General features: G+C 44.1%; 1 protein-coding gene across 2 annotated transcripts; it reads right to left on the minus strand.

Moving 5' to 3' along the window:
* Positions 1 to 628: 628 nt before the first annotated feature.
* Positions 629 to 51,931, minus strand: HTRA3 (HtrA serine peptidase 3). Of its 2 annotated transcripts, XM_075930811.2 has the most exons (10): positions 51,661 to 51,931; positions 50,902 to 51,336; positions 37,252 to 37,351; positions 31,942 to 32,164; positions 29,922 to 30,116; positions 26,584 to 26,616; positions 25,492 to 25,606; positions 7,401 to 7,449; positions 3,333 to 3,428; positions 629 to 1,862 (listed from the first exon to the last, which is right to left on the minus strand). In XM_075930811.2, exons 2-10 carry the CDS (start codon positions 51,323 to 51,325, stop codon positions 1,697 to 1,699), a joined length of 1,401 nt encoding a protein of 466 aa, XP_075786926.2. In that variant the 5' UTR covers positions 51,326 to 51,336; positions 51,661 to 51,931; the 3' UTR covers positions 629 to 1,696. The 2 variants fall into 2 exon arrangements, with proteins under 2 accessions (XP_075786926.2, XP_025043073.3); XM_025187288.3 differs by having other exon boundaries at positions 50,902 to 51,930.
* Between the last annotated feature and the right edge of the window lie 20,158 nt (positions 51,932 to 72,089).

Genomic DNA, 72,089 nt, shown 5'->3' on the forward strand with positions numbered 1-72,089 from the left:
AGATGTTTGGGCTTAGTCTGTAGCCCAAGCTTTCTGACCACATAGGGCCCTACAGCCCAAAGCACAGCCTAAAGTCACAATGTCTATGCCACAATAAACAGCCCCTTAGCCTAAGTCCCTTAGTTCAACTCAACTAGAATGAGCCAGCAAAGGATCTTTAATTGCATTGTAGACACCCTGTTTGATCTATGGCAAGTTGCATAATCTTTCTGTGCCTCTAACTGTAAACTAGAGTTAATGGCACTTTCTTTGTCTTAGAATTTAATATCTTCAGGTCAAAGACAGTCTCTTGCAGAGTGTATATGTGCAATTTAGCACAACAAAGCCTTTTTCTTAGCATAGTAATAGAAATGTAGTCGTGTTAGTTTGGTGTAGCTGAAGCAAAAATTTTTCTTAGCAGTGTTCTCTAGTTGCCCCCATAGCATAAATAATGTGTAAATCACATTATAATTTGTGAATTGTAATGTACGCAAAGGATTACTAAACATAGGCTAAGGAAGGGCAGAATCTCAGCAAACAAATATGTGGCAAAGTTATGAAAAAAAGACTTCTGTAGCCTTTAAAAAGCTCTAAGGAGAGTCTATTCCAGAATAAGAGAATAATTGCAAAAAATAATTATTAACAGCGGTGAAAAGCAAAATTTTATTTGTGTAAACTTCAATTTCCATACAGTAGAAACATATACAATACAAGCATATGTAGTATATCAATTTTTTAGCAAAGCATACCAGGATAATGAAAAACTAATTTGTACTATGACTTTAAAAAAACCTGCAAAAATACTGTGCACTTTAAATTTTTTTTCTGCACATTGTTTCGATTTTTATATATTTAAGCATTAATTCTATAAGAATCACTTACAATATTCCAGAATTGCATGACCTAGGTGTAACACTCTATACCTATTACCACTTTCATACTATTTTTACAAAATTTCTTCATCTGCATTCACATGTAATTTACAAGCTCCGAAAACAAATAAAGCCAAGGCTAATTTCACACTCAAAGAGGCCAAACAAACAAACAAACAAAAGCTGAGCTTTTGGTCAAAGTAGCTTAATTCTGCTGTGTCAAAGTCCTGCTTATAATCATCCAATGGTAATTTCCCATTTTTAGCCGGGTTTCCTCCCTGCAGATGGAATTATGGATTTTTAAATTATAAAACTGGCCTTGCCATTAAATTTAAAGAGATTTGGATTGGAGCCCATTTCTATAATGACAGCTCAGAAAGAGTCATAGAGTTTAAGACGAGAGAGACTGTGATTTCTAGTCTGAACTCCTGTACATCACAGGCCATCTACACGACACAGAATCCATGCATTAAAGCCAACAACCAAAGTTAGACTAAAGCATGTCAGTCAAAGGCCTGTTATGTGGCACAGGCAGACAATAGATAGGCCGAAAGTACTGGTGCTTGAGGCCCTGGACATTGCACAGATATGAATAATGTGCCCAACTTACCCAAATTGTGGGGTTGTTTATTGTTATCCTCAAAATATATTTTAACACAATTACATTTGTTTTCATTGTGTAACCTAATTAAATTGAGCTACTGTGTATGGATATGGTTCAGGCAATCAAGTTAGTCCACCTTGTCATTAGTCAACAGGAAGTGTAATTACTGCATCTGTAAAAGAGGTATCTGATGTTTCAGAATAAGTGAGTTTAGTTATGGTGTGTGTTTCCTCAGTTTGATTTACATGACAACTTCCGGCGCTATATTAAACAGCAGGTCATCATTTCCCCTTCGAACTTCAAGTAGTAGAGGTGACTCATTCATCACAGCCTCTTGCAGGTCACTTGAGGTCATCAAAGGACGTCCATTTACTTTGACAATGATGTCTCCATCTTTGATACCACCTCTGTATAGGCAAGATAAAGCAAGGATTAAGTTGTGTATTCAAGTTGTATATCCACCCTGTATAGAGGACCAGTACAAAGTCTATGAAGCACTTAAATGATGTAGTGGTATCTGTACTTATTTTTATTCTGCGCTTTTCCATATAGGTGAATTTCATGCAGGGTGCTTAATAAGTTTAGTACTCTATAATCTGGGAAGTTTTCTAATATCAGACATAAAGCACAGAGCTAAGTGCATAATGGACTTTTTTTTTATTCATTGGAAATTTTAAAAAGTTGAAAATCATTTCAGAATGGATAAAAAATTAAAAGTTTTAATTTATCAGTGAATTGACCAGAAGTTTTTGCTCACATTTAATATTTCATTTTGACAAAACCAAAATGTTTCTTTCTGATTTTAATAACTTTAAATATTATCATTAAAAAGAAAATAAAGGACATTTTTAAACAAAATATCATATCAAGTTAAAATAAGATGTTTTCATGTATTTGATTTTTTCCCTCCAAAATAAGCGTTCCAAAAAATCAACACAAGTTTGCAAAATGTTTTGATGTTGCTGAATCTGCAATTTTTACAGAGAAAAATGTACATGAAAAATTGTGCCCAGCTCTAATGGAACATTTAAGTGAAGTTATGTCTTCTATAACAGTGTAGCTAGAGAGAAAAAAAATCTAATTTTCCTTTGGTGTGAAATTGAATGAAATAAGGAACACATCCTTCTTCCAGGACTGGACTATCCCCTGTAATATATACTGAATGCCCTGAGAAGAAACAAATTCTACTTCTAAAAATTCTGAAGTGGACAGAATATACTGACGAAAATGCTGGTAATTTTTTCTTTTTGCTTTTCAAATATTTATCTGACTTTTAGTTCATTCTCCAATTTTCTTATTAATTCCCAGAAAAAAAGTCTTAAAATCAGATATGTGGAAAACCTGAAAAAACAGTCATTCATTCTTCCAAGGTGAAGTGTTGGGACTTAACAATATTAGTATGAAACAAAGTTTGAAAACTGAGCCTTGGCTGTAGAAATTTCAAGCCAACAGCTACTAAGTCATAGTAATAGGGAACACATGAAGAAGTTTATTCAACAAAGATTGGCAAGCAGCATCCTCATTTATATTAAAAGTTCTGTTTATTCACACTTAATTTTGCCTTTCAAACACAAATAAGGTTACATACTTGTTCAAGTGTATTTATTTATTTAAAAATTCAAGCTAGTTAATACTTTAAGATGTTGCCCTTCGCAATGATATTATAAACATTTTAACCATTTTAATGTTAATAGAAATTCATCAAAATATTTTAACAGTTATTTTACTAAAAGGCCCAAATTCCTTTAGAAAGCAAAAATAATATAAATTGAGAACAAGAAAGACCTACAATATAAATGACAACACTGCTTGCCAGTTTCTGTTGGATAAGTATTTCAACATGAAGAAAAATGATGTTTGTTTTGGAATCCACCTACCTCTGAGAAGGTGAATTTGGAACAACTTCATGTACATAAATTCCACTGCTGACATCAGGAAAATCAGGATTATTGAGTTTTAGTTCTTCCACAAGACTAAGAGAAGATTAAAATATTGAATCAGTTTTATTGTTTCAAAGAGAAATAATTCTCAAAAGTACTGTATTATTCTTGACCTTTCTCTTGAATAAAATAAGTGTAATAAAATACATTAACTTAACCTAAGTATGTATCTACAAATCACCCTGAATTAAAATTGCCGTATTGAAAAAATCTGTATATCAGCAGATTTTTAAGTGGAATTAAATTAGCTATCATGCATCATCTATTGCAAATGCTATAATTATTGTCCAGCATTTCATACAGATATAGCCTTTTCTATTTCTATACTAAAAAGTCTTCAAATCACAAGCTATAGACATTCATAAACAGATGCCTGAGTTACATCCTTTATATCAAATGGCAAGGCTTTGTCACAAATGAGGAGCTTTGGAACAGAGCAGGTCAAGAACCACTTGATGTTCAAATCAAGAGAAGAAAGTGGGGATGGCTAGGCCACACTCTCAGAAACTCATCATCCAACATAGTCTGTCAAGATCTCACATGGAACCCACAAGGAAAACACAAAAGAGGAAGACCTCGGACAATGTGGAGAAGATCTACTGAGACTGAAGGACAACAACTGGGGTACTCCTGGAGTCAGCTAGAAGTTTTGTCTCGAGACAGAATGAAGTGGGGGAGACTTGAAGATGACCTATGCTCCACTCGGAGTACAAGGATTTAAGAAGAAGAAGCAGCACCTAAGAGTCCACTCTTTGACCCTATTGTGCTAGGTCCGTGGTGTTCAACCAGATCTGAAGCAGTAGCCACTATAGTAGCAAACTAGCCACATTCAACTGGCCAAATAGTCACATGTGGCTAGCGGTTAGCATGTTGGACACTACGGTGCTAAGTGCTGTACAAACACAGAATGAAAAAAAATGGCCCAGAAAGTTTGTAAACTAAGTAACATTCACACGGATGGTAAGGCAAAATTTTACTAGTTTTGTGTAGTTTGTTTATTTTGACATTTCATTCCTGATTGTATCTTCAGTTAAAAATATAACACTTTTGGTAACTCCAGTATCAAACAGGAGACCTGTGCCTGGTCCATAGCAAGACCCAAACTCCTGAGGGTTTTTTTAAAAAAATCTTGTTTGGTAATTTTTGCTCTGCTTTCAAGTGCTCTGCATGTGGCTTGTTGTAGAGTAAGGAGCCATCTGCAAAATAACCCCTATTGTTTTCTGAGGATGACTGAAACCCAGGCTCAGGGTACACAGTTGTGTCAAGCCCACAGATGACTCATGCCTGCCCATACTGAGCTACCTGCAGTGTGTGCGTAGGACAGCGTTCCTCTCCCTCTTCTCCCGCTATGCCTCTACTCTGGCACTTTCAGCCACTGTCCCTGTCAGCTGGGCATGGGCAGGGGGTAATGTAGGCCAGGGAAAGCATTCCTTCCGAAAACTACCAATGCTTTCTACTGGCTGCCTAGAAAGGCTGGGGCAGTGGTCTGGCAGCCCAGCACTCCGGCCACCCAGGAGGGCAGGGGACACAGCATGGCAGTCCAGCTTTCTGGCCACCAATGAGGGCAGAGGCTGGGGCGTGGCAGCCTAGCTTTCCAGTCACTTGGGAAAGCAGGAGCCACGGTGAAGTCACCTGGCACCCCAGCCATCCTGGAGGTCAGAGGTCACAGCACAGCAGCCCAGTTCTCTGGCTAGCCAAGAAGGATCAGGAAGCTGCCCCAGGCACTCTGGCCACTTGGGAAGGGTGGGGCCACACCACCCACTGAGATGGGGGACACCCAGAGGGCTGGAAGCAGTAACTTGAGTTGGGGGCCGGGCTTGGCTCCACAGGGCGGGAAGGTTACAGAAGGAGCCGGGTTTCAGGCAGGAGGGATGGGGATGGGGCTTGCCTTCCCCAGCTGGGCCTTCTCCCACTGCCCATGCAGCCAAGTGCAGGAAGGGAGCAGGACGGAGCTGCTTCTCACACAGCTAATGCTGGCTGTGTAGCAGTTACCTGAGAGAATCTGGCTGGAGAGGTGGCAGTGAGCCTGAGTCTAGCTGCTGGGGACAGAAGCCAAGTTAGCCTTAAACAGACTGAGGGGGAAGGGGGGATTCTGGCTCACTTGGCTCCGGTCCCTGGCAGCCCAGCCTAAGCAGGGGTAGACCCCTGCCGCTGCCACCTCAGCCAAGTTCTCTCAGGAAGCCTCTGTGCTGCACAGAGCAGCAACCCTGAGCAGCCAGTGTGAAAAGTGTCTGGTCTCATTTATTCCACTCCCTGCCCAGGCTCAGTTGCTAAGGACAGGGGCTGAGCATGCTGGGGGGACATACAGGAGGAGAAGGACAGAGCCACCTTTCTCCCGCTTGGCAGACCAAGCAGAAAGGGGATGGGGATTCAACCCTGAATGCCCTCTCTATGCCCTGCCTATGTTCAAGCCTATCTGTTGGTCTAGACTTTCAACCTCAGTTGCACACATGGGCTGTGCTTCAATATTGTAACCGGAGGGTTTGTGAGCTGTGTTGTCAGACAGAAAGGAAACCAGCACTGCTTCACAAGCCACTTTATTTTTCCATGTGAAGTTAATAGAGTTAAAACACACACAAAGATAGTTATCAAAAATGGCCATGGCAACTTCTTGCTCTATTTTGTTAGCGACTGCAAATGCCGAGCGCTCACACAGACTACCTATGTCATGATATTTAAAAAGAAATCCTCAGCTGGTGTCAGTCAGTTTCCATGGAAGTCAACAAAGTCACTGATTTATTACTGCTGAAGATTTGATAGGAGAGAGCAAAACTATAACTCGACAAAATAAAAGCAGATAGGTCAAAAACATTAGCTGCATGTGCTGCAAACGGGTGTTTAGTTACAGAGCCTTCAGCCGCACTGGAGACAGAGCTGCTGGTGTAAAAAAGGAATTGTCTAAGTGTAAACAGAACAATATAAAGAGTTACAAAGAGATCTCACATAACTAGGTGACCGAGCAGCAAAGTGGCAGATGAAATTAAATGCTGAGAAATGCAAAGTAATGTACATTGGAAAATGTAAACACAAAATTGTACATACAAATGAGGGGCTCTAAATTGCAGTCATAGACTCAGAGCCTTTAAGGTCAGAAGGTACCACGGTGATCAACTAGGATAACCTCCTTCATGTTGCAGGCCACAGAACCTCACCACCAATTCCTGTAAGAGAGCCCTACCCTCGGGCAGAGTTCCTGAAATCCTCAAATCATGGTTTCAAGACTTCAAGTTGCAAAGTATTTACATAGTTTACACCATTTACATTCCTCACATCCCATTCCTCAGGGGAAGGTGGAAACCCCTGACTGCCACAAGCTGGAAGTAGATGACAGAGGATGGACCACTCAGTAAAAACTACCCTGTTCTGTTCATTCCCTCTGAAGCATCTGCCACTGGCCACCACTGGAAGACAAGATACTTGGCTAGACAGACTATTGGTCTGACTTAGTATAGCCACAGTAATGTTTGCTCACTTGCTCTACAGACAATTACTGATTTTGTGTTAAATATGATGAAGAGAGAGAATTGTAAGATTTTATTCTCATTATGTCAGGGTTTTTTTTGCATAATTCAGATGGCTAAGAAATGCTTTTGGGGGGTTTTGAGAAGGGACAAGTAAATGAAGTTGACAATTTTTAATCCTACCATGTATGTGGAATAAAGGAAAAAATACTGCCCTGGTATCAAAATAATGCTTAGTGTGACTTTCATTTTGGTTATAAAAGGGAATTGGATTCTAACAGAAATGGGATGACGGGGAAAAGCAAAGTGAAAAGTCTGCAGAGCACACAATAATGTGTATTGTCACTAGTGAGAGACCTGTGAGATGAGTAATTTCCAAATCTCAGAATGTAAATTTCATTGCCGAATACTATACATGTCCAAAACTCTTGTGGAAGTTTACATAAAGATCTGAACATTGTTGCTCTGAACTACCTCTAAACATTTATAATACATTTTATGTGTACTAGTTCAGTATATATACATATATTTAAAAGATACTTACTTGGGTGTTATTGTCAGCATCCTTATGCCAATGAAGCGTTTTTTCCCATCTGGAAATAAGTATAGCAGCTATATATAAGAATGTTAGGCAATCACAAGAATAGCTTTTGCAATGGAACGGTAAGAGCCAATACAAGACAGATGTATGATTAAGTGCACAGAGAATGCAAAGCATATACAGTGACTAGAATGACTTCTACAGCCTTCTTTCACACATCCCTCAATTATTAAAATTAGGATTTATCCTGTCTAGTCCTATTGTTGAAATAATGGGCGCTAAAGAAGGACTCACAAAAGATCAGTTGCGATACTATAAAGCTTTTTCTTAAGGAAAGTTCAGGAAACATCCAAAGATTTTGTAGCACAAAAATCTTTAGAACTTATTACACCTAAGAACTAAGAATATGAAAAATTACATAACCAAGTATGTTTGTTCAAAGATTGTTAGATCAATTTCATCAAGATGAGATTTTGAAAAAAACATCAGCTGGAGGGGAATGGAAATTTCACAAAAAAGTCAAATAAATAAATAAATAAATAAATAAATAAATAAATAAAATAAGGGTACATCTAGACAGTGGGGTTATTTCAGGATACTGGAGGCATCCCAAAATAGCTACCCCGAGTCTTTTAAACACACCCATTATTTTGAAATATTGGGTGTGTTATTTTTGCATCCCTGTAACCCTCATTCTACAAGAGTTAAAGGATGTGTCAAAATAACCAAGTAAACTACCACACAAATAAACTAGATGAAAATTAGAACCAGTCTACAATAGAATATTAGATCAACCCAGCTATGTCCCACAAGGATATGAAAAATCCATGCCCCCGAGGGAGGCAATTAAGTCAAACTAAGACCTTGAGCCTTGGTCTACACTTCAGCGGAAGGTTGAATTAAGATACACAATTCCAGCTACATTAATTATGTAGCTGGAGTCAACGAATGTTAAATCAAGTTTCCATGCCATCCACACAGCAGGAGGCTGATGGGAGTATTTGCTCCCATCAGCTTCCCTTATTCCTCATGAGGAGCAAGAGTACTGGCAACAATGGGGAGTGTTTTCTGAGTTCCATTTAGCAAGTCTTAACTAGACTTACTAAATCAAACCCTGGAATATCGACTGCAGCAGCACTGATCTTCTGCGTTGTGAAGACGTGACCTACGTAGACAACACTAGAATCATAGACTACTAGGACTGGAAGGGACCTCGAGAGATCATCGAGACCAGTCCCCTGCCCTCATGGCAGGACCAAATACTGTCTAGACCATCCCTGATAGACATTTGTCTAACCTACTCTTAAATATCTCCAGAGATGGAGATTCCACAACCTCCCTGGGCAATTTATTCCAGTGTTTGACTACCCTGACAGTTAGGAACTTTTTCCTAATGTCCAACCTAAACCTCCCTTGCTGCAGTTTAAGCCCATTGCTTCTTGTTCTATCCCCAGAGGCCAAGATGAACAAGTTTTCTCCCTCCTCCTTATGACACCCTTTTAGATATCTGAAAACTGCTATCATGTCCCCCCTCGACCTTCTCTTTTCTAAACTAAACAAACCCAGTTCCTTCAGTCTTCCCTCATAGACATGTTCTCTAGACCTTTAATCATTCTCGTTGCTCTTCTCTGGACCCTCTCCAATTTCTACACATCTTTCTTGAAATACGGTGCCCAGAACTGAACACAATACTCGAATTGAGGCCTAACCAGTGCAGAGTAAAGCGGAAGAATGACTTCTTATGTCTTGCTCACAATATACCTGTTAATGCATCCCAGAATCATGTTTGCTTTCTTTGCAATAGCATCACACTGCTGACTCATATTCAACTTGTGGTCCACTATAACCCCTAGATCCCTTTCTGCCATACTCCTTCCCAGACAGTCGCTTCCCATTCAGTATGTATGAAACTGATTGTTCCTTCCTACGTGGAGCACTTTGCATTTGTCTCTATTAAACTTCATCCTCTTTACCTCAGACCATTTCTCCAATTTGTCCAGGTCATTCTGAATTATGACCCTATCCTGCAGATTAGTCGCAACCCCTCCCAGCTTGGTATCATCTGCAAACTTAATAAGCATACTTTCTATACCAATATCTAAATCGTTGAAGAAGATATTGAACAGAGCCGGTCCCAAAACAGACCCCTGCGGAACCACACTTGTTATGCCCTTCCAGCAGGATTGTGAACCATTAATAACTAATCTCTGAGTACGGTTATCCAGCCAGTTATGCACCCACCTTATCGTAGCCCCACCCAAGTTGTATTTACCTAGTTTATTGATAAGAATATCATGCGAGACTGTATCAAACGCCTTACTAAAGTCTAGATATACCACGTCCACCGTTTCTCCCTTATCCACAAAACTTGTTATCCTATCAAAGAAAGCTATAGGATTGGTTTGACATGATTTGTTCTTTACACATCCATGCTGGCTGTTCCCTATCACCTTGCCACTTTCCAAGTGTTTACAGATGATTTCTTTAATTACTTGCTCCATTATCTTCCCTGGCACAGAAGTTAAACTAACTGGTCTGTAGCTTCCTGGGTTGTTCTTGTTTCCCTTTTTATAGATGGGCACTATATTTGCCCTTTTCCAGTCTTCTGGAATCTCTCCTGTCTCCCATGATTTTCCAAAGATGATAGCTAGAGGCTCAGATACCTCCTCTATCAGCTCCTTGAGTATTCTAGGATGCATTTCATCAGGCCCTGGTGACTTACAGGCATCTAACTTTTCTAGGTGATTTTTAACTTGTTCTTTTGTTATTTTACCTTCTAAAACTACCCCCTTCCCACTAGCATTCACTATGTTAGTCCTACAGACTTCTCAGTGAAGACCGAAACAAAGAAGTAATTGAGCATCTCTGCCATTTCCAAGTTTCCTGTTACTGTTTCTCCCTCCTCACTGACCAGTGGGCCTACCCTCGCCTTGGTCTTCCTCTTGCTTTTAATGTATTTATAAAAAGTCTTCTTGTTTCCCTTTATTCCCATAGCTAGTTTGAGCTCATTCCGTGCCTTTGCCTTTCTAATCTTGCCCCTGCATTCCTGTGCTGTTTGTCTATATTCATCCTTTGTAATTTGTCCTACTTTCCATTTTTTATATGACTCCTTTTTTATTTTTAGATCATGCAAGATCTCCCGGTTAAGCCAAAGCGGTCTTCTGCCGTATTTTCTATCTTTCCGACACATCGGAATAGCTTGCTTTTGTGCCCTTAACAATGTCCCTTTGAAAAACTGACAACTCTCCTCAGTTGTTTTTTCCCTCAGTTTCAATTCCCATGGGACCTTACCTATCAGCTCTCTGAGCTTACCAAAATCCACCTTCCTGAAATCCATTTTCTCTGTATTGCTGTTCTCCCTTCTACACTTCCTTAAGATTGTCAACTCTATGATTTCATGATCACTTTCACCCAAGCTGCCTTCCATTTTCAAATTCTCAACCAGTTCCTCCCTATTTGTTAGGATCAAATCTAGAACAGCTTTCCCCCGGTAGCTTTTTCAACCTTCTGAAATAAAAAGTTGTCTCCAATGCAGTCCAAGAACTTATTGGATAGTCTGTGCCCTGCAGTGTTATTTTCCCAACATATATCTGGATAGTTGAAGTCCCCCATCACCACCAAATCTTGGGCTTTGGATGATTTTGTTAGTTGTTTAAAAAAAGCCTCATCCACTTCTTCCACCTGGGTAGGTGGCCTGTAGTAGACTCCTAGTATGACGTCACCTTTGTTTGTAATCCCTTTTAGCCTAAGCCAGAGACTCTCAACACTTCTGTCTCCTATGTCCATCTCCACCTCACTCCAAGGGTGTGTCTAGACTACATGCCTCCTTCGACGGAGGCATGTAGATTAGCGAGATCGGAAGAGGGAAATGAAGCCGCGATTAAAATAATCGCGGCTTCATTTAAATTTAAATGGCTGCCCCGATCTGCCGATCAGCTGTTTGTCGGCAGATCGGGGGAGTCTGGACGCGATGCCCCGACAAAGAAGCCTTTCTTCATCGACACAGGTAAGCCTCGTGAAACCAGGCTTACCTGTGTCGATGAAGAAAGGCTTCTTTGTCGGGGCATCGCGTCCAGACTCCCCCGATCTGCCGACAAACAGCTGATCGGCAGATCGGGGCAGCCATTTAAATTTAAATGAAGCCGCGATTATTTTAATCGCGGCTTCATTTCCCTCTTCTTATCTCGCTAATCTACATGCCTCCGTCGAAGGAGGCATGTAGTCTAGACACACCCCAAGTGTGTTCATTTTTAATGTATAAGGCAGCACCTCCTTCCTTTGTTCGTTGTCTGTCCTTCCTGAGCAAGCTGTACCCTTCCATACAAACATTCCAATCATGTGTATTATCCCACCAAGTTTCTGTGATGCCAACAATGTCAAAATTGTACTAGGCTGATGGAAGAATTCTTTCTTCTGATGACTTAACTACAACCTCTTGGAGAGGTGGATAACCTATGCCGAGTTGACAGGAAAATCTCTCATACCAGCACAAATGAAAATGTCGTGCAAATTCAGCCCTCCTACAGGCAGGCACAACTCCACAGGTTCTGTAGCTACCACTGTTCTGAGAGATCATGATGCTGCACAGCTGTTTTATGTCCTCATTTGATTTGATGATGTCCTGCAATGAGTGCATCAGCAGTTGATTATTTTCTGGATAGAAAAGTATTTTCTCTCATATGTTCCAGAATAACTGCCTTGCAATTTATCTGTTCTCACATTATGAGAGAAGGTGAAAAGGAGAAACTAAACAGTTGTCTCTAACACCTGTTCTTTCCAGGATAAATAATCCCAGGCTGAGGACCTCCTCCTGCATTCCTTGCACACACTATATCCCAGTTCAATCAAAATACATTTTGGATACCCTAGAGATGCAGGATTTACTGGGCCCTTGGCGATCTTGCAGCATACCTCCTATTTTTTGTTGCCTTCCCTGAAATGCTTTGTCTCTCCTGAAAATGTTAAGGCAAAATGAGCAAAACTGGCCACAGTAAACTTCAGATAAAGTTCTGTTGTTCAAAATGAGTGTCAACCAGCATGGCATTGGGTCAGACCCATTTATATCTCCTATATAACTTATATATAGCTCTTTCAGAATTGAAGCTTCTATTTAAAAAACACCTTCAGTTCTTAGCTCTCACATTTGCAAAGGAACATTTCGCACCTGAGTGTGAAATTATGCAGCTTGTTGTCTTCCTGAGTCTGCAATCAGTCTGGAAAGATGTTTATGAGAGTATGTACAAGTTGGATGACCCTTTAAATATCACTATCAACTCTTTTATTGCTGGTCATTTTAGCACTTGGGTTAGCAAAGAAAGAGTCAGTACAACAAAATGCAGAGAAGTGTTGAATTTGGAATTGGTACTATAAGCAGGGTCTGAACCACTGTTTCCAATGCAGCCAGCTGAAAGCAGAGAACAGCCCTGGGTGTGGTTATGCTCCGTCAAATTGTTTAGCCCTACAAGATAATTAACTGTTGATATGTAAATACAGCTCATTCTGGAGTGGGGAAGAAATTCAGGGTGTGGTTATGTAAATCCAATTCAGCCAGGCTTGATGGACGGTGAATTGCTGTAATGGAATGTGATGCATTGTAACTAATTTGGCTATTGTGGGGTCACAAATCATGCTACCCCTAAATATAGGAACTGTAAAATATGACACCAGTGCTTACAGGAAAGACACTGTCATTGTAACGGGTCTCAGAAGAACAAGCCTCCCTCTTCCCGATTTGAGTGGACTGAGCTTGGGGGGAAGGGGCTTGAGCCAGCCAGCTGCATGCCCTCTAGGGCTATGTCTACACTGGCAGGTTCTTGCCAGGGCTCGTTGCAGAGCTCCCGGGACCACCACCACCACCACCACCACATGCTCCACTGACACTTCTGCATGATTGAGCACATTGAGCGCTCACTCACTGCTAAGATCAGTGCAGACGAGGTGTGGCGGGAACGGGTGTGGGCTAGTACCTGGAGAGCTGCGACAGCGTATGCGCCCTCCTGGGCACTATCACAGAGTGCACGAGCCCTGCACTGCAGCATAGGGCAGCCAGGGCCCCCCTGCTGTACTCCCTGGCATGCCCAGCCCTCCCCCTGCTTCCCACCTGGTGTGCCCATACCCTCTCCCATGGCCCTCTCACCTTGGCATCTCTTGGTGCAGCCCGCCCCGACCCGGCACAAGGGGCACCAGGACCCCCACACCCGTGGCGGTAGGAGAGGCCACCCCTCCCACCCATGAGGCCCTCCTGGGTTGGAGCCCTCCTCCCCCCTCCCAGTTGAGAGCCCGCCTCCCCACAGCCTACCTCCTTCCCCTTGTAAATAAACTACCCTCACATGTTACTCGAGTGTTTGCTATTTATTGGGAGGTGAGGGAAGGTTGGGGGGAGTGGAAAGTGGGGGCGCACCACGATCAGAGGCGTAGGCATGGCCTACTGTGGGGCCTGGTCAAGCAATACCCAGAGGGCTTCCTGGATCCACACCCCATCACGGTTGGCCTGCCAGGTGGCAGCCGTCCAAGACTGCTGGTAGGCCTGGCCCTCACCTGCCATCCACCCCAGGAGGAAGGCCTCCTCCTTCCCCTCGATTATGTTATGGAGGACACAGCACGCCATGATGATCTCCGGGACGTGCTGCACCCCCCATGGCCAAGCGGATCAGGAGGCACCTAAAGCATGCCTTCAGGCACCCGGAGGCACACACCACAGAGTTGTGGGCCCAGTCCAGGTGGGCATTAAAGGCAGCCTGGCTGCGGTCCAGTCGGCCCATTTACAGCCGTATGAGCCAGACCATCAGGGGTCAGGCTGCATCCCCCACAATGCACACTGGCATGCTGACGGCCCGGACAGCAAGGTCCTGCTGGGGAAGTAAGTCCCCGCCTCCAGTCTGTGGCACAGGCCCAAGTGCCGGAATATGTGGTCATCATGGGCTCAACCAGACCACCCCACATAAATATCTTGAAACGGGCCCCAGTTCATGAACCAGGCCACCCACTACCCCAGCGCCGAATGGGGATGTGGGTCCCCTCTACGGCTCCCCCGCAGTTCAGGAACCCCAGGGTGGGGAAGCCAGCAAGGGTGGCATCCAGGTCACGGGGGTGGATGACCCTCTGGAGAAGAACGTCATTGACGGCACAGACAACCTGCAGAGGGGCACATGGGAGCACAGGGGATGCACAGAATGAGGTGTGATGAGTATAGGGGCCCTTGGGGCGTGTCCACCCCCCTCCGATGCCCTCTCCCCCCCACGCACTCCAGAACCCCCTCCCCTGGGAGCTCCTCCTCCCGCCAGTGGGGCTACTTGAGGGAGGGATGGCGTGACCCGCTGGGTGCGGATCTTCCACCCACTCCCACAGCCTCCCCCTGGCCTGGTCCCATCCCTCCCCTGGGGTGGGCCTGGGGGCAGTCGGGGGCCTTACCTGCTGGATGATAACACCGATGGTGGACCTGCCCACCCCAAACTGGTTCCCCATGGAGTGGTAGCTGTCCAGGGTGGCCAGTTTCCAGAGGGCAATCGTGACCCTCTTGTCCACGGGGATGGCGTGGCGAAGGTGGGTGTCCTGCCTCTGGAGCGCAGGGGAAGCCAAGTGCAGAGCTCGTGGAATCTCCCCCTGCACATCCAGAAGTTCTACGCCCAGTGCTAGTCGCCCCATTGTCCCAGCACCAGGTACTCCCACCAATCCCCGCTGGTGTCATGCCTCCACAGGCACCTGTCGGTGGTGGGGTGGGGGTGCCTGAGCATAGCTGTGGCATTGATCACAAGGGCCTACAGGTGCTGCCCGGTCTCCAGCTCCTGCTGGAGCAGTGTGGCTCCCTGGTGCAGCTGTTCCACAGCCTCGATGATGGCCATGAGGGGACACTGGTGGCCGGCATCCTCCTCTGGGTCAATGCCTGGAACGGCGGGGTAGGGGGGCGAGGGTGCCCAGGGCCAGTAGCCAAAGGCTGTGGTGCCCTAGGTGTTGTGGTGTGAGCTCCGTGTGGCACGGCTGTAGCTCTCGGTCCCTCCAAGAGATGCCTAAGTATGCATCCACAGGGAAACGGCTGTCTGGGGGGTCCCTTTAAGCACGTTTCCCAGCGGGGGTCCAGCACACACCCATGGATGCTGCTGGTGACCTCTTGCCATGGCCGAAGTGGTTCCGGGGCCATGTTCTTGTGCAAGGGCATCCTGCCAGTGTGGACGCTTTCTTGCACAAGAACTCAGCATTCTTGTGCTGTGCTTCTGGCTGTGTGGATGCTCTCTTGCGCAAGAATCCTTGCGCAAGGAGCCACTAGTGTAGACATAGCCTAGGTGTGAGCTGTAAGACTGGCTCAATCTGTCTCCTTTCCCCCCTGTTCTAAGGATAGACTTAAAGCAGACTCCAGTGGAAGCTGGAACCTTTTGGCCAGCCTAGGGAGTGGCTAAGAGTTGAAATCACTAAGAGCTGAAGTCACTAGTTTGGCCTGGAGCCAGACCCATTGCAACCATCAGGGGGCCAGCTGGTGGGAGTGGGCAGCTGGCAGGAGCAGGCGGCCAGCAGGGTGGCTGTCAGGTGCAAGCAGACCACAGGAGCAGCACAAAGGTGGCATTGCCTCACACCCAATGAATGGAGTCATCAGGGTGATGTGCCTGGGTCTGCACTGACTGGAAAGAGCTGTAAGTGGGGTGTTTGAAGCATGGAATGGAGAAGGTTTGGGTATGTGAATGGGACCCTTACATTGTCAGATTGGTGAAACTGAGAGGCAATCGACATTGCTCAATTCATTTGAGCGGGGACAGATACTCATGGGTTCATTATGAACTCTGGTTATGATATTTCCCCAAGCTAATGCCATGTGACTTCTCTCTCTCTTTCATTAAAAGTTTATTTTCTATGCTCAGACTCTGTGCTTGCGAGTGGGGAAGCATTGCCTCTCAGGGGTGTGTTAATTTCCCAGGCTACTGGGTGGGGGCTCGAGCTGGTTCTGTGTGAGATGGATGAAAAGGAACCCCTAGATATTGAACCCGGCCCTGGCTGCTGCTGACGATACCTGGCAGAATGGTTACACTACAAATAAGAAAATGCAGAGGAAAGAAAGGATAAGATGCACAGACATGGAAGAGGTACAGGAACAGATACGAGAATATGAATGGACGAGAAACCAAGGGTAGACATAGTGCTGATCCTAAAAGGCACTATTGTCCTTGTGGGCAATTCTAAATGTGACAATGAGGGACTGAACAAATAAAAAATAATTATAATGGCTTTATTACTACCTAAAGGCTTTAGTCCACCTGAGATCTTTGTACAAATCGCCTGTACAGTCCAGTGAGAGATCTGATGGGAACCTAAGGTTTCATGGACCATAATTAAAACTGGAATTTGGCTCTTTCTCCAGAATGAGTTTAGCAAACCTCATTTAAAATGAGGATTTTATAATTATAGTAAAATGCACACAAGGATCTAATTTGTGTGATTATTTTGTCTGTTGCTTTGGCCAAAGCCAAAGCCTTCTGCAAGAACTCCTGCATCTCTTTTTCTTGGAACATTCTCATCAGAACATAGGAACCTAAGACTCTTTTGCAAAAAGTACATCACGTAACATTTCTACAAGTCAAATGTCATATGCAAAATAACAAAACCAGCTGGGGGAAGTATAAATTGGCAGCCTTGCTGGCAAACTTAGCCGTGAAACCAAGGAATGCATGGGCACTGGAACTTGATTACAGAGCATTGTCACCACAGAGGGATGGCCCTCTTGAGGGCAAAGTTGAGTCACATTGGCAAAGCAGTGCAGGGAAGCTGGAGCTATGGTATACCATGCTACAGTTTCCAGTGCTGTTAAACTGACAGTCTGCATAAGCATTTAAAATTGCTGTAGGGATCAGAAGCCAGAAGAAAAAATAACTAATGCAGCTAGAACAGAATGGAAAGAGGTCATGAAAATAAGGAGCTTCTCACCAGAGTGAAATCATAGTAACACAGGCATTATTATTATTATTGATTATTATTAACTAGAGTATTACAAAGGTTGGCTAAACTGAAGTATTATAAAGGAGCTAGTATTGTAAAGTTTGCTAGTGAATCTGGTTCCAAAGTCTGGAAGTAGCTATCTACATGAGGAGCTTTCTCCTCTATGAGATATTTCCATACATAATAAAGACACTTGATATTATCAGCCTCTTCTTCTCAATGTTAAATTTCTTCATGGAGGTTTATGATAATAGTCATAGACAAAACTAGATAGGTCAACAAGAGGTTAAAAGCACAAACATTCATAACTACAGACAGAACTACAGCACAAGTATTACTGTTAGAGCCAAATTGATGGCCTGGATCAGGAAACACTCATATGCATAAATAACTTTATCATGTGAACACAATGAGGAGTCCTGTGGCACCTTAAAGACTAAGGGTACGTCTAGACTACAGGCTTTTGTCGACAGAGTTTTGTCGACAGAATCTGTCCACAAAACTTCTGTCAACAAATTGCGTCTAGACTACATCAAGCAGATAGACAAAGCTATTCGCTTTGTCGACAGAGAGCATCCATACTGCTGGATGCTCTGTCGACAGAAGAAAGTACCCGGAACTGCTTCTGCCAGGTCACAGGGGCAGCATGTACTTCCTGGTGCTGCTGCCTGCCCTTTGCAGAGACGCCTGCTAAAAGGGATCCCCCTGACTACCCGTTGCTCTGCTGCTGCAGCTGCCTTGCTTACCTCCTAGAGGGACAGCAAAGATTCTGCAGTGCATGCTGTGAGTGCCCTGCTTCCTGGCACAGCACACCGGTGTGGGGTTTTTTTTGGGTTCCTGCACTGTTCCTGCCTCCAAACTTTTTCCCCAAGAGGCGATTTTGGAGGATGGAAACAAGTACGGACTGGTGGGACCGGCTCGTAATGGAGCAGTGGGATGATCAGGCTTAGCTCCAAAACTTCAGGATGCAGAAGTCCACCTTCCTGGAGCTCTGTAACTGGCTTACCCCCATCCTGCAACCACAGGACACCCACCTGCTCCTGCCATCCTGCTGGAGAAGAGGGTAGTTATTGCCCTCTGGAAGCTGGCCACTCCTGCCAGTGGGACACCAGTTTGTTGTGGGGAGATCTACTGTTGGCACCGTGTTGATGGAGGTAAGTCCCTCAGGGAATACTGGGATCTTAGAGGGGAGAAGGAGGGCCTCCCAAGGATTTGGGCAACCCCTCTCACTTCATATTCTGTGTGTGTTTGTATGTGTCTATTTCTGCAGGTGGTGAGGGCAATCAGCTTGCAGCTGCTGAACCGGATAGTCCGCCTCGGAGACCTAGACACCATCATGGCAGGTTTTGCAGGGCTGGGATTCCCAAACTGTGGAGGATCGCTCGATGTAACACACATTCCCATCCGTGCACCACCCCATTGAACTGCCTGGTATATCAACAGAAAAGGGTACTTTTCCACTGTGCTGCAGGCCCTGGTTGGCCACCGTGGACTATTTACGGACCTATGTGTAGGGTGGTCGGGCCGGGCACATGATGCTCGGATCTTCTGCAATTCACACCTGTACAAAAGGCTGCAGGCAGGAACCTTCTTCCCCCAGTGAACCTTTGCTATTGGGGACGTAGAGATGCTGGTCTGCATTGTGGCCGATGCGGTGTACCTCCTCATGCCCTGGCTTATGAAGCCATACACAGGGCATCTGACCCCGAGCAGGGAAGTGTTTAACGCACACCTGACACGCACACGTTTACAGGTGGAATGCACATTTTGCCGGGTGAAGGGAAGGTTTAGGTGCCTGCTAACTCACCTTGACATGGGGGAACACAATATCCTAGAGGTGGTGGCAGCATGTTGCACCCTCCACAACCTGGTGGAGAGCAAAGGGGAGGCCTCTCTCCCAGGTTGGGGGACAATGGCTGAAGTGGAGGGGAGGCAGTTTGCGCAGCCTCGGACAGCTGCCATTCGCCAAGCCCATCAAGTGGGGGTTCGCATCCGGGAGGCTCTGCGTAAGAGCTTTTCACCTGGAGCCCAATGACTCCCCAAGGTCTCCCCAATGGGGCTTGTGGGCCTGGGCCTTCCCGTCCCAAAACCTTCCCTCCCACAATCCATCCCTGCATCAGCCTGCAAACAGTTAAGACACACACATCATGCTAAAGATGAAAAATATAATGTTTATTAAGTAGTAATGATAGAATGTTGAACTGTTATAAAAATAGAATTGTTAAACAACTGTTACAAAATAAACTTTGTGTTGAACTCTTACCCTGAGTTTTAACTGGGATGGGAGGGGGGAATGTCAACCTGGAGGGAGGGAGAAACGGATGTGGAAGAGGAAGGGCAGACAGCTTAAGGATCCTGGCGATATCGCCTGGGCCGAAAGACTTTGCCACCTCCTCGTGTCCGTGGACCCTGACGTCCTCGGGCTCGAGTCAGGGCTCCAGAAGGCTCTGCTCTAGCAGGGAGGCAGTGGGGTAGCAGGACAGGAGGAGTAGCAGGGGCTGAGGGAGAGGAAGGGGGGGCTGAGGGAGAGGAAGGAGTGGCAGGGGCTGAGGGAGAGGAAGGGGGGCAGGAGCTGGATGGACAGGAGGAGACCCCAGGGGAGGAGGATCTGGCACAGCCAGGGCCTCCCGGACGGTGGTGCACATGCACTCCACTGGGGGAGGAACTCGGTGAGCAGGTGATCATGCCAGCGCGCCTCCTCCCGGTTCTCTCTGCCATAGGCTCTTGGATTTTTGCCATGGTCCCCTCCATCTTCTCCATGGTGTCGACGTGCCACTACAGGAGGTCATTGTAGGCCCTCCAAAGCTTGCAGGTGCTGTGGGACTGGGTGGGTGGTGGCACCGGTGTTGCCCGGCGGTCAGCTGCAGCAGGTCTGGCTGTGGAGGAGAAGAGGGAGAATCAATCACTGTTAGGAATTCACACACAAGTCCTTAAAACAAGGGATCGGAATGTTGTTACTGTAAGGCCACTTCTGGCTGCACAGGGGCCCCGTTGTGGCTAGGGCAATCCCCACCTTCACCCCTTGCATCCTCCCCCCCTCCACCATGGCCGTTCAGGCCAGATAAATGTGCAGCCATGGTGGGACAGGGTCCTGCAGCACTATGGGCCTCCCATGGCCTCCACCCACATACCTACCACCTGCCCGCCCGCTTGCACATGCACAAAGAGATGCAAGCTCTGCAGGAGGACCAAGACGTGCACATTGCTCTGCATCCTCTCTGCTCCCATCTCCCCGGTTCTGTGTCTGTGACCCTGACTGCACTCACCTGATGTTCCTTCGCCTGGGTCAGAGGATGGCCGCAAGGCTTCCTTGGTGTCCGGGACAGGCTGCAGGGTCAGTGTCACGGTCTCCTGTGTCTGCTGCTCCTCCTCCCCCTCCTCCACATCTTCCTGGGAGACCTCCTGCCGTGCCTGCTGCACCAATATGGGCAACCCAGTCTGGACGAGCACCGGTGCCGACATCGGTTCCTGGCCTCCGAGGATGTGGTCAAGTTCACTGTAGTAGGCACAGTGCACCAGGGCTGCACCTGATGAGGAGCATTGCTCTCGGGTCTTCATGTACCCCTGGCGCAGTTCTTTTACTTTGGCCCGTACCTGTTGCAGGGTCCTGGGGTGATGCCCTTTATCAGCCAGCCCCTGAGCCATCCGGCCGTAGATTTTCCTGGCATTCCTGAGCCGAGTGTGCAGGGCATTGACTGCTTCCTCCTCCCCCCACATTTCTAACAATGTCAGGACCTCTGGCCCTGACCAGGCTGGGGCTCTCTTTTTTTCAGTTGCAGGCACTTCGGCTGGCTCCCTGGAATGTCCCTGGGGGCCTCGTGGCTCTGCAGCTCCAGGCATGGCACCGTGACAGTGAAGCAGGGAGAGCAGTGTGGTCACAGACTTGCTCTGTGGCCAGCTTCCTGTCTGAATGCCTAGCAGAGGTGTCTGTGCCTTTGAAACATGGCTACAGACAGCAACAAGAGGTTTTCCCTAAAGAAAGACTGTCCAGCAGGGGCTTTCTCTGGCGACAAACTACGTAGTCCAGACTACGCTTTCTGCCGACAGAACTCTGTTGACAGAAGCGTTATGCCTCGTAAAATGAGGTTTATCGGCATCGACAAAACTGACGCGTTCTGTCTACTTACTGTCGACAGAACGCGACAGTAGTATGGACGCAGGTTTTGTTTTGTCTGCAAAAGCCCAGTTTTGTCAACAAAACTATGTAGTCTAGACACACCCTAACAGTTTTATTAGGGCATGAGCTTTTGTGGGAAATACCAGATGAATTTAATAAAGCTAATCAAGTCAGGATAGAAAAATGGTTCATTCACAGCACTGGGTCTGGAGTTGTGAATATCCAGAGAGGGGAAATTGCTTTTGTGCTGTGTTAACCAGCTGAGATCTTTATTCAACCCTAAGTTGATAGTGTTGAATTTGCAAACGAAGTCCAGTTCAGCTTTTGGCCTTGAACACAAAGACTATGAGGCTACGTCTACATTGGCATCCCTTTCTGGAAAAGGGATGCTAATGAGACGAGTCGGAATTGCAAATCCGCGGGGGATTTAAATATCCCCCGCAGAATTTGCATTTACATGGCTGCCGCTTTTTTCTGGCTTGGGGATAAGCCGGAGAAAAGCGCCAGTCTAGACGCGATTCTCCAGAAAATAAGCCCTTTTCCGGAGGATTTCTTATTCCTACTTTCAATAAGAAATCCTCTGGAAAAGGGCTTATTTTCCGGAGAATCGCGTCTAGACTGGCGCTTTTCTCCGGCTTATCCCCAAGCCGGAAAAAAGCGGCAGCCATGTAAATGCAAATTCTGCGGGGGATATTTAAATCCCCCTTGGACTTGCAATTCCGACTCGTCTCATTAGCATCCCTTTTCCGGAAAGGGATGCCAATGTAGACGTAGCCTGAATGTCAGGCTCAGGCATCAGGAAACTATTGCAATGACCCAACCTCGATGAGAGGACAGCATAGGAAAACTGATTTTGACAACAGCATTTTGGATGGGCAGTAGCAAGAATGTGTGGGAGCAGGAATAAACCCAAGAAGAGAATATTGCAGCAGTCATGGCTGGAGATGATATGGAGCAAGCTCTTCTGGCCCCAACCCCTGGCCCTAGCCACCCGCCTCCACCCTGGCCTTGGACCCAGCTGCCCGCCACACAGCTCTGGCCCGGCCTTGGCCCCAGTGACCCACCACGTGTCTCCAGCCCCGGCGCCAGAGCAGCCACAGCCCGCCATGTGGCTCCTCCAGCCCCGTCTACCAGAGCAGCCGTCTGCCTCAAGCCACGCTGCTGCACAGCTCTGCTTAGGAGGTGGGCGGGGTAGAAATTTTCTCTATTCCCACACAAGCGCACACCTTAGAAGGAACTATGTCATGGGTGCTTTCATCTTATTTCCCACAGCGCACCCTGCTTGCTCCCTGCTTCCTTAAGGCAGTCTGCAGTGTGGGGGTTATCCCTGTCCCTTGTTAAAGACATAGAAGAGGAGATAAATCCTGCTTGAGCAAAGTCAAGTCACAATCTGTTCCTAAGTACAGTATATCTGAGATTAAACTGTCTCAGAGGGGTAGCTGTGTTAGTCTATAACCATAAAACCAGTGAGTAGTCCCTTAGTACCTTGGAGACTAACAAAAATATATGTATAGTATCATGAGATTTGGTGGGCAAACCCACTTCCTCCCCCCTCCCACCATCATCTAAGGAAGTGGGTTTTGCCCACAAAAGCCCATGATGCTATATATCTTTATCATCTATATAGTTTGTTAATATCTAAGGTGCCACAGGACAACTTTTTTTTTTTGCTTGGTTATTTGTTTTTGTGTTTTTAGATTAAGCTGGTTCATGTACAACTCTCACCCTTTCTATGGCCTTCACTTTGGGACTTATATATGGGTACGTCTAGACTACAGGCTTTTGTCGACAGAAGTTTTGTCAACAGATACTGCCGACAAAACTTCTGTCGACAAAGAGCGTCTACACTACATTCAGTTCTGTCGACAAAGCAAGCTGCTACGTCGACATGGTAGTGTAGACGCAAAGGACAGTTTACATGCAATAACACCTTCTGTCGACAGAAAGTCTGTCGACAGAAGGCGTTATGCCTCGTAAAATGAGGTTTACCAGTGTCGACAAAACTGCTGAGTTCTGTCGACGTTATGTCGACAGAACTCAGTGGTAGTATAGACGCAGGTATAGTTTTGTCGACAAAAGTCCACTTTTGTAGACAAAACTCTGTAGTCTAGACACACCCTATGAGATACTATCTATTCTTTATTAGATGATGAGCTTTTGTGGGCCAGACCCACTTCCTCATCTAATAAACCATCTTGTTAGTCTTTAAAGTGCTACATTGTCCTGCATTTTGCTTCAGCTACCCCAGACTAACACGGCTACATTTCTATCACTATCTATTCTTTGCATCTCTAGGCTCATGAATAATGGAATACCACTTTTTCTTCCAATAAACTGTCTTCAAATCCCAAATCGCCATATCCAATGACACCACAATCTCAGACTGTAAGTCAGTAGTTCTTCCCTCAGCTTTGTGCAGCCTCCCTCTTATTTGAGGATACAGTGGCAAAATGAGGACAGGTGCATGCATGGAATTGAGTGGGAGGCCTCAACTGTTATGAAACTTTAATACAAGGAAGGGGTGCTACTGCCCATCATCCATACTCTTTTGTACTGGGCATTTAACTGGTTCCAGGAACAAAAAGAGATTCCACATGCCCCCATTCCAGGTTAAATGCTGGGAGCTTGGGAATATGGCCCATCAGCAGCCCCCTCACTCCCAGCTGGCCAATAAATGCCAGAGACTCCCAGGAGGGGAGCTACCTCCACTTTACTGACAGACAGTATTTTCAAACAATGTATTTATAAAAACAGGAAGGTCCCTACAAGTAGGTGCATTCCAGAGCCCCTCCTAGTTAATTAAATGTGTTTTGTAAGTTATTAATACAGTATAGCTATCTTAGCCTCACTTCCATCCTCACAACCCTATGTGGCTATTAGAGATCTTATGGTACTTTTTATGGGAATTGAGCAAGGTTTCTTTGCCAAAACTTCTCTTCCTCCTGTTGTGAGGCTTGCTAATTGTCTCCAAGAACTGGGTACTAATTAAGGAAAATGTAAAATATTTTTTGTTCTTTTAGTTAGTGTGTGTTTCCATAGGGATATACTGTAAATTAGCATATAGAACCCGTGGGTTATACATGTTTTTACAACCGCCGTGGCCCCCTCCCCCCCCCCCCCCGCGTGATATACATGTCCGCGGGGTATACAAGTATATTTTTACTCACAAGCAGCTCCCCCGCCTGGAGGAGGGTGGGTTGTGCCTGGCTGCAGCTGTGCGGGGCCTGGGCTCCCTTCCCACAGGCGGGCCAGCTTGCCTGCGCTGCACTCTGTTCCCCGCCCGGAGGAGGGTGGGTTGTGCCTGGCTGCAGCTGTGCGGGGCCTAGGTGTGAGTGTGGCTCCCCTCCCGCAGGCCGGCGCTGCGCTCTCTGCTCCCCCTTCCAGAGGAGAGTGGGTGGGTTGTGCCTGGCTGCAGCTGCACAGGGCCTGGGCGTGAGTGCAGTGAATGCGGTGAGTGGATGAACGCAGGACCCATGGGCTATACACGTTTGTGGGTAATCTAAGGGGTTTTTTTACACACACAAAAAAAACCTCACGGGTTACACACGGGTGCGTGTTATACATGGGTGCGGGTTAAACTATGGTACTTAATAAATTATCCTTTAGAATGAAAGAGTCTCTATGAATTAATTTTATTGTCTCAACATTACTGCTGGAATGATGCTATTCTCAAACACAGAGTATGGCAGAATAACTTAGCAGAAAGGAAGAACGATGAATGATTCAGGCGCTTGAGCAGCACCCAGGCAATGCAGGTTCTCTGATCTACCAGATGTGACCTGATTGATATTAAGCGAGTTCCTCAGTTTCTCCTTGCCTACTTCACCATGTATAAAAGGAGATAATATCTACCTTATTGGGGGCTAGTGAGGCTAAATGTACTAACTATTGTGAGGTTTTACAGTAATGGAGCCATAAATACAATGGTTACATTGTAGATTGCAATCAGTCACTGTATTTCATTTTTGGTTAATACAGACCAAACTACTGAAATATGAGTTTCCAGTATCACTTAGAAGAGTATTTCCTCTAGCCAGCGTTGCTTCAAGAATTTACCTTTATTTTGTTTGTCTTGTGATTCTGTGAGGAACTGAGAGATGCGGTCAGAAGGAATAGCAAAGGAAATCCCAGCAGTAACCTTCAAAGTGTTTATTCCAATCACTTCACCATCCTGGAAAAGTAGAACAAGGACTTACTGGGGAAGCTAGTCTTTCCTATTATCATTGTTTTCATGTTTTTTTGGAAAGGTACCTAAAATATGGTAGAAGTGAAGTGTATGATAAATAATGATAAAATTATTCCTCACTTTGAATCAAGCTGTTTTTCTTTATTTGTCTTTACTTGTCTTCTAGCGACCCATTTCAGACCCTAATGCATAAGTTCTATATGAAAATAATATTCACTTGATCATTTTCCACACCAAAAATGGGCATTTGTACACACATCAAATATTGCATATACATTTCGAAGTACAATTACTAGATTTGCATTAGCAAAGGGAAAGTCACCTCTAATAATTTAGCCATTAATGATTTTTCTTGAAGACTTGTCACTTTTGTTATTTAAGATTTGTGTATGTGTATGTATATGTGTGTGTGTATATGTGACGGCATGTTGGGGTTCCCCCAATCCTGTAGCCCCGTAGCAACAAGAACAGATTCCACCAACCAGTAGAATAAAGGGGGTTTATTGCTCCTCCAGGATACAGCACAGCATAGATGTGATGTGGTTATAGGAGTCAGGGCCAGGATGCCTTAGACCCCTTGGGTTAGGGGGTCCATCACCCCCTCTCAATCCTCAGCACCCAGCTTAGTCTGTTCCCTTCATGTTTTCTCCCCAGAAACTGCCTCACTCCCAGACCCTGCCCCCAGCCAGGTGGCTGTCTCCACCTCCCTTCCTTTGTCTCTCCCTCTGGGAAGAGATGTTATCTGCTCAAGCTGGGACTAGACATCTGGGCCAATACACATGTGGGTGAGTCAGTGTGAATCACACATCACAACGCAAAGGAACCGGATTACAGAGCAGACAGCACTCCCACTACGTCACAGTATAATATACTGGACATTCCATCTTAACTGAGAACACAAGAGGTACTGTTCAAAGTCTTTCAAGCCAGTTCTGTAAATGAAAAAAATAATCTGTACTTACCAAATTAACTAGAGGTCCTCCTGAGTTTCCATACTGTAAATATAATGGCAGAATATGTTAAATTGTTATTTTGTGGCAGGAAAGGAAAATTGCATTTCAGATCATGTTATTAATGAGCACCTGAGAGTGAGCCTAAGTACTATGCTGAATGAAGGACACAATCCCAACCATAAATAACTGAAAATCAAAGTACTTGATCCTGCACAAGAATCCAAGTGGATGAAGCCTTATGATTATATTGGCTTCTTTGAAGGATCAAATTCTAAACTTAGTTTAACATTAGGAAAATGTTAAAGAAAGTCTCTAAAATGTAAAAACTTTTTTTATTCTCCTAGGTATTGTTACAAAAAAGTTGGAAAACATTTAATCCGCATTTAGCAAATTATATTTCAGCCCAACGTTAATAACCAGTATTTTTTAATAAAACCTAGACCTATCAATCAGCACATTGGGTTGTGATACTGTAAGCTACTTTCTCCAAGGATCACAAAGAACCTGTCCAACATTAATTAAGCCTCACTGCATGTAGAATAGTGGTAGAAATGTAGCCAAGTTAGTTTGGTGCTACACAGTCCTGTTTTTTGGCTATTCAGCTAGCTCTGGGGAAAAATGTGGCAGCTGTTTAACTAAGCTGTTTTGATTGCAGAAAAATCCCCAAAAGCAGACTGCTGCAGGTAATGGAAGTTGTAGAGGTCACTTGTCTGTCCACTTAACTCAAAAACAAATTGTGTAGCCAAGTCAACTTTTTTTCGGTCAAGCTACCAGTCAAAATAAACAAGAAATGGATGGGTCATAGCAATACAAGACATCTAAGAGCTTGCCTATTGATTGCACTGAGCAAAGTGCTGTTTATTCTCCGAAAAATAAAACATAAAATCTACTTTGATTTTAATTAAATTTCAGGATACATCTTTTTCAAGTGAACATTTGTAACAGGTTTAAATTATTTCTTAGGATGGAAAACTGAGCCATGAAAGCAGCTTTTTCAGATACAATACTCCTAATTACACAAAAACTTTCACAATAAAGGAGAACCAGAATCATCTTTCACTTGCTGTCCTGTGCTAGAATAATTTGGTAGTAAAAGACCCATGCGTTCATGTATAGTATAGTTCAGTTTATTAGAGTATTGCCCATTACTCCTTTTGCCTCTCTTGCCCTCTCACAAAATAGCCACACATTTCTGCTGCAGTGTCTTGGCTGAGCAGCAGGAATGTTTCTGAACAGAGTGGGTAGCTGACTCTTCCTATGCTGAGGAGGAATGAGTGAGTTAAGCTTACTGTTTCTCCAGGCCTTAGGCCATCTTCATATTGCACATTCTCTGCTGGAAGAACAACTCAAAATGTCACTTTTTTCTAGAAGCCTAAGGCTACGTCTACACTGGCCCCTTTTCCGGAAGGGGCATGTTAATTTCAGAGATCGCAATAGGGAAATCCGCGGGGGATTTAAATATCCCCCGCGGCATTTAAATAAAAATGTCCGCTGTTTTTTCCGGCTTTTAGAAAAGCCGGAAAAGAGCGTCTACACTGGCCCCGATCCTCCGGAAAAAGCGCCCTTTTCCGGAGGAAAAGTAGGAATAAGATCCTCCAGAAAAGGGCGCTTTTTCCGGAGGATCGGGGCCAGTGTAGACGCTCTTTTCCGGCTTTTCTAAAAGCCGGAAAAAAGCGGCGGACATTTTTATTTAAATGCCGCGGGGGATATTTAAATCCCCCGCGGATTTCCCTATCGCGATCTCTGAAATTAACATGCCCCTTCCGGAAAAGGGGCCAGTGTAGACGTAGCCTAAATGAATGGGAATTAGGCTGCTAAATTTCCCCTTCAACGTCTCATACATCTGTTTCCAAGTGTATAAACCAGATGCCTTGATACAACTACCTCACAAATGTGTTTTGGAAAATAAATATTTACAAAGGGCTTTACACATGTGAAAGGCTAAATGCTATTAATTTACTCTGCTGAGTGCATTATCTGAATTTAGTGAATACATATTTCTGAGAATATTTTTGTTTTATTTAAAGTTTTGGCAGACTTCAGCTATCACCTCCCCTTAAACTCATTAATAGTTGCTGTGGGAGAAAAATCAAATAACTCCAATTATGTCTAAAGGGGGGGGGGGGACTGTGCAGGAAATCAAAACTGACTAAAAGAAAACTGCTGTAAGGGTTAAAAGTTTTCCAGACCTCTCTCCCTGTATCAGAGAGAAATCAAATTAACTCTAATCAAGACCCTTACAATGCCTATCTCAGGTTCATGGATACTCCTAGTCTGTCACAATTTGTCATGTAAACCCTTATCTTTGTCACAGTTTGCCTTGTAAACTTCTCCACTCAAGTTCTCATATGGCTTTGTTCTGTAAAACTTACTTCTAGCACTCCTGGTGTGAACAGAAACATCTCAGAGTACTTCTGCTGAGACTTTGATATGTTAAAGAAAACAATCAACAACTGAACTGTCTAAGCATTCTGTATAAAGGATCCCTAAACCTGTATCTCAGGGCTGCTTTCACTCTTGGAAGTGACAGCCTGCATGCATGCATAATAAAGTTTTTCCTTCTAGGTTTCTCTCCTACCTCACGGTTTTGACCTCCAGCCTCGGACCCTTCTGGAGGCTCTGTACCCCAGGGGAGCGAGATTTCCCCCACATTGCTCGCAAGTATCTGAGGGACTAATTTAGTCTTTCAGTCATCTCTTATAGCCCCTGATATTGACACTTTTACTTATGTCTATACAGCACCTAACACAATGGCGCCTCAATCCTGAGTTGGAGTCTCAAACTCTTAGAGTGATTTAGGCCTAGATTCTATTTTAAACTATATGGCAGAAAAACTGAGTAAGAACCTCCCCTTATGGCCTGTAGTGGGATCCTACAGGAAAATGGAGCTACTCACCCATTTATACTTTGCCTGGAGACAGAGAGAATGGAGCTTTGGCTCCACTCTCATAACTTGTTTGCCAGAGTAGCCAAGCCAGTGCAAGGAGCATAATAATTCACTGCGGAGTTATACCAGCCAGATGTCATTGCACACATGCTCCCAGAATAAGGAGCAAATGGAGGGAATTGTAACTGGAAGGGATGCTTCTCATTCACAATACCTCCCAGGACTATTCCTGGGATGGTGCATCTTATGCACCTCCTCTTCCCCAGAGCTAAGGTCGGACTCTAACCCACAGACAAGAATAATTTATCTGTTGTGTACAAAGAGGACATCATTTATTTTAAAGGAAGTACCATCTACTTGGCAGAATTCTAGCCGGGCAACTATTCCCAGTAACTCAAGTGGGATTTCCAGGACTATAAATCTGGTGGGTTTCTGAATTCCTCGGCTACCCAATACTTACATTGATAATGGCATCTGTCTGAATGTAATCCATATCCGAGTCCCTCAGGCCTAGCTCCTTTCCATCGCGCTGAGCAGTGCTGACGATACCTGTTGTCACAGTGTTCTGCAAGGCAAAAGGGCTCCCAATAGCCACAACAAACTCCCCAGGCCTCAGATCTGCAGAGTGGCCCAGTAATAATACAGGTAGTTTTTTCTTTAATAAAAAGTAAACAGGAAGAAAACAAAGAATTACTGTCAGTTGGTGGCTGAGTATATCAAGACAAAATGTAAGTAGTAAATCCTATCAGGATACCACAAGTCAGGCCTGCTCAATGCATGCAGTTACTGCTACTGTCTTCAGTGCTCACGGAGCTTCCTTGCAATTATTAACGATGGTAGAATAAACCCTAACAAGATTCTGGGACAAACTCACCTGTTTTCCATGGGATCTCCATTGTCATGGTGTGCAAGCCCTAGAAGCTGGACTCTGCCGTCCTGACTTACATTGTGCAATATCTTAGCGTATGTCTACACTAGCCCCTAGTTCAAACTAGGGAGGCTAATGAGGGCGACTGAAATTGCAAATGAAGCGTGGGATTTAAATATCCCGCGCTTCATTAGCATGTTCCCAGGCGGTCGCCATTTTGGAAACTGACTAGCCCAGAATAACTGCCTGTGTCGACATGCGGCAGTGAAATGGGAGTTTGAAGTAAACCCCTAACTCGAATTAGCTGTTACTCCTCTTGGAATGAGGTTTAACAGCTAATTCGAGTTAAGGGGTTTACTTTGAACCGTGTAGATGCGGGCAGTTATTCCGGGCTAGTCAGGTTCCAAAATGGCAACCGCCCAGGAACATGCTAATGAAGCGTGGGATATTTAAATCCCGCGCTTCATTTGCAATTTTGGTCGCCCTCATTAGCCTCCCTAGTTCGAACTAAGGAGCTAGTGTAGACGTACCCTTACTTCCCAAGTAGAATCACTGAAATCAATAGGATTATTTCATGGAGTAAGGCACCACTTACTGTGAGTAAAAGTAGCAGAGTCTGGCTGTGAGTTAGCTGTGAGTAACTGAAGGACTCATGTACCATAGTGTATTCCCCTCTCTATACATGCATCACATATGCTTCTCTCAGCAGGTGACTTCTCCTGTCACCACTGTTCCCTTCTTGTGCACCTCAGTCAAGATTGAGAGAGGGGCTCTTCGCTTCAAATACCCACTACTCTCCCAACATCGAAAGGATTTTTTCTTCAAACACTGTCACTCTCTCACACTCAGTTATGTGTCTCAAGTATGCAGAATCCACATCTCCCTTTTAATCAGTGCTTCCAACCCGGAAAGGGGGAAATAATTTATTAATGAGATGAGACATTTCCTAGGCCTACAGCTGCAGTCCATTCCTTACTTTTCATCTGGAATTTCAATTAGGCTTCGCAATGATTAGTAAATACCACTGAATGAAATACATGGTATTTTCAGGCAACAACCAGAATACTTTTTCATGAGGAAACTTGTTCAATTTCTGCCCAAGGATAGACTCATTTTTGGTCTAAATACTGGAAGAACTAGAATTTTATCAAAAATCACTGAGACAATTCACTAATATTAATATTCCACAGTTTGAACCAGAGCTTCTGTGGTATAAATTAGAGCACTGCATTTAATCACTTGTTCTGGGCCTTTGATTTACTATGTATTTAGTCACTGAAATGGGAACCTTTTCCCCCTTCCCCTTTTTAGTGGAATAGTATCACATTAACAAGATCTGCTAATAAACAATTCCATCAGAAGCCATTAGCTTATTCTGAAGTCTCTTTGGCTGCTAATTTCTGATTGGAGAAAAGAAATATGAACACAATGTCTTGCTCTTCAAGCTATCTTCAGATCATTTGCACCTTGAAAGTGGCATTACACTAATAAAGAACAATTCCACATATGTTTCTAAAGAAATCTTAATATGTTCCAGCAAATGAGGCTGTGTTTAAAACACAACTGAGCTAAGGCTAACAGTCTGATTCATTTAACCTCTTAGATTACTTACTTTAGGATGAATCCTTATTGTTGCAATATCAGACCTCTTGTCAATGTCCTTGATTGTTGCTTCATAGGAATCTCCAGTCTGTAGCTGCACTTTTAACTGTTGTCGCCCTGATATTGCATTGCTGCTTGACACCACATGGGCATTGGTTACAATTAAACCTGAGTCTGACATAATAAACCCAGATCCACTGGACAAGGGGACATTTCGGCCAAAGAGAGGATGTCTGTAACAAAAGCAAACAGCTCATAAATTTAACAGCTGGTGGAGAATAGGAATATCATTATATAGCAAGTTTGCAGCAGCTCAGAGATATATATGACCTTTCATGCTGAAGAATCCCAAAGCACTTTATCAGTGATACTACATCTGGTAAAAAAAAAAAAAAAATTAAATAAAATACCGAATTTTAAAACTTTGAAAAAAAAAGAATATCACGCAAGGAATTCTCAAATGTAGAACTGTGGAGCACTTTGCCAGAGGTTTACAAAGAGATGGAAGGTTGTATGGTCCTTTTACATCTTTGTATTCAGCCGCCCCAAGCAAAAACATTTTTCGACGCCCCTCCCCTTTTTTGTTGGCTTTTACACGTTTGCACTTTGCAATGTTTTTTTTTGTTTGTTTGTTTTCATTTTTGTCCCGGCATTTTAGCCCTATAAATAGCAAATATAATTTTAATTATTTTTTTCCATAAAGGCAAAGGCGCTTCAAGTAAACTCCCTCTCCCCTTTCACTCGCTGCTAGGTCACAACAGCCTTTTCCCTGCCCTGTCCAGCCCCTCCCTATGGACAAGCATCCCTCACTCCCGACCCACAGGGGGAGCAGGGTTCAGGGACAGTGCAGAGCCAGAGGGGCATGGGGAACAGGAGGAGCAGGGTTCACCGTGGGGAATGGGAGGTGCAGAGCCAGAGGGGCGTGGGGACCGGGGGAATCAGAGGGATTGGGGTGCCAGGGTTTGAAGAGCCAGAGAGGTGCAGGGAACAGTGTGGGGGGTACAGGGGTGGCGCAGAGAACGGAAGGCACAGAGCCAGGATGCAGGGATTGGGAGGAGCAGGGGTGGGGTACAGGGAAGGCACGGGGAATGGGACGCAAGGAACAGGAGGGGCAGAGGGATCGGGGTCCAGGGACAGTGTGGGGAATGGGGGGCATAGACCCAGAGGGGCACAGGGAAAAGGGAGAGCAGGGGGACCAGGAAGCAGGGTGCGGGGCGCGGGGGTGGCACTGGTAACGGGAGGCGCAGAGCCAGAAGGGCGTGGGGCGGAGCAGGTGCAGCGAGCCGGGCAGCCAGCGGGGAATGGTTTCTCACCAGCGAAGGGGGCTGGGGCTACAGCAGGACTGGAGCCAGCAGAGTGGGGAGGAGCCTGGCCGTGCCGCACTTCGCAGCCAGCTCTCGGGGACATGCAGCCAGAGCTGAGCTCATGCGGCCCTTTAAAATCAGTGGGGTGGGGCCGGGCATTGCTGGGGGCAGCTGGGGTACGTCTACACTACATGGCTCCGTCGACGGAGCCATGTAGATTTGTTTATTGGGCAAAGGGAAATGAAGCAGCGATTTAAATAATCGCCGCTTCATTTAAATTTACATGGCTGTTGCGCTGAGCCGACAACAGCTGATCAGCTGTTTGTCAGCTCAGCGCACTAGTCTGGACGCTCCCCTGCCGACATCAAAGCCCTTTATCGGCAGCCCTGGTAAACCTCATCCCACGAGGAATAACGGGGCTGCCGACAAAGGGCTTTGATATCGGCAGGGGAGCGTCCAGACTAGCTCGCTGAGCCGACAAACAGCTGATCAGCTGTTTGTCGGCTCAGCGCGGCAGCCATGTAAATTTAAATGAAGCCGCGATTATTTAAATCGCTGCTTCATTTCCCTTTGCCTACAACCCTCATCTACATGGCTCCATCGATGGAGCCATGTAGTCTAGACACAGCCCTGCTTACCTGGAAATGCCGCCCCTGGAAATGTGCCGCTCCAAGCACGTGCTTGATTTGCTGGTGCCTAGAGCTGGCCCTGCCTAGATGCCAGTAAAGTGAGCCAGAATAAAGGAAAAGGAAACGGCTCATCTGACTCCACTTGTCGTTAGGTGAGGGGGGAATGAAGGGAGGAAACAAGAGCTTCCTGCCACCAAAAGGAGCTACAAATGGGAATGGGGCCCCTGGTAGCAGTGGGGAACCAGGGAACAAGGGAGAAAGGCCTCAGGGAGCTGGCCAGTTTGTACAGGGACAAAGAGGAATTGGCAGCAGGCACTCATGGGTAGGAGAGCAGAGCAGGATGCACAAAAAAGCATGTTTAGGAAAGGCCAGGGCAGAGAAGGGGAAAGCAGTGATAGAAAAGGAGACAAAATGAATACACAAGCAAGTGGTGTGATTTAGAAAACCAGCAAACACAGTACTAAAGACAGCTACAAATACATTACAGATTTTTCTAAGTATGACACTTCCTTGCAAGCAATTGCTGCCACTGTTACAGGTGTTTTATGCAAAAAGAAAGGGAGTTGGCTTCAGTGCTAGCAAATGGGTGGAGAGCTGGTCCAGGAATCTATCTCCCTGGTAAGATGCAGTTCATGCTGTGAATTTATTTGAATCCCACAGTCCTTATAGTAACAATCCAGTGCAGCCAGCCCTGCTGGGACACAATCAGCACCCAATGTACAACAATGACTGGGAAATGAGGAGTTAATTTGATCAGAATTTGTACAAGGAATCTGTGGCAAATGTTTTCTTTTCTGGAAAGGCGAAAGGAATTTTAATATGTACACACACAGAGCAAACAGGGCTTGTGTTTAAACATTTTTGCAAATGACTGAACACTGTTAACTATTAAAGATTCATAGGCTTTAAAGGCAGAATAAATTAGTCAAACCTCCTGCATATCACAGATCATAGAAATCCACCAAGTGATTCCTGCATCATGCCTATAACTCACTGGTGGGTAACTTGTGGCCTGCAGGCTGCACTCAGGTCATCAGGGTAAGCTGCTAGTAGGCCACCATATAGGTTGTTTACATTGCATCCACAGGTATGGCCACCAGCATCTCCCATTGGTTGTGGTTTGCCCTTCCTGACCAATGGGAGCTATGGGAAGAAGCAACCAGCAAGTCCCTGAGGCCTATGCCACTTCCCACAGCTCTCATTGCCCAGAAATAGCAAAGTACCACCAATGGGAACAGCAGGCAACCTTAACTGCAGACAAAAGGTAAATAAACTCTCTCCTGGTTCACCAACAGTTTAACCTGATGAGCCTTGTGTGGCACACTAGTTGTAGGCTGCCCAACACTGCTATAACTTCTCTTTGAGCTGTGGCAGACCTTTTGGAATGACAACCAGACAATGTAAGACATCATGTGATGAAGAATCCCCCAGATCCCTAGGCAAGTTGTTCCAATGGTTCATTACCTTGCCTGTTAAACATTTGTGCCTTGGTTCTCATCTGAATTTATCAAGCTTCAGCTTCCATCCATTGGATCTTATCATGCTTTTGTCAAATAGATTCAAGAGCCTTCTACTACCAGATATCTTTTCCCACTTAAGTACTTACAGCTGTTGATCAAATTTCCTCTTAACCTTCTGTTGGATAGAGTAAATAGACTGAGGTTTAGACTCTCACTGTAAGCCTTTTTCCAGCTTAGCTTTTGGTGTAAATTTTTCCCCCTGGCATGGTTTGTATTTTACATTCTGTCTAAATCAAGATTGAATGAACTTCAAAAACAAATAAGATAGCTTCATTGTACACCATATAAGAACTGATCTATCCAGAGGCTGTGAGGATAGTTTATGTTTGTACAATTCTGAGGAGCTTTGAAGCAGTATAAGTAGTTAGATACTATTAGTACTATCATTTCTTATCCACTTAATACCAGGATTCCTTCCTGTTTTAGAGTAGATCTGGTGTCCTCTACACATGCACGCTTAGGTGAACTAACACTGGACTGATCCAGGTCCAGGGTGGTTGAGACATCATATAAGAATACAGGCAGTCCCCGGATTACGTACAAGATAGGGACTGTAGGTTTGTACTTAAGTTGAATTTGTAGTTAAGTCGGAACTGGCATCCAGATTCAGCCACTGCTGAAACTGACCAGAGGCTGACTACAGGAAGCCCGAGGCAGAGTTTCTCTGCCCCGGGCTTCCTGGAATCAGCTGCTGATCAGTTTCAACAGCAGCTGAATCTGGACGCCTGGGACAGAGCAGCTGGGGCACTGCCGGGTAGGTCTCCACAGCGCCGCACTTCAGCGCTGCGGGGACCAACCTGGCAGCACCCCAGGCACTCTACCCCAGGTGTCCCCAAGTCAGCCGCTGCTGAAACTGATCAGCGGCTTATTCCAGGAAGCCCGGGGCAGAGAAACTCTGCCTCGGGCTTCCTGTAGTCAGCCGCTGGTCAGTTTCAGCAGCGGCTGACTTGGGGACGCCTGGGGCAGAGCAGCTGGGGTGCTGCCGGGTTGGTCCAGTAGTGCCGAGGAGCGGCGCTGCGGGACCAACCGGCAGCGCCCCAGCTGCTCTATCACAGGCGTCCGCGAGAAAAGCCTGGTCTGCTGGGGGAGGGGGGGCGCACTAGCTGCGCCCCCCCCCCCCCCCAGCAGACCATGGAGACACGGGCGGCTGGACCGAGACACGCCGCGGTGCTGCCGCCCGAGTCCTCCATGGCTTTGCTCCACGTCTCCCTGGTCTGCTGGGGGGGGGGGGCAGCAGACCAGGGAGACGCGGAGCAAAGCCGCAGAGGACCCGGGCGGCAGGACCGCGGTTCGTCTGGGCGCTCCCGCTGCCCACGTCCTCCGCGGCTTTGCTCCGCATCTCCCTGGTCTGCTGGAGGGGCCCCCCAGCAGACTAGGGAGACACGGAGCAAAGCCGCGGAGGACCCGGGCGGCGGGACCGCGGTGCGTCTGGGCGCTCCTGCTGCCCGCATCCTCCGTGGCTTTGCTCCACGTCTCCCTGGTCCGCTTCCCCGGTCCGCTTCCCCCCGCCCCCCCAGCAGACCAGGGAGACGCGGAGCAGCTTTTCTCGCTCCGAAGGACGCGGGCGGCGGGACCTCGGTGCGTCTGGGTGCTCCCGCCGCCCTCGTCCTCCGGGGCGAGAAAAGTCCCGTTCATAAGTATGGATCCGACATAATTCGGATCTGCATAACTCGGGGACTGCCTGTACTTCTTCAAGACTGTTTCTCTTCATCCGATCCTAGGATTCCTAAGCAAACTTTTACTAGTTACAGACTTCAGGTAGAGCCCTGTCTGTGACTGGATTGCTTTGCTTCAAAAGGCTGCACAAGCATATGTGAAGCATGCTTCTAAACAATGCAGTTAAAGCACACACCGTTTTAAAATTTACCTCAGGAAAAGTTCAATGTGTACGACTGCGGGTGCAATCTTTTCCACCACATCTGCAATGAAGTTGAACTTGTATCTTGGGCTGTTGGGCTGTTGGTGACCTATACTAGCAGAAAAAATTGGGTATGTTAATAAGAAAATACCCTTAGTATCAATTTGATGACTTAAATATGCCTTACATTTGTCTATTGTTCACATGAGGATATTTTCCAACCAGACAGGGTAAAAGAATATAAGCCTTTAAGAGACTTAAACATTACTTGTGTTCTGCTTTGTCCTGATAAAGAGGCAAGGTCATTTAGCTGAGAACTTCCTTGATTTATAGGCACTCTCAAGGTTTTGTGATGGCCTTGTCTGGCTACTTTTTTCAGAAGTAGTCATAATTGTTATTTTAAATTTCTATTGCACATAGATAGCTAAAACAAGTCAGATCCAACTGTCCCAGGCACTGTACTAAATGACTGTTCTTGACCCCAAAAGCTTATTTATAAATTTATTGTGAAAATCCCAGCTGAAAGGAGATATTCTTCCTTTATTTGTTTCTTTTTCATAATACTGTCAAACTTATTCCTGAATTATAGTAACAGATCATAAGCATTCTAAGAAAAACAAACACCACAACCACTAGGCTTTCAGTGCTATTACTGACACTGAAGTTTGGGATTTCAATTGATCGTGTTCATTAGGGTAGTGCCTGGGGAGAGTGGGGCCCTATTTTACTATGCACTGTACAAACATGACAGTAGATAGTTTTGCCCCAAGTGGAGTGTAGAAAATGTAAAAGATATAGACAATTGTCTCTTAGCACTTTTATAATTAACTCTGTTGCAAATGTTTTGCAATGGCAAATAGTACATTTGTCAAATCACCTGCCATAGCAGAAGCTGTTTGTAAACAACACTTATTGTAATGACTAAGACTCTAGCCCTGATCATGCAGACCCTTATGTTGGTGGGGCTATCCATGACTTCGATGACATGCCACACGAATGAATTCCATTGTAGTAAGGATATAAATCAGTAGAAATATGCAGGAGAATAGCAATACAAATTGAGCTGATTTTTCTCACAAAATAGCAGGAGAAGATCACACTTAACATGTGTAACCAACATTGTGATTCCTTCCCCCTCCCCCACTCAGACTATTATCTATTATCTATTAAACAGATAATAGAAATCAATGAGGCATCCCACACTGAGGCATAGTGTAGTCATTTCACGATAGATTTAAAATTTGTGCTTAAACCAATAAAGAAATATTCTTGCTTTGTAACACTGCTTGAAGGTCAGTCACAGCTTTCTATTGCTTCTTCAACTACCTCAGTTGTAGCCTTATATACACAGTGTGATGCTCTCAAATGAACTTCAGAGTACTGGATTGCTCAGAGGATTTATAATGACACAGAGCACTTTTCATCTCTAGGTTAGTTCATATCTAGTGTAACAGCTGCAGTTCCATGCATTATGGGATGGAGTTGGTGGACTCAGCACACATCATAAAACTTATTCCATCACAGCTGCTACCTAAGGGAGTCTTGCAGAATATGGCTTGAATGAGACTGGAACAGAGCCTATTCTCTCACTTAGAACAGAAGTAAGGCCTATTCTATTTAGGCCTGATCTTTTATGCTTCCATCTCAGTCCCTGCACTGAGCTCAGTTCAGGTTAACAGTTTAATTGACCCCAAAATATGTACCTTTTGTATAGTGCTTCAGGGGGGGAAATGTCATATGAATGGAAGAGTCTACTGTAATGAATTAGACTTTTTGGAGCCTAGTCAATGCAACAAGCAACAGGCACAGACAGAAATATCTTTCTGTATAATCTACATTCTTTTCTTTCTACAGCTGCTTACCTTTCTCTTAAAGAAAAGAAGAGAAAGAGAGAAAGAGAGAAGGAAAACTAGAATAAGAGCAGGGAGACAAAGACAGGTATGGGGAAGGAGAGTTGGACAAAATGGAAAAATAGAGAGGCAGACAGAGGAGAAAGAGGAAGAAAAGAAGCTTTGTAGACACAGCAAAATGAAGCGGCGATTTAAATAATCGCCACTTCATTTACATCAAAATGGCTGCCGCTCTGTGCCGATCAGCTGTTTGTCAGCACAGCGCGGTAGTCTGGATGCTTGGCAGTCAACATCAAAAGCCTTTGTCGACTGTCCCGTTATGCCTCGTGGGATGACGTTTACTGGTGCGGTCGACCGCTGAGCATCCAGAATACCACGCTGTGCCAACAAACAGCTGATCAGCACAGCGCGGCAGTCATTTTGATGTAAATGAAGTGGCGATTATTTAAATCGCCACTTCATTTTGCTATGTCTACAAAGCTCATCTACATGGCTCCGTCGACGGAGCCATGTAGTGTAGATGTACCCTCAGAGTACATCTAACACAGCAGCACTGTTTTGGAATAACTGATGTTATTTCAAAATAAAATGTGCATTTACACAGCAATCATTATTTCAAAATAATGTCAAGATGGAGGACTTCTTACTCCGACACCTGTAATCCTCATTTCACAAGGAGTAAGGGAAGCTGAAGGAAGAATGCTCTTCCTTCAATTTCCTGCGATGTAGACAGCGCAAAAAGCCAAATTAAGCTATTTTGACTTCAGCTATACAATTGACATAGCTGAAGTTGTGTAGCTTAATCTGACTTTTGCCCTGCTGAAGAGACGTACCCTTGGGAAGCTAAAAATGGTAAGTGAATGGGCAACACAATGGTAAATGAAGTTCATTGTTGACAAATGCAAAATTATATACCACTGGAGGAAAAAATTAAACAATTCATACACTTTATAGGGTTTTAAATTAACTGTATCCACTCAGGAAAAGAAGCTGGGTATCTCTGTGAAGGCCTCAAATCACTGTGCAACTGGCAGTCAAAAAAGTAAACAGAATGATAGGATGCATAGGGAGGGAGGCAGAAAATAAAACTGAAACTGTTTTACAGCCTAATGTTCCAAGGAAAGAAGCCTCACATAGACGAAGCTAACTTTAAGACAATTGGGCATTTGTCCAAAGGAATCCCATAGTGGTAACAAACAGCTGTGGTTTTTCTTTTGTTCGAGCAGGATTAGCTTTTTAGTGGAACCTACACGTACATTCAGCAGCTAAGTGTATATGACATTGGCTAAATAGTTTAACTGTCATGGCAAAGTCAGAAGCAGCCTGTCATTTTTACATACATTCTCACTCACTCTGAACAAGATCTCTAACTAATAGGGTATATCTGCTCTAGTTCCTTGTTTGCACAGGATACTGCAAACATGGATCACATAGATCAGACAGCTATAAACAGTGTACATCACATGGGATTCATTAGACTTTCAAATCACAGGCAATTTGCTTGACATCTTGTTCCAATGAAATCTATTTTTCAGAGTTTAAATACAAACAAGTTTAACACATGCCCAGATGTAATATAATGCTATATATTGGTTCTCTGAAAGTCTGAGGGCCCAATCCCCAGTTGGTGTAAACAGTGCTAAAAAGAATGTAGTCTAATGATAAATTACATCTGACCCTGTAGGTCGGATATCTGCTGATGTAATCAGCATATCTCCATTTAAAACAATAGAAATGCACCAATTTACAACAGCTGAGTGTCCAACCCTTTGTGTCCATGTCGAGCAGCCTCTCTGCAGCATTTCCCTACTCTAGCAGAATCAGCAGCTACAGCAGTACAGTGGGTCTCCCAAATGTGGTTGCTCCTGCTGGATCACTAAGCAGTTTTCCAGGTGTGATCTACAGCAGTGGTGTGCAAACTGAGGAGTCTGACCAATATTCCCTCACATCTTTTCCATCCACGTGTGGATTTTTTCCATCAGTGTGCAGAATAAATTTTTATGAGAACAGAGGCATGTGCCAATGTGCACTACCCATAGAGATAAAAACTTAGCTGTGGGTACTCTGCTAATCATTTGAACCTCCCCTGAGTGAGCACACAAGCACTCAGCTTACTGGGAACACTGTCACTAGGTCTAGACTGCAGGCTTCTTCCAGAAGAAACTTTTCTGGAAGAGATCTCCCAAAAAAATCTTCTTCTGAAAGAGAGCATCCACACTGCCAAAGCGCATTGAAAAAGTGATCTACTTTTTCAACAGATAGCGCCCATTCACTGTGGATGCTATCTCGCATTTAAGCTGTGATTACTATGGACAGAGTGGCCACGAGGACACCTGTGCTTTTTCCTCTTTCCTCTTCTTTCGAAAGAACTCCCTCTTCCCCATCCACACACACCTTTTTCTGAAAGAGCTCTTCCGGAAACAGGCTTCTTCCTTGTAGAAAGAGGTTTACCAATGTTGGAAAAACCCCTCTGTTCTTTCGATTTTTTTTTCGAAAGAATGCGATTGCAGTGTCGACGTAAGTGATGTTTTTTTGGAAAAACAGCTGTTTCTCAAAAAAAAAAACTCTGTAGTGTAGACATAGCCTTAGTGTGACTCCTTAGGAGTGGAAAACACAACAAGTTCTCCTGGGAACCATGGAGAGACTTTGTTGATATCATTTGTCACAGGAGGCTTACTAGTGTTCCATAGCCACCCCTGCTGCTGTTTCTGAGTGATACTACAAACATCAGGACAAAAGTAAGGCTGGCAATGGAGTGTTGGTAAGTCTGCTATGAAAAATGGTATTAACAAATCAAGCAGTTAATTTATTTTTATTTTTATTTTTTTAAATCTACATTTGCGATTTTGTAATTCGCTGTGTTTATTACTTCCTAGTAACTTTTACCTAGTCTTATAAACTTAGTAATAAAAATAATTTTAATTCCTTTTGCCAACCAGCAAAAAAGTTTCAGATTACAAGTACTGAAAGGGAGTGTGACAAATTTCATGAATAGTAAAGAGGGGCATGACTGGCAAAGTTTATGAACCCCTGATACACGAGACGGGGGGAAAGAAAATCTGGTAGGAGAAGAAGGAAAAAGGAAAAGGAAAAGGAAAGGAAAGATAGTTGGGGGGTAATAAAGGGAGAGACACACAAACAGAGAAGAGGCTAACAAAATGGGGCAGAAACAATCCCGTACCAAGGAGCACCAACTAGTCTGTAGACAGCTTCATCCTTCTTTTCTTTTCCCTAAGCCAGCATATATTAGAAACACTACAGACCATATACTCAGCCATGAGGATGATTCAGAGCCTGACTCTAATGACTCCCTTGTGACTGGCTGAGGAAACACAATGTATAACTCTAGAAATGTTATGCTAATTAGCAGTAGAAGGCTGCATCCAGGCCCTGGATGGCTAGAACAGAGTACATGTACGCAAATCACATACTGAGAGGGTTTAGCTGGACCAGCTGGAATGGCAGATTCCAAAAAAATAATATATTAATGAAAGCCTTCCACAGCTGATGCAACATTTGTATTTTTGTCTCTCCTTTAAGGAAAAATAAAGGGAAAATGTGGCAAAAATAAATGGAATTGGGGAAAGACTTTATGGCTGTGTCTACATTGGCACCCTTTTCCGGAAAAGGGATGCTAATGAGACCAGTCGGAATTGCAAATGCCCCGGGGATTTAAATTTTCCCCACGGCATTTGCATGAACATGGCTGCTGCTTTTTTCCGGCTCGGGGCTTTGCTGGAAAAAAGCGCCAGTCTAGACAGGTATCTTGCGGAAAATAAAACCTTTTCCGCAAGATCCCTTATTCCTACTTAAAATCAGGAATAAGGGATCTTCCGGAAAAGGGTTTATTTTCCGCAAGATACCTGTCTAGACTAGCGCTTTTTTTCGGCAAAGCCCCGAGTCGGAAAAAAGCGGCAGCCATGTTCATGCAAATGCCGCGGGGAAAATTTAAATCCCCGGGGCATTTGCAATTCCAACTGGTCTCATTAGCATCCCTTTTCCGGAAAAGGGTGCCAATGTAGACACAGCCATTGAGTTTAACTGTGCTGCAGTTAAATACCCATAGTTGGCTTGTGTCAGCTGACTTAGGCTCACACGGGTAGGGCCATAAGGCTATAGAATTGCAGTGTAGGATTTGGGTTCAGACTGGAGCCCAAGCTCTGTAACTCTCAGGACCAGTAGGGGAAAGTCCCAGAACTCAGATTACAGCTTGTGCCCAAATGTCCGCACCAGACACTACAGTCCCATAGTGCAAGCCCCATGAGCTCAAGTCAGCTGACATGGGTCAGCCATGGGTTCTTAACTACAGTGTAGACAAACCTATTAGGTTTAAAATGGATAAAAGAGAAATCCAGACTAATGAGAGTGCAGGATACAGAATAAATAGACTATGTTCATTTTTGGAGAGAAGGTCTCTGAAGAGTAATCAGTTTGAAACACTGGAGTGATGAAATGGATTGTTCTCAATGGGAAATGAACACATTTGAAAAACCATCTTGTTAGTCTTTAAAGTGCTACATAGTCCTGTCTTTTGTTTGAAAAACTCGACACTTAATTTAAGAGCATATATGGGAAGTGAACTCTGGGAAATTTGTGCTAGTTGTGGGTGTTGAGAACTTATGAAAGTCTTTTCCGATCTCAAGGAGGATCAAAGTGTTAGAAATAAATAATGAGGACAATCTAAATTCCACCTAAATTTTGAAATATAGAATTGTTACTTTTCAAACAGTCAGAAGTCCCATGGCAAGTGTATAATAAACACAGAAGCAATTGACGTCCCAAGAATCTCTTTATGTTTTTACAAACTCTGTCAAAATATACACAGCTCTAGATATTTGGTGGACTGCAAGTGTAAGAGATATAATTTAGCTGAGACATAGATATACTGAGACTTGCTACATTTTTTTCGGAAGGCACCTTGATAACCTCCATTTTGCTGGTGTTATAACTGTCCATTCATGGCAGATCACACTGCAGACTCATCAAAATGAACTTAGCAGCACATGCAGTCAAAGTTTAATCAGATTCACTATTTAGAAAACAGTCAAAATATTCAACTGCAACTGGACTGTATGAATCTGTGGTTCACTACAAAATTTACAGGATTCATACATGGGCCCAGACTCTCCAAAGAGTTTAGCTCCTCATTAGACATCTAAATTAAGCGACTAGATTTTCAAAAATGTTCAGCACTCAGCAGCTGCCAGAGAACACAAAATCCTGCTGCCCTCCCCCCACCCCATAGATGCCTCAGTAGGAATAATTTAGTGTGAGACCTCTTTAAAAATCTTTTCGGTTTTATGGAATTTAACTACACAGAGTAGCATTCAAATCCCACTTGACATCATTGGGATTTGTGGGGCTAAGTCCCATGAAATGGAAAATGTAGGAGTGGCTGTTACTATCTTATTAGTGTCTTAGATTCTGAAGTCTAAAATAATGTTCATAACTTGTGGATTTGCTAGATTATGGAGATAATGGGCTTAAGAACATAAGAACGACTTTGGTAGGTCAGACCAAGTGTCTATCTAGCCCAGTATCCTGTGTTCTCACACTGGCCAATACCAGATGCTCAGAGGGAACAAACAGAACAGATGATCATCAAGTGGCAAACAAAGCCTAAGGACACCATCTCTGCCCATCCTGGCTAATAGCCATTGATGAATATATGCTCCATAAATTTATCTTGTTCTTTTTTGAACCCTGTTATAGTCTTGGCCTTCACAACATCCTCTGGCAAACATTGTCCCTATTGTGGTTCGATTTGCTCTTGGAAATAAACACAAAAGAAACAAAAAGATTATTATGTGTCTGTTTAAAAAAAGCAGAAACATTTGCTGGAACTATAGGATCCCAGGCAGTTTTTCTGCTGAATTAAACTTACATTGCATAGCTGTGCATTGACCAAACAGTCTTGGTTAATATAATACTGCGTCATCTTTCAGCAATCTATTATTATAATGGATGTTTAACATACCCAAAGAAAAACAGTATCATAACGCCACTAAATAAATCCATGGTAGTCCCTCATCTTGCCTATTGTGTGTAGTTCTGATCAACCCATATGCAAAAATATATTAGAAAAGAACTGGGAAAAGTAGAGAGGAGAGCAAAAAATTAGTAGGGATATGAACAGCATCCATATGAGGAGAAATTAAAAACACTGGGACTGTTCATTTTAGAAACAAGATGTCTAAGGGGCAATGTGATACAAGTCTTTAAAAGATGAGTGGTGTGGAATAGGTAAATAAGAAAGTGTAATTTACCCCTTCACATAACACAAAATCCTGGAGTAAACTGATGAAATAAATAGGCAGCCAATTTAAAACTATCATATGGAAGTATTTCTACACACAGCCAACACATGGAACTCCTTGCCAGAGGATGTTATGAAGGCCAGAGGTATAAGAGGGTTAAAAATAATTAGACACACTCATGACGGACAGATCCAGGAATGGCTATTAACTGAGATGTCAGGGATACAACCCAATGATCTGGGTGTCCCTAAACCTCTGACTGCCAAAAGCTGGGACTGGAAAACAGGATAGATCATTCAGTAATTGTCCTGTTTCGTTCACTCCCTCTGAAACGTCTGGCAACCGCCACTGTCAAAGTCAGGATACTGGGCTATGCAGACCTGCATAGGGTCTGACCCCGTATGGCCATTCTTATAACAAACACTGAAATGTGCTTTCTCAATCTTTAGCTGCATTAACAAAGGTGTGACAGAGATTAATTGAAAGTTACCTTCCAGTGAGGACAGCTTGCTGCCTAGCTAGGTTTATAAGAATTTGTATTCTGCCTGATCTACTTTCACAAGCAATACAAGCATTAAGAAACCATCAAGATGTCCCCTTCTCAAATGTTCTGTACCAAAACATAAAGGATCAAGTTCTAAATGTCCCTTTTGTCAGTAAACAACGTTTTCCCTTCTCACCCACAAGAGCTCAAAGCAAATGTTTTAAAATTCTCAGACTAAACAAAAACAATAAAAAGGAATGTTCCCTAGACTTAGAGCTTGTGTTACCAGTTGATTCCTTTCATTAAGCTGCCCTAAATAAAATATACAGTCATAGAGAGCTTGGGGGCTCTTATGACATCAATACAAATAAAAGACTCTGCTACTTCTCTCACTTGGCCTTACTCCTCACAAATGTAAAGTAATTATATATCACCTTGTAGCCTTAAGATTATGTACTTGTGCAAACAGGTGCTAAACCTCAATATCCCAGGCAGAGCTGTGCTGGAGAAATTTGTAGTCACATATATTCTGATTGGCGCATTAAGTATTTAAACCTTGTAGTCCATTCAACTTTTAGTCCTTGATCCTGCAAGGCTGAATCATGTGATTAATGTTATGCCACATGTAGTCTTTGATGTCAGCAGGACTATGCATGGCATAAAGTTCCTTGGTGCTTGAATCTTTTCAGGATTAGTGCCATAGGGCTTAATCCATAGCAGGTTGAAGATGAAGTTGATGGAAAAAGAACCTTTAAACCCTTAAAGAGGTCTTTACTATATAAGATTTTTTTTAATATTATATAACTAATATATATTATAAATATACATGTGTGTGTGTGTGCATGGATATACAGTATGCAGAGCACAGATGCTATTTTGAAATAATAGATTTATTGATAGTAATTCTGCCTCTGTAACCACTAGGGTGGATTTGAACCTGGGATCTCTGGTGTTTAGTGTGGGAACTGTCTACAGCTTGAGCTATAAAGTCAGAGGGCGCTCAGCTTATGCTGTAGAGTTTCCTTGTCTTTATCTTTCATGGCAAGTGGTCTAACTGCCATTACATGGGACAGTGAACCACACCAGAGGTGCATCTTTCTGTGTAGATGTGAACTATTTTGAAATAATGTTTCTGTGTAGACGTACCCCTACAGGAGTGTGGGTTACACTTGCACAGTGTATTAGCTATTTTCTATGATTTTCTTACCTGAGTTTTATTGCTAACTGTATTTACATGACAATAAGTTTTTTTGTTTTTCTAAGACTTCACTTGTTCCTTGACATATTAATTTACATATTTATCAGGGTTATTCTCAGAGAAACCAACTCTGATGATGCAGAGAATGATGGTTTTATGCAGGAAATATTGCATTAAGAGCATATGAATTCTAAGAAGATCTAAAGAGCTTGTTGCATGCAAATATCTTTAACAGTTAAGAAATGGATCGGAGAAATGCAAAAAATGTGTGATAGAACTTAAACATGTTTACTTTAATGGAAAGTAAGGGTTTGCAATACTGAATTTTTTTATTGCAAATCATTTGTTTTCCATGCGGATTTAAGAGGCTACTTAAACAATGAGGGAAACATTTTTTGAATGGCTTGCCTTTTTTACATTTAAGATAGAAAATAAAATAAAACACATTCATTTAAAAATCAAGAGCTATAGCAAATGCTTATATGCTAAAAAAAAGTAATGAATTTGCACTATATTAAATCAGTAACAAATTATTTGCTCATCTAGTAAGTCTGCTCCCAAGTCCTACCATTCCTGCCCATGGTCGCTGGGACAACTCACCTGAGTAAGGGCATATGTGTGAGTAAAGGTCTGTAAGCTCAACTCATTACGCAGTAACAATGATGACAGCATGATCTGGTGCATATAAATATGTCTGCATATACAAAGTATCTGTGATTCTCAGTTCTTTGGATTCAGCATGCCCAGGTACACAAGAGACTGTGCTGTCCTTCATGCTACTTTCTCAACAAAAGAACATTATGAAGAAGCAGAGTTGGTCAGAAAAATGAGTACTCTTCACTCAGTCATCCTGGGTCTCTGTTTTTGGCATCTATTCTTCCTCCTTCCATATTCCAACAGCCATATTTTTTATCCAACCACACTTAGCAGAGATGTATGTCATTAGAAAGTACAGTCAGTATTGCATCTCCTTATCTTAGTTCTCTATGGTGATTGCCTAGCCTCACCTACATATGTCAAACTTCTGACAAGCAAAGCAGTAGAAGTTCTAAGGTTACTCCTTAATGCTATGATATATTCTGAAGCAAAATGCAGGACAATGTAGCACTTTAAAGACTAACAAGATGGTTTATTAGATGATGAGCTTTCTTGTTAGTCTTTAAAGTGCTACATTGTCCTGCATTTTGCTTCAGCTACCCCAGACTAACACGGCTACATTTCTATCACTATGATATATTCTGTAAGGTATAGTTTAAACCACTCCGTTATACTGGATATTATTTTAAATACATCTGGTGTATATAAATGTTGCAGGGTCTCCAAATTCTGAACAATCTGCAGCCAGATTCCCTGCACAAACAGAAAATGTAGAAACATAACTGTAACTTTCAACAGTTACTTTCTTTTTAAACCTTTTATTACAGCCATAGCACATTAGTGTTTAAAAAGAACCACAACTGAGTTCTACTCTTGGCTCATCCACTGAATCTGTCTGACCTTGGGCGAGACATTTGGTCACTTTGAGCTTCAGTCAGCACAACTATAGAATTAAGAAAGAAAAAAAAACAGAACTTCACTCTAAACCAGATGTTATCCTGGAGCTGATGCTTTTCCAGGTCAGAAACAAATTGCCAAATAAAGGGAATGCAAAAATAATTACTTGAAAAAAATGTAACCTCTACCCCACTGCTCCAAATTCTTAAGTCTATTACAGAGAACTCAGAAGGATGACATGAAGAAATGTCATAAGCACTAAAAAAAACATTCCTTATCTCCTTAGATACAATATCAAATGCTAATTTTATGGTTTACGTTCTGAATGAATGAGTTCAAACTAAATACTGAAAGTGTGAGAGTTAATGTCTTTAAATCTTGATATAATTAGATAAAAGCACATTATAACTTCCAAATCTTGGGCAAAGTGTTTCAGAAAAGAGTACAGTGGGCTGGTATTTATGACATTTGTGTTTTATTCTTGGCTCTGCTATTATCCTTTTAGATAACCTAGGACAAGTCCCTTCACCTCTCTGTCTCGGGGTATGTCTACACTACAGAGTTTTGTTGGAAAAATGGCCATTTTCTGACAAAACTTGAGGAACGTCTACACTGCAGTTGCATTCTTCCACAAGAAAATCGAAAGAACAGAGGGGTTTTTCCAGCATTGGTAATCCTCATTCTATGAGGAAGAAGCCTTTTTGAGAAAGAGCTCTTTTGCAAAAAGGCATGTGTGGACGGGGAAGACGGAGTTCTTTCGAAAGAAGAGGAAAGAGGAAAAAGCACAGGTGCCCTGGTGGCCATTCCATCCATAGTAATCACAGCTTACGTGCGAGAGAGCATCCATTCAGTCTGGACATTCTCTTTTGAAAAAGCAGATGGCTTTTTTTATGCACTTTTGCAGAGTGAATGCTCTCTTTCAGAAGAAGTTTTTTTGGAGATCTCTCCCAAAAAAAAGCTTCTTCCAAACAAAGCCTGTAGTCTAAATGTAGCCTCAGTTTCCCCATCTGTAAAATGGAGACAATATTATTAAGCTATTTTCTCAGGCACTTTGAGAGCTATCGATGAAAAGTGCTATGAAATTCTATCAATAGGCAGGCCACCTTTCCTTACCTACACCCTGATTCCAATGAATTGTTTGCCCATAGTTCTAATGGATTTTACAACTTTTGCTAATTATATTTCATCTGACATTAGGGAAGCACTACTGTGTGACTTAAAATGCCATAACACAAATCCACTGTCATTTTTGGGGATGTTGATGAAAATAATGTGAAAATCATCAGTTAAATAATTTACTAGAAAATGTGTGAACTTTTGCAAAAATAAGTAAAATTGACATTTCCAGATAAGTCAATCATTTTAATACCTAAAAATCAACAACTGAACAACAAAATCTTTGAAGTTAGTAAATCCAGTTGAACGTTAGTGGGGAATAGTATAATATCCTAGGTCAGGCAAAAACCATACAACCATTTTGCACTCTAGAACTTTCAAATGATTTAGTGTACAAGACAAACAGACAATAGCATCCTGGTATCTTTGCCATTTCAAAATACACACAACCACTGGGATATGTGGGGATTACTGTACGGATTATGGACTACAGTACATTGTTACAGTAAAACAAAAAATAAGTGATCTTTTAGCTTGCACCTGACAGGCTGACTATTGTTACCCTACTTTATACATCAGATACACTTTTCATTGTGTAAATGCAGGCATTGTGAAATGCCCCAGAATGTAAGATTTTAGTGCCCTGATTTTGGGTGAAAGGAGAGTTCTGGAAACACAGACCCCACCTTTCTATTGAATTTACTGCTGATAAAAGGCCCTTCTCACTCCTTTGTCACTTTTCATCCAAAGATCTCAAAGAGCTTTATGAAGGAAAGTAAGTTTCATTATTCCATTTTAAACTGGTGCAAATTAAATCACAGAGAATGACTACCCTAAGGTCATCAGTAGTAGAGCCAGGATTACAACACAGTACACCCAATTCCAGGGCTCTAACCACTAGACCACAGTGACTCATTTCACACAGGCCAGAACTGTGTAGATCTTCTTTGGTTGCCAAATGGAGTAAACCATCCAACTGACAACTAACTCACTCCAGTCCCCTGAGACACCTAGTCCTCCAGGATCACGTTTTCATTAACTAAGACGTTTTCATTAACTAAGACACTGAGGTGTGATATGCACAACAGCAAAGGTGTTTGTTTTCACCCTCTCCTCTCCCTTCCCCTGCCCATGTCATCCTGTCTCCTGGGTGGAACATGTCACACAGTCCCCATCACCCAAGATGGCCCTGCTGACAGTGCAGCAGCTCAGTGTTTTCAGAGGTAACAAAGTGGGTAGCAGTGCCCTGCTTGGTCTTACCCGATTCACAGGTGCCTTTCTGGATCTGGATGACAGCTGGCAACCCCTGCTGCAGAGCCTTACGGCTCACCACCTTCAGCTGACACACGTTGTCGTAGGTTCTGCCATCGCTTCCACACACCCGGTAGCTGAGCTTGCACTGGCAAACCCCTTTGCCAAAACGCTTGCCCATGGGGTGCTTGCAGTCCAGGTTCTCCCCGCAGGGTGGGTCTTCCTTGCGGCCACAGGAATCGCCTTCTCCCGCAGCGCAGATAAGGCAGCAGTTGCAGTGATCAGGGACGTAGCCACTTGGGCAGCTGGGGCTCGGGCACTTGGAGACATCACAGCGCGCTGGACACTTGCCATTGGCCACAAAGGGCTCTGCAAAGGTCTGGCTAGAACTTAGCATCAGCAGGAACAAAACTTGCAGCAGAAAAGCCCTCATCACTCGTGATGCTTTTTTTAATCAGGAAGAGGGAAATGTGCAAATCCAGGTGAATAATCAGAGGAGGGGAAAGAGAGACAAATTGCACAATTAAAATGCCATGAGGGAATGACAGAAAAGGGAAAATCAAGCTTTGCCAACACACAAGAAAAGGAAAGGGTTACTCTTCCTTAACAGCCCCCAGCCTGTGACTCACACCCACGCTAATGTTATGGGGCTCTCTGCACTACAGGAGGGAGCAGCAGGCAGAAAGAAAAGAGAGGCTGGAAAAAAAGTTAAAACATGAAGCCACTAAGTAAAGGCTGGGTCAGTGCATCCGCATGGTGTAAACTTGCCACAGCTCAGCTGCTCTTCAGGACTAGCTTGCCGAGCTGGTTTAATCCTCAAAAAGCCTTCACATGCGCAGAACCGACCTCTGTCTCCCCGGATCAGCAGAGGCTGTGCCAGGGTTATCAGGAGCTCTGCAGAAGAGCTGCAAGAGGCAGTGAAGCCAGAAGCAAGTTAAGCAGGACAGTTATATGCGGGATGTGGCTGCTGCTGCAGCTGCCTCTCAGGCGTCCCTGTCAGTAGCAGCACAGGCAGGACCAGCTGCACAGACTTCAGCCTCAGCCAGCAGTCAGGCCCCACCCACCCATCCAGTGGAGAACACTCCTCCCTTTCCTTCACACACTCACAGGGCTGCATCCCGTCTAGGGTCAGCAAGCTGGCTGGGTTCAGTGCAAAGGGAAATGACTGAGTTTGCCTTGGGACAGAGACTCAGTTTTTAATGTTTGCATCACCACAGTAACTGTTGGTAAACAGAGCCAGGATGAAAGCAGGAGTGAGCCCAGCATTTCAGGGGCCTGCGGGCAGAAGGACAGAGCTACACTGTGTGAAAATGAGGGATTAACTCAGAAGCAGATGGTTCAGAATAGCTGTGAACCATTCAGTTCATGGCATTCATGGAAATCGGAGAGGGCAGTAGCCTATGGCATCATCTTCCCTCATTTTCTTCCTCTTTCCCTCTCACCTTTGCCTTACTTAAGTCACATTTACAAATAGCAGTTCGTATGTTCAAACCCCCTTACAAACTTGGTTAATTGTAGCAAAATGCAGGACAATGTAGCACTTTAAAGACTAACAAGATGGTTTATTAGATGATGAGCTTTCGTGGGCCAGACCCACTTCCTTGTGTTTGTTGCAGCAGTGTCTAGCGACTAACCAAGATCAGCCCCATTGTGAATTCCCATAACACAGTGGATATTTTGATCCCCTTATTACAGATGAGGAAATTCAGGCACAGAGAGATTACATGATTTGCCAGGCCTCGAAGAGAGGCTTAGTGGCACAGCCAGATTACAGCTCAAGACTTCCTGACTCCCAGCTCTGGGTCAGATTCCCAACGGACGTAAATCTGCATAGAGCCACTGAAATCATCACGCCTCTGTATACCAATTAAGGATCTGGTCCTTTGCTGGCAATCCTCCCACTCACCACTAGCCGAAAACTTCTTTCGTTCTTATTTTTTTTATTCTAATAGGAAGCAATACTTACATATTTGGGGTCGGGAAGGAATTTTCCTCCAGGGTGGATTGGCAGAGGCCCTGGAGGTTTTTCGCCTTCCTCTGTAGCATGGGGCACAGATCACAGCTGGAGGATTCTCTGCATCTTGGGGCCTTCAAAGTATTTGAAGGCTTCAATATCTGAGATATTGAGGTGAGAGGATTATTCTCAGAGGGGTGGGTGAGATTCTGTGGCCTGCACTGTGCAGGGGGTCATACTAGATGATCATAATGGTCCCTTCTGACCTTAAAGTCTATGAGTCTATAGTACCTTGCACACATTAAATAATCCTCATAGTGCTGTGGGCTAGGGATGCAATAGTATATTCCCATTTTAAAGAGAAGGAAATTACAGCATAGATTGTGGTCCAGATTGCACCCATTGACTTTAGGCCATAAATGATTTGGCCATAAGAGGACATTGTTCCAGCCAACATATAAGCAATTTCTAGCTTCCAGTCATATATTCAGACTGCACCTCTCTCTCTCTGGTTACGTCTACACTGCAAAAGTAGATCTGCAGCTGCTAGTCTCAGACAGGGCCTGGAACAATTTGTATAGTGGGGGTGTTAAGAGCCATTGACTCAAACTGTACGTGCTCTATCTAATGGAAACCAATTCAAGCCAGAGAACGCAGTGGCACCCCTCCTTCCAGCACCTATGCGCTCAGACCCCAACACCTAACGAGCTTCCGGGGTTTGTGTTTTGGTACTAAAAAAAGACTTGGAGACTTGGGATGGAGCCTGGGCTCTGAAACCACGTTGGGGAGGGGAAGGTCTCAGAACCCAGGCACCAGCCAGAACAGGAAAGTCTACATGGCTATTTTTAGCCTCATACTATGAGCCCCATGCGACAGAGTCAGTTGACTTAGGCTCTGAGACTCTATGTCACAGGTGGGCTTTTTGAAGTGTAGATGTATCCTGTGTATCTTTGATCCTTTGTTAACTTTATTTCCTTCTCCATCCTGTGGACCCAATATAGCTTCCCTCCCTGTTAACTCTTTCATGCACACAAGTTGAAACCTCACTAAAACTGTGTGCAGGACAGAATCCTTCTTTTCAGATGCGAATCAGAGCCCAAATGTCCAGATTTCATACCAGAGCATGGCCTCTGTATCAAGGGAGGCTAGCCTTGTGAAGTGCCCTCCAGATGTTGACTTGGGCGTTCTTCCATCATGGGAGATATTGTCCGTAATGCTGCCCTATGGTCACAGCATGGAACAGGAACCAAAGCCAAAGTAGCACGTAGTTGAGGTAACTGTACATGGGCCAGAGAGTCACCTGTTGATTCATTTATACTCAGGTGAACAAAGAGGCAGACACAGTGATGGACTCACACATTTTCTTTGTATGTTAGATTTTCCCACCCAGGCCTGTGCTCTATAAGAATGTCGTTTTTAGCTCCCGGGCAGTGCTGACCATAACGGGCCAGTAGCACTCTTGTCCAGGCTTACATGAGCTGCAGCAGCAGATGGGTCTTGAGAACTTGTCATACCCTGGGCCACAAGAGTGGAATTCCTCCCCTGAATAGCCTTTGAGTTGGCAGTGCATGTTGTTTCCATACTGAGAATGGGACATGAGATACATGGGGGGGTTCATCTGCAATGGCTGTGTCAGCAGGCCTAGTAGGGGAGCATGACATGGAGGAGAAGCGTGAATAGAGAAGTAAGCAGGGACATCCTAGAAAAGCCGTAATCCTTTCTCTAATCAACCTTCCCTACAAAGCCCTGCCAGAGAGTGAATTCTACAGAGTCCAGACACCACAGCAGTTCTTTCTTCTCTGCACAGATCACTGTGTACATGAGCTGAGTTGGTATATTCCTTCTTCCCCAAGACTCTCAGAGATTCTCAGCTGGGGGTGGGGATGCAGTGCACCTCCTGATGCAATAGAGAGGGCAAACACTAGGTTGCAGTGCATGGCCCAGCAAGTTGTGAAAAAGGGGTGGAGCAGTCAGGCCAAATTTGAGGGGTGGCACTGCAACCTGGCACACAGAGTCACAACACCACTTTGTTTTGGCCCAACAACCCCGGGTGCGTGTCTGGTTTACCTCTAGCTAGAGCAATCCCTGAGGACTCCTATCTTCTTTGTCATGCAACTCACTGTCAAGAGAAGAAAAAGAGAAGGAGCAGCAAGGAAAGAAACTCAGCTAGACTGAGGCTATGTCTACACTGCAGGCTTCTTGCACAAGAGCGCATCCACACTGCAAAAGCGCATCGAAAAAGTGATGCACTTTTGTGCAAGAGAGCATCCAGACTGCATAGACGGTCTCTCGAAAGGAAACTCTGGTTGCTATTTACAGAATGGTCATCAGGGCACCTGTGCTTTTTCAATTGTCTCTTTTTTGCTCTAAAAACCTTGTCTGGCCACACATACCTTTTTGCACAAGAGCGCTTGCACAGAAAGGAGTTATTCCTCATAGAAGGAGGAATACCTACACCAGAAAAACCCCTCTGTTCTTTTATTTTATTTGTGCAAAAACATGCTTGAGGTGTGAATGCTCCTCAAGTTTTTGCACAAAAACAGCCATTTTTACACAAAAACTCTGTAGTGTAGACCTAGCCTGAGGGAGCCATAGGAAGACAGAGGGAGATTGTTAGGGGAGGACCGGGTGGAGACATACAGTATTGACCCAGTCTTTCTGAACAGATTCTGTTCTTGTGAGCTCACACTCACTTCCTGGATACCTTTTAACAAAAATAAACCAAGTGCTGCTACTCTAGTTCCCATCAGTCCATCCCACTGGGTTTGAATTCTCCATGAATAGTGCAGACAGCCCTGGCTCACAATTCCTGCTTTGGGAATGGAAGACACACAAATGCTTCAGCATGTTGTAGATAATTCAGTATCTCAAACATTCTACTTTTTAACCATGATTGCTGGCTTTTTGAAGCACCAAAGTTATATCATTGGTCAAAGAAGAACCTGTCACCCATTCCCATTTCTTTCGCCCTATATTTTGACAGGGCCTCCTCTCTTAGCTTTCTCCCATCTCTTGAGGATCAGTGGCCTCCCTCTGTTGGCAAAACGTTCCACCAGAAATTATTACACAGAATGTGATTACTATCCTCCTACCTTTGAAATGTAGATCTAGTTCAGAAGAACAAACAGGTCAGCCTACTTTATACATGCGGTTGTCCAGAGAGTTAGTCACAGGAAAGACAAAGGCATTCTTTATTAATATAAATAACTTGTCACTCAGAAATACATGAACATTTATACTAAGCCACGATAACTAAAGGAAGAAGCAATTAAACTATAACTTTTAAACATATTAAAAGTCAAACATTTCAAAAAGTGCATTACTCTCCTGGAAACTGAAATTGTTTAACTTGATCAGAGAGATGTTATTTTAGGCCAGGAATGGGGAAGTTTAAAGCAGTAGAGCTCCACAAAATTCTTTAGGTGGGTTAGGGTGATATGGAGGGGTCCCCTGCCCTTGGGAAGATGGAAGGACCTTTGCGGGGCTGAAAATGAGCCTGCCCTCCATCCATCCCTCAGTGGCAGTTCCTATCCCATAGGACTGGATTCAGATCCCTTCCCTGGCCTATTGTTTCACCACAGAATCAGAGGACACAGCCATGTGGGGCCTTGCATGAGGGGGCCTTCCCCCTTGTCCTGCCGCCTGCTTCCTGACCCTAGCACTGCTGGATCATTTGCACTAATCTGGGCAATGGAAGATGAAGCCCATGAGTTATATCACTTGTCCAACACTGTTTTATGTCCTCATCCTTCTGAATCATGCACACACTAGCCCAGATCCTCAACAATATTCAGGTGCCTATCTCCCACTGATTTCCATGGGAATTGGGTACCTAAATGCCTTCAAGAGTCTGATCCATCCAACTTTACCTTCTGTGATTAGTCCTATTGGATGAAGTACATGAATAAGTCTTTGCAGGACTGGGGCCTTAGTTATTGTAAATTCAAAATATTCATTTTATTGTGACTTAATACATAATATTTTATAGTATTTGATACTGAAAAACTAAAGAAGCTTTGGTTGAGAATGTTCTGTGCAGCCCAAGTGAAAATTCAAAAACTTTGAAATGTTCTCTTCTCAGACTCCTTTTGGATTGTGATGAACTAGTTCAATTTCACAGAGCTTAAAAAAAACCCTGAAATTTTGCTCTGACAAAGATTTTTTTAACTTACACAAAATGTTGAAAATATCTGTTTTCATGCAAAGCCACCATATTTATTTATTTATTTTTGACAGGAGGAGAAATCATAAAGAGTAAAAGCATTGGGACTGAAACACTTGAAAGAAACTGTGTGCATGTACTGTATGCATATGAAGAAACTATAATTGTGTGTGTCTGTGAACTTTCATGAAGATATTTTTCATTATTTAGGCACCACCCTAGCTGCAAGTGAGAGGTCAAGAAAAAGATTTTCAGTTGCAAATAATAGGCCGTGAGTGACTGAATAGATCAGTGGTGGGCAACCTGAATCTTGGGGGCCACATGCATTCCCTCGGGGTTCTATGTGTGGACACATCACCCTTTGTTTACTGTTTCTGATGTGCAGGGTTGCCGGATTCCATTGGTTTCTAGCTGCATAATTTTTTCCTACAATGAAAAACAAGGGCACATGAAGTGAGGTGTGTGCTGATTGCATGCAACACTGATTGTCAGAGCGTGCGCTCCTTCTGCATCCAAATTCTACGCTTCAGTCAGTATACCCTGCAAGTTCTAGGTTTACAAGTACAGTTAGCAAAACTATATCCAGCCCCGGGAGAACATCTTGATTATAACAATCTTGCGGCCCATGGAAATGAAGGAGGGTCACTCATGTGGCCCACTCACTAGGTTGTTCTTTGCTGGAATAGACCGTTGTATTGCTGATGAGTGACAGAATCTTTCACGCATCATAGAATTTCTAATTAGGGTAAAAGGTCCATTATATTAAATATACAGGATGACATAGGTCTGTCCTTGGGGAACTTGAAATCTAGGTTAATGGTTTGTACATTGTTCATTCAGGGTGGAAGGGTCTGAAGCTGGGGTTCTCCACCTTTTTCTCTCTGAGACTCTGAAAACGTGCTCTAGAAGCTTCACAGCCTGCCTTTGCTATATCAACTGTTTTCTGCATATAAAAGCCAGGGCTGGCATTAGGGGATAGAAAGCAGGGTAATTGCCTGGGGTTGCATGCCACAGGGGGCTCAGTGAAGCTAATTTACTCAGCTTCAGCCCCAGGTGGTAGCAGTTGAGGTGGCATTGCCCCCAGTTGAGAAGTGCTGGTCTAAACGGCTGTTCAGTGGCTAATGTAAAATCACTCAGTTTACAATTTTATTTGGACTGGAGTACACATGACAAAACTATTGTCCTCATTATGATTCAATCTTGACGGCTCTCAACTCCCGTTACGAATTCATCACCTTGCAGAATCAATCCCTTATTTTCCTTTCTTGACAGTCTCACCAGAGAAACCAACACTAATGCTATGTTCACACTACCATTTATGTTAGTAAAACTTATGTCATTCAGGAGTGTGAAAAAAATACCCCCAAGCAACATAAATAACACCAACAAAAGCATCAGTGTGAACAGCACTAGTCAGCAGCATGGCCAGTTAGCAGTGCAGACTGCGCAACTGTAAACTCTTTAGTGTAGACATGGCCCAAGTGGTTAGAGACATTGAGTTATCTTCTCACTCCATTAGGTTGTCTCCCCAAAACAAGGTTGACACACATGGCAGGGGGAAGGTGTGGAAAAAAAAGGAACCGAGACTGTGCATGATGTACTTCTTGTAAATAAAGAACTTCACTGAAAATTTCACTGAAAATTAAGAAAGACAGGATGGGTGAGATAATATATTTTATTGGACCAACTTCTGTTGGTGAGTGAGATGAGTTTTCAAGCCACACAGAGCTCTTCTTCAGGTCTGGGAGAGGTAATCCCAGCATCATAGCAAAATGCAAATTGGAGCAGATTGTTTAGCCCAAGTAGTTAGCCCATAGTGTAAGGGACCATTCAGGATAGCGTGGGCAAACCAGAAGAAGAGCTCAAAAGCTTCTCTGTCACCAACAGAAGTTGGCTCGATAAAAGAGATTACCTCACCCACCTTGTCTCTAATATCACAGACTCACATGGCTACAACAATGAATCAGATTGTTTGGTGAAAAGAATTCCACAGAATGGGAAGAACAATTCCATGGATTCTGAATCACTCAGCAGAAGTCATGCTGGGTCAGTAACTGGATGGGAGGCTCCTCAAAACAAACTCAAGGCAATACAGGAAAGAGTTCTGATGATTCAGTGGGTGTGACTATCTTCTCTGCTGAGAGCTAGATGGCAGCTTTGCTGGGAAGATGGGGTAGCCTGTAGTGCCTCTGACCTAGGATCACAATAGGAGACACACTGTGACTCACAGAAGCACCATCCAGTCATAGTTCTGATCTTGCCCCAGAGGGGCAGGAATCCATGTAGGTCCTATATCTGGCACAGATTAATTATCCTGCTGAGTGTGCTCATCTCCCTGTGGGGATGGACATTCCTATCCCAGCTGCACAAACAGAGCAGACCAGTGAATGCTGTTTTCCATTCTGTAGTGCTACCAGCAGTCTAGATAGCCCTACAGATTTGTAAGGGGGCACCTTACTTAAATGGTCACAATCTGACCCCAAGATAGTAAGGAAGCAGTGCCCGTCTTGGTGCTGATGTAGAGAATTCTGTGCTGCTAGAGAGGTGTCTTTTGGATGAAATGTCAAACCAGACTAGTGACCGTGAGATAATTAAAAAGTCTTAATGAATTGCGTCAGAAGGTAAGGCTATAGCCCCAGTGCCCTGTCCAAACTGGGTAACTAAACCTCACTGTCTTCTCCAAATTCCAGTTTGGGTAATTACTTATCACCCCTTTTAAACAATTCCCTCTCCATTAGAGTTAGATGCAGGGTCTATCTCCATTGTCTACCCTAAACTCGGCAGTATTTAATCGCTTTTATTCTCATCGAGCTCTGTCTACATTCATCCTGGAAAGTGCTTTGAGATTCTCTGGGGTGAATTTGTGTATAAAAGCAATGGACTGGCATTGATTACTTTGTATGATTCAAGTTAAGGGATTCTCAATGTCAGGGGAGCCATCAGCCTGTGTGGGCCCTTGGTGGGGTGGAGGGGCTGCCTCGATGCTCCTGAAAGGCACAGGGCCATGGGCAGAAGGGGCAGGGACAGGGTCAGCCAGCCCTATATGCTGTCTGGAGCACAGCACATCCTCCCCCCACCCCAGTCCCTAAGAGCCATACAGAGCATGTGGCATGTCACTGGGGTGGTGATTTAAAGGGGCCAGAGGCTCCCAGCCACTTCTGCTGCTGTGGTGGCAGTGGCTGGAGCCCTGGGCCCTTTAAATCACTGGGACTCAGAGCAAGTGGCCCGTTTGCTCCCCCCCCCCCCCAATAGGCCTGTTCGATTTGTAGAGCTCTATAGTTATTTAATTAATGACCAATATAAGACCTAGTCATGCAGGAGTTTAAATTAAAAGCACATGTTTAATATTCAGTCTCAGTTCCTTGCAGTATCTTGCAAAGAAAGCCAAAGCACACATAAAACAGAGTCATAAACACTGTTTATTTATCAGATTGTCTGCATTTCATTTCCTGAACTAAGTAGCTACAGTCTGTTTGCACTTCTGACACTGCAAATCCCACAAACAGATCCAGGAGGACAGCTCTCTGTTTGTTTTCCGACTGGACATTGCAAGAGCACCGGAGGGATGGGGAGGAAAACTTTCACAAATGACTCAGTCCAACAGTGAGACTTCTCAGCTGCCTTCGAGGGAGGATGCTGTAACTCAGGCATTTATCTTTGCACAACAAAAGCACATTCTTATCTCTAGGGCAGTGAGGGAACCCAGGTAGGAATCAGTTTGCCCTTCTTGTATTCTGTCCACACTTATGACACCAAAAGACGACTTGTGAGGGGAGCTCCAGAAAGGGCATCAGCCAAGTGCCCCCCACCCCCAACCCAGGGAAGGGCAGGAACAACCTCTCTCCACTCCAAGTCCTGCTTCTCCCTGCTCTTGCTCTGCCCATGCCTCATCTCTTCCTCTGGCAGCACGGCACCACTTCTGGTGAGTGCGGAAACAACACTGCTCCTCCCCCAGAGCAGGGTGGCCTGAGAGCTCTGGAGGAGGAGTAAAATTGCCCCATTTTCACTGGAAGCAGCAGCATGGCCCAAGAACAGCACATGCTAGAGCAGTGCTGGGTAAAATAAGGCCCTAGGGCCGGATCTGGCCCACCAAGCCCTGGATCCGGCCATTTCTCTTGCACAACTGAGAGCCTGGAGGGGAGGGAGGGAAGGTTTCATGAGCTGCCTCTGCCCCCAACACAATCCCATTGGCCAATGGGAACTACCTGTTTGAGTAATAGGCAGCACATGAAGCACCATGTCCCCCTCCCCTAAAGCTCATAGGAGTTATTCACACATGCACATGGCCCCTGCAGCCTGTGGAGGGGCAGAGCAGGCAGGAAGGCTGTCTCAGAAAAGTGCTGGTCTGTTGACCGGGAGTCACCTAGGTAAGTCTCCTGGCCAGAGCCTGCCTCTGACACTCCAGCCCCTCCCTCGCCCCAATTCTCTACACCCACATACCCCCTCTATCCGCTGTAAGCCAAACTCTCTGTCCCCCTCCTGTACCTATACTCCTTCCCAGAACCTGTACTGCAAACCCCTTCCCCAGGTCCCAACCCAAACCCTCTGCATTCCCCCCCTGTACCCCAGTCCCCTGCCCCAGATCACAACCCCCTTCTGCCCTAGGTCACATCCCAAACCCCTGCACTCTAGGTCAAAACCCCTTCCTGTCCCAGGTCACAACCCAAATCCCTGCACCCTAGTCCAGTGCTCTAGGTGACAACTGCCTCCTTCACCCAAACTCCCTCTCAGATCCCTCACTCCCTCTTGCACCCTTATCCCAAGCTCCCTTCTACAGCCAAAACTCCATCCCAGACCTTACACCTCCTCATTAATATCATGGAAGAGTGCGGCCCTTGACCACTTTCCAGAATCTTGGAGAGGTCGCCCATCAAAAAGTATTGCCCACCCCTGAGCTATAGCAAGGCATCTGTGTCTCATGATGCTTTCAAGCCATGCCTGGGAGAAGGATTGGATTGCCCTTGCACTCATCGGAAGCCATGCGGTATGGCTGGTGGGCTATTTGGCTGGGGCCACCTGCTGGGGGGATGTATGTGCATGTGACCCCCTCAGGTACTCCCACACTGACCCCTCTTTGGGAAAAATACAGACTCTCTAGAATGCATTAACTCACGCACCCTTTCAAAGCTAGTGAATGCATGTTCTAAAATCAAGGAGCTAATTCTCCTCTAACGTATACTGATACAAATTAAAAGTAACTTTTTTTGAATGCAATTAAACTGATGTGAGAGAAGAATGAGGCCTACATCTAAATACAGGTGCTGCTCCCAGCATGAGCACAAAGTCAAGAGTACAGAAAATATAGAGAAGTCACATGTTTCATTGTTTTCTATTCCATTCATAATTCTTCACCAGAAAAGCATATGCCTTTATCCAAAATGTGGGGGGAGACAGTAGGGGAGACAGTTGGCCCATGGAAAGGACACAGGCCTAGAAATCAGGCAGCTCCAAGTTCTTACCCCTTGGGGTATGTCTACACTACCCTCCTAATTCGAACTAGGAGGGTAATGTAGGCATACCGCACTTGCAAATGAAGCCCGGGAAATTCAAATCCCGGGCTTCATTTGCAAGTGCGGTATGCCTACATTACCCTCCTAGTTTGAATTAGGAGGGTAGTATAGACATACCCTTACTGTGTTTCCTTACAATATATGCTCTAGGGAATATTTTGGAGAAGTTTTACAAGGTGAGATGGTTCCTAACCCAGAGCCAACTCAGAGCACCATCTGTTTTCAGGCCTACCCCTGCACTGAAGTGACAAGAGTGAGGTGACAGGAAGAGACCAATGTTTGGTCTGGCCCTGACACTCACCTACACAGTTATTTTAGGCAGAGTCTGGAGCTAATTTGGAGAATTGTTGGCTGAGGTGGTGGGACCCCTGCTTCCAGCACACAAACCAATCTGAAGCCACAGTCCTTGCAAGTATGAGAGGAGGTTGCAGACTCTAGTGAGGGGGCATCCCAGTTTTTAGCACCAACCCAGCTTGACCAGGCTCCATCCTCACCAGATGAGAAGCTTACCTCTGTACTCAAGTTGGAAATTCTGACTGTGGAAGAGCAACAGGCTGATAAAACACTGAGACGAGTGTTTGTGCAGATGCAGCAGTGAATGGGGAGACTGTTGACCCCTCTCACATGGAACAGTTCCCACTCTTTGAGATTCAGGTCACCATCTGTATTGCTTGGAGAAAGACCAGCAGACCCCTTTGGATTGTGGGGAGACCCAGTCACCTTTGACTAATAGACTGAGCTTCCCAACCTCTTAGCTGGTATGTAGCTGCATACCTAGATGATGTGGTGATCTATAGTCACAACTGGCAGGATGACTTGAAACATGATGGGGATGTATAAGTCCCTTAAGGAGGGCAACTTAAGAGTGGACCCAACTACATGACACCTTGATAAGGATAAGACCACTTCAGTTGTACATTGGGAAAGAGCACAGTCTGACTCTTGATTAACAAGGACCAAAGACCTCCAAGATGAAGGAGATGAGCTGAAAGTTCACGAGGAAGAAGGATTCAAGAAAGGCAGTTGTAGAATAGGGGATAGAGTAGCATGCTGGAGTCAGAGGGAAAGGAGATAGAAGAGAGAATGAGACTGAAAAAGGAAGTATGGTAGTGAAAATGAGAGGAGTCAAGTGGGTTCCAGGGATGATGAGAGCCAATAATCAGTATGTAAATGTTGGCAGATGGGATGAGAAAATGGCAAATTCTCTACTGACAAGAAGAAAAAGAATTCCCTCCATCTGATACCAATTATCTCCTTGATAGAGCTGGCAAGGTCCCTGGCTAAGAGGTGCTGCAATGAGAGGAGTACTGGCTATGGTAAATTTACATTAAGCAAAGAAGGAAAAGGCTCTGGGAAATCTCTTGCCAACTGAGGGGTTTTTCTTTTAATTTTACAAGGTCCATTTGTTGACCAACCCTGTCCCATTTTGTGACCATGAAGGGAATTGTTTTATCAACTCTCTATAACAAAACAATTTGCCGTGTACCTTTAACTATGTAAACAACTAGAAATCATCCCACAGCTCCACAGAAGTAACATCTGTCTTCCATCTTTTTCCTTCCATCTTTTGATTTTGTTCCCTTTGTGTGGGACTGTTTTTCCTATGGACAAAGAAACCAGATTCCTGCGACTAGTGATTTTACAACATTCTCTCATGGGCATGGAATTAAACACCTGGCTGGGTATCTGTACCAGGCTTAAACTGGGAGACTGGAGTTAAGCTAATATTCCTGGAACTTTTGATGAAATAAAGATCTTCACAGTCACTTATAACTGCCTGGCATCGTCATCAAAGGACAAGTGGATGTTAGCCAACTAAACTGGTCAGTTCCAACATTTGTGAAAGATGCTATCTAACTGGATGTCTGAAGGAACGAAGAACAAAGGAACCTAACCCCAGATATACTTCTTGTTTCCTAGTCTTTTGCTCATGCTCTGTCTGTCTGTGTTGGTCCAAGAATTAATTGGTGCAATGATATGGTAAAACGTTTGAAGGAGGGAGCACATATTCTGCTTAAATTGTGCAATAGTGCACGTTTATGTGTTCAATCTCACTTATCAAGGGAAAAATAAGAATGTAATGTCAATTTTATGCTTTGTGTAGGGTCTGCTCAAAGCCACTCTCTGACTCTACTGTTTAATCTTGTAAAATGCAGCTAATTAACAGAACAGTGAGAGGATTGGTGGAGGGAGGCACCATTGATAGTCCTGCAAACCTAAACTGTTCAAAAACCATGAGGGTAATTGAAAAATCATAAGAGTTTTAAGAATAATTAGCATTAGTTTCTTTGAACCTTTGGGGGGGGGGGTGTTGTTTTGTTTGTTTGTTTTCAGGTTTTCCACTATCAACCATGAAGGCTAGACACTTCTATTTTATAAAATAAAAGCTGAGATTCTCATATGATTCCAGGAGCTGGCATTTTAAGAAATAACCACCAAATATTGCAAGACTTGTGATAAAACTACAAGAGTTGGCAACAATGCCTGAGGGTTTATAGGCACAAGGGTCAGAAAAGACAAGTCAAATCTATTTATAGTAGCACTGAGATAAAGAGATAAATCCATGGAATAGAGTCTTAAGGGCTCCTAAAACTTCAGGGATGTTAAAATGATGGTGGAACAAAAGACAATGATGCAAAGGGGAGAACGAAGGTGGGAGGGTGGTGAGATGGAAAGAGCAGGTCAAGTGGGGAATGAAAGAGTCCAGTAGGGCCAACAGCCACCATGGGCCTCTGTACAAGATATGGGAGGGGACCAGCTCTGTGTCCCCAGAAGAGGTGAGGCCGGGGCAGCTAAGCCTCAGCGCCACCTGGACCATGGCACATGTTCCCCCACCCTGCGCTCACAGCCATGCAGAGCATCAGAGCTGCTCTTCAGTGGCAATTCAAAGAGCCAGGTGCCTCAGGCCCCTTAGAATTCCAGACCCTGTGGAAATTGCCCCTTTTGCCCCCCTGTGGGTGGGGCTGAAGGAGCCAAGTGAGCCAGAGAGGATAAGGGTTTATCACAGGAGTGGGTGGGTAACATTGTGTAGCCTGCAATGTGAGGAGGTCAGACCAAATGATCATGATGGTCTCTTCAGATCTTGGGGGTCTGTGACAAGGTGAAGTTCAAGGTAAAAAAACCAACAACATAGAATCACCTGAGTAGAATATGAACAGAGAAAAATAGAGCCACTTGAGATTTGCAAGGAAACTGTATGTGGTGAAGTAATATATGAAATACATTGAGTAAATCTATAAATCAAAGTAATTCTGACTAGGAAAGCTGAACCGCAAGCAAGAGTTCTCATGAGGCCTTTTTACCCCCATCATCTGAATGTTTATAGACATCTCCCTAGAAATAATTAGCAAAGGAATAGTGATAGAATGCTTAACCTTAAGGTTAAAACAGGTATAACTCATTGTACTCAGTTGTTTCATTGTGGTTTGTTTATCCTGGCATGTTTGGTATGATGTCAGTTCATGAAGAATGTTTCTGAAGATAAAAAACTGTAAATGATTTCATACGTCTTTTTATGACAGATGTGTGACAGATGAACTTGTGGCGATTGTAATTTTCCAGTTATTTAATCAGAGTTTCTTATGCCAATTCCACAGTTGGTCTAACTGAAATTATCCATGAAAACACATTTGCTGTTAAATGTTCAGTCTCTCTGCCATCCTTACGCTACACAGATAACTGTTCAATACCTGAATGCAATAAATTGGGAAACTGTGCTGCAATTAAAAGCAGGCTTTGGTTTCTGAAGGGGTTAGAAGAAGATAATATTTATTACAAACTCATTTGTTGAACACATTATTGCATTGGAGCAGTGCTTCAGAGCCCTGGCCTATATCATGGAATAATTTAGTTGGGGTTGGTCCTGCTTTTAGCAGGGGGTTGGACTCAATAACCTCCTGAGATCTCTTCCAACCTTATGATTCTATGATCAGGATCTTCACTGGGCTACATGCTGAACAAAGAGCTTACACCCAAAGGATAAAACAGGAGACAACAAATAGGGCATGTCTACACCACAGAGCGAAAGCCAAAATAAGCCACACAACCTGAGCTATGTCAATTAAGTAGTTTAAGTCAAAATAGCTTATTTCAGCTTTTGGCGCTGTCTACACACAGGAAGTCCGAGACAGAGCACGCTACCTCTGACTTTCCTTACTCCTCGTAAAATGTCAGGAGTGAGAGTAAGATGTCCTCCAGCTCAACATTATTTTGACATTATGTCAAAATAATTGCTTGTAGTGTAGACGCAGACTATATTATTTCAGAATAGATGCAGACAGATGGGAGGGATCACAAGGAAACAATATTAATTAACAGGAGAGGATCATGTCTTTCCTCCCGTGTTTCCATTTCTGGAGCATTAAATCTCCTCTAGCCTGGTGTTTCTGATTAAACTTGAAATGAACAGTGCTTTCCTGTTTAGTTTTCTGTGTTCATCAACATTGCTATTAACTGCTCTTGCAGTTTGTTTCTTGCAACCCTCCCTATATGCTAGGTATGTTTCAAACAGAAGAAGAGACTCTCCTTGCACTACTGAGAGGGGAGAACAGTATAACATGTCAGTAAAGTGTCTAAAGAGGCAATTGACATCATTATCCTGATAACGTGTTTACATGAACACATTTTTAATAGAATCTATAAACTCTTTCCGATTAGTACTCCTATAACTTGTTAATATCAGCCAGGTGGGTTCTGATAGGCACTATGGCAGAAATGGCTTTTGGGTACAGAGAGAGTAGAAAACTTGCCAATTAGCTGAGGGAAGGCAATCTATGGAGATGGGCATGGAAATGTGTACACAAGAAGGAGGCCGAGGGGATTTTGTGTTAATCACTATTCCGTTATATACCCAGTGCCACTCCAAGTATTGGCAGGAAAGCCTTTTAATCCAACAAGTACCGGCCACGAACTACTACTGCTATTAATAGTACAAATGCTAACCTCCTACTGGTCCCATTTCTGATTACCCCATGCTCAAGAGGAGGCAAGGGGAGAATTCTCCCTCTGCGTTTAGCAAAGAAGACACCTATGCTCGCTCTGACTTTAACTGGTGGCTGTGTTTGGTTGGCTGATACTCCATGAATTGAACCAGGAACCTCCAGCACTTTAGCTGAGAGCCAAGCATTGTACATAAGAACATCCATACTGGGTTAGACAACAGGCCCATCTAGCCCAGTATCAGGGGCAGCAGGTTTGCAGAAATGTTGGTGCTGCCCAGAATGCCTAGACCCCACAACCTTCCCCTCACCAAACTCCCTCCCTCCCACCTGCCCAAGGCTCAGTGGGAGTTTGGGTGGGGAGCGGGTCTGAGCTTTGGACTGAAGCAGGGGATTGGGGGACAGGATGGCAGCAGGCTCTGGGAGGGTAACTGGGCTCTGAAAAATGAGGATGGGGCTCTGGAAGGTTGGGTACAGGTGGAGGTCTGGGATGCAGTTCTCTGGGATGGAATCGGGGGATTGGGATGCAGGAGGGGTGCAGGGTCTCTGGGATGGAGTCTGGGTGCTAACTCTGGATTTTAAGGTCTGGAGAGGAGATGGAGTTCAGGGGCAAGATGGGGGTTGGTGGAGAGGATGCAGGCTCTGGAGGAAGTTGGGGGCATAAAGGAGTGTTGGGGGAGGAGTTGGAGTGCTCTGCTTACTAGGGGTATCCCCCTTTCACAGTGGCTCCTGAGGAAGGCAGGGGTCTCTGACAACGCACTCCTCCCGCCCCTCCCGCCTATACATCCGCCAGCCCTGCCTACTGCTCCTGGGTGACTTAAAATGCTCCAAGGGCCCCCACTAGCAGCACAGTGGGCTTTGACTATCTGCCTGCTGCTCGCTCCCCGCAGCTACCGGCATGTCCCTGCGGCCCAGGGCTGGGTGATGGCCATGCTCCAGTTGCTGGAGCAGCACATGGCAGGCAGACACCAACTCCCTCCCCCAGGGGGGTTGAAGGGCTTGTCCTCCTCAGCCCAAAGACAGGAATTAACCTCTGCAGGCACAGTGCAGGGCAAACATGTCCCCAACACAATCCATAAGTGTCTGTAAATAATTGATTTCACCATTTACACACAAACCAATAAAAATATCTCCGCTGGTAATTACTTTGCCTATAATAAGTATAAATAAGAAAAATACGTCGAGGTTTTATGAGAACCTGAATGAAGGCTATTTATTCTGAATACTTTTTATACATGATGTTAACAATGTGGGTACATCTAGACTACACACTTCTTTCGAAAGAGATCGTCTAAACAGGCACAGCTTTTTTGAAAAAGCGATCTGCTTTTCGAAAAAGAGAGCACCCAGGCAATCTAGATGCTCTCTTTTGAAAAAGCCCTGTTTGCAGTCAAGAATGCCTTTTTTCGAAAGAGTTCTTTCGAAAAAAAAGTGTTTTTCCTCGTAAAATGAGATTTACCACTGTCAAAAAAAACTGCCATATTCTTTCGATTTAATTTCGAAAGAACACAGCAGCAGTCTAGATGCAGGTGATATTTTTCCCCAAAAAAGGCCACTTTTTTAAAAAAAAACCTGTAGTCTAGACATAGCCTGAGTGTTTTAACAGCTATAAAGCTTTTTTTAATCACAATGTCCACTGTCACTAAACAATTATTGTCCGAGCCTTCCCTTTTCTATGACCCCCGCTATGTAATTTTCTGCAACTGTTGACATTCAAATCAATAAAAATTGGAAAAAATGCTTTAAAATAAAAATAAGTCTGTTAGCATTATACAACAATACAAATCAAATTCTGTCAAACTTATGTGTCCTCATTGAAGGCTTAACTAAAACACTTGCCAACATAACATGTCATGTGCATAGTTAAAGCCATTATTTCAAAATATAACTAATAGTTTAATAAAAGACCTATAATGCTCTTTTTTTGGAACACACTGAATAGAAGCAGTCTGTTCCATCTCAATAATGGAAAATGCATTGTGTGCCATATAATGCATTGTGTGATCTAAAACACCTGCTAGTGCACATGATTTAACTCTATGACATTATACTCCTTTTCCTCTACATTTCTGTGTTCTTGCATTCCAACAGTTCTCACTTACACTTGCAAGCATCAGGGAAAAAAACATACCCAGTCTTAGTGGGTTACCCAGTTCACAGCTGACACGAAAAGAGACTGATCCTGCATTTTTTCCACACCCAAAAATGGTGGAAATTGAGGGCCAAATTCTCTGCTGATGGAAATGGTTGCAGAGCCACTGACTTCAATAAAAAACAGCAGAGAATTTCGCTTTGAATGTGCAAGAAATGCAAATTGGACCAAAATGTTTTTCTATCAATTTTCAGCAGGCTAGCATGCAGAGGTTAATACTGTTCCTCTTGAGAAATGCTCCAAGAAGTCTTTAATGATCATAAGTATTAAGGACTTTAGTTTATTGTCCCTTACAGCACCATGCTCCTTGCAATATGTGGGGCATTTATTCAGTACTAACTCACAGGGAACAATACCATCCTCTGAATCATCAATACCACTTATGAGGAAGCTGATTATTCCCTGAATAATCCCCATCCAAATCCTAGCCAGGCCTCATCCTAACACTTTTCATGAGATCATAACCTAATTTTCATGGTTGCCAACAATTCTGTACAATCACAATGTTTAAAATAAATAAATATGTTCTCCATTGCAGTGTCAGGTAAAGCTTACCAGAAAATAGGCCACAATCATAGCACAAATATAATTTTCAGTGCATAGCACACAAGACTGTACTAGTTAACAAATACAAAAAATACAGACAGGTTATTAAATGTATTCTGTCTTTTGACTTGTGCCTGTTGAAGCTCAGAAGTGCCTTGTAAATGTCAAAATGTTACTGTTAAATTTATCTAACTAATCCAGATGCTCCACTGGAGTATATTTGAAAACTCCACTGAAATCAATGGAGCTATGCCAAATTACAGAAGTTCTGTCTTACTGTATTTGAATACCGGGGGCACTGAAGAGTGTATATAAATGCTGCAATACATCAAAACCTGTAATAAATTTTATCTAAAAATTATACATAGAGAAAACAAAGCTTCAGCAGTTTACAATGGTCACAGCCAAAACAAAGCTTCTTTAACTAGGTTTGCTTCTATGGATCTTGATTTACTGCAGAACAGAATTCAGGAGGTTAGTGCCTGTTAGACTGAAAATTCTTATATATTAGGCCAGTGTTTCTCAGTAATGGGCATGCATACCTTTGGGAGTATGCAGAGATCTTCTAGGGGTTACATCAACCCATCTATATATTTGCCTAGTTTTACCACAAGCTACATAAAAAGCACTAATGAAGTTAAGTGCAAACTAAAATTTCACGCAATGATTTGTTTATACTGCTTTATATACTATAAACTGAAATGTAAATATAATTTATATTCCAACTGAATTATTTCATAACCAGAAGATTTACCCAGCATTGTTTGGGTCCTTAAGTTTTTTGTTTTTCTTCATTTAAATCATTGCTCCACTATGAAGTTTGGAATGATGGGTTCAGTATTCAGGCTGTCTCAGGGAGTGTCTACACTGCAGGCCTTAACTCGAAATAAGCTACGCAAATTAAGCTACCTCAATTTCATAGCTTATTTCGATATAGGGAGTGTCTATAAAGCACTTATTTCGAAATAGAGCACTCTTCCTTCAATTTCCCTTATTCCTCGTACAATGAGGATTACAGGAGTTGGAGAAAGAAGTCCTCCAGTTTGACAGTAGTTTGACACAATTTCAAAATAACTACCTGCTGTGTAGACATGGACTAAGTTATTTCAGAATAGCACTAGTTATTTTGAAATAGCATTGCAGTATAGATGTATCTTGAGGAAGAGAGGACTACCCCAGCCCTATCTCACTGCAGCAGCTTGGGGCCAGGTGAGTAGCGCCTCTCCATGGCCACTGCAGCTCCTGTGGGCACAGCTAGAGGAGGGGTGCATATCCTCTGGCTCGAGCAGGTCCAGGTTTGTCTGTCCCCTGTGCTCCGCAGCCAGAGTGAGGACTGCAGCAAACTGTGCACTTTCCCCTCACTCCCTGATGATGGGGAACAGCCAGCAATGTCCCCATATGAATGGGAGGGGAGCTTCAACCACCTCCCAGGTTGCCCTAAAGGGCACCTGCTGGATGGGAGGCTCAGGGCTCTGTCAGTCCTGGATTTGGGGGTTCTTTCATCTGCCTGGTGAGTCTGTCTCTTCTGTATATTTTTCTGAGAAATAGTCTCATTTCAGGCACATCCCATTTTTCTGGCACAACCAAATCCTTACCTTGCTTTAGGTTATGAGAAGGAAGCTAGATACCAAACTTGGTGGTATTAACTTTTACCATTTGGGATGAGTTCTTGAACAGACAGATGGACAGACAAATATATAATACATTATATGGTAAAAATGACACAATAAACAATTTTTCAGGAATAGCAATATTTTTCAGGACTATTTTTCAGGACTATTTGTGTTTGATTTTGTAAGCAAGTAGGTTTTAAGTGAGGTGAAACTTGAGAGTACATAAGATAAATCAGATTCCTGGAAAGAAAACTGTAGACTGGAAAAATTGAGATCCACAGTACTATGCTATATATTTTCTACTTAGATGTTCACAACCACAA

The sequence above is a fragment of the Pelodiscus sinensis genome, chromosome 4 (assembly GCF_052426305.1).
Source record: "Pelodiscus sinensis isolate ZL-2025 chromosome 4, ASM5242630v1, whole genome shotgun sequence".
Lineage (NCBI taxonomy): Eukaryota > Metazoa > Chordata > Testudines > Trionychidae > Pelodiscus > Pelodiscus sinensis.

Coding starts and splice junctions, on each gene's coding strand:
- HTRA3 (XM_075930811.2), bottom strand. CDS start 51,325: ATGAGGGCTTTTCTGCTGCAAGTTTTGTTCCTGCTGATGCTAAGTTCT. Junction 7,450..25,491: donor ACAAGACAAACAAAATAAAG/GTAAATTCTTGA, acceptor ACTTATTTCCAG/ATGGGAAAAAACGCTTCATT. Junction 1,863..3,332: donor CCAAATTCACCTTCTCAGAG/GTAGGTGGATTC, acceptor TTGCCTATACAG/AGGTGGTATCAAAGATGGAG.